The 68627-nt window shown below is 35.1% G+C and overlaps 11 protein-coding genes and 1 long non-coding RNA gene across 12 annotated transcripts; 7 read left to right on the top strand and 5 right to left on the bottom strand.

Moving 5' to 3' along the window:
* Positions 1-9602: 9602 nt before the first annotated feature.
* Positions 9603-13311, bottom strand: LOC139099148 (uncharacterized). Its single transcript, XM_070651540.1, has 3 exons — positions 13011-13311; positions 12098-12415; positions 9603-10929 (listed from the first exon to the last, which is right to left on the bottom strand). The coding sequence occupies exons 1-3, from the start codon at positions 13097-13099 to the stop codon at positions 9753-9755; spliced, it is 1584 nt and encodes a 527-aa protein (XP_070507641.1). The 5' UTR covers positions 13100-13311; the 3' UTR covers positions 9603-9752.
* Positions 13312-14785: 1474 nt separating this feature from the next.
* On the top strand, positions 14786-18843 carry LOC139099150 (uncharacterized). Its single transcript, XM_070651542.1, has 5 exons — positions 14786-14891; positions 15968-16079; positions 17631-17858; positions 18229-18464; positions 18526-18843. Exons 2-5 carry the CDS (start codon positions 15968-15970, stop codon positions 18622-18624), a joined length of 675 nt encoding a protein of 224 aa, XP_070507643.1. The 5' UTR covers positions 14786-14891; the 3' UTR covers positions 18625-18843.
* A 780-nt stretch (positions 18844-19623) lies between these two features.
* On the top strand, positions 19624-21019 carry LOC139099154 (transmembrane protein 203). Its single transcript, XM_070651546.1, has 2 exons — positions 19624-19807; positions 20129-21019. The coding sequence occupies exon 2, from the start codon at positions 20406-20408 to the stop codon at positions 20928-20930; it is 525 nt and encodes a 174-aa protein (XP_070507647.1). The 5' UTR covers positions 19624-19807; positions 20129-20405; the 3' UTR covers positions 20931-21019.
* A 902-nt stretch (positions 21020-21921) lies between these two features.
* Positions 21922-22806, bottom strand: LOC139099162 (pickpocket protein 28-like). Its single transcript, XM_070651554.1, has one exon. It carries the CDS (start codon positions 22804-22806, stop codon positions 21922-21924), a length of 885 nt encoding a protein of 294 aa, XP_070507655.1.
* An 8334-nt stretch (positions 22807-31140) lies between these two features.
* LOC139099149 (uncharacterized) lies at positions 31141-33584 on the bottom strand. The gene is made up of 2 exons (XM_070651541.1): positions 33390-33584; positions 31141-33329 (listed from the first exon to the last, which is right to left on the bottom strand). The coding sequence occupies exon 2, from the start codon at positions 33302-33304 to the stop codon at positions 31157-31159; it is 2148 nt and encodes a 715-aa protein (XP_070507642.1). The 5' UTR covers positions 33305-33329; positions 33390-33584; the 3' UTR covers positions 31141-31156.
* Positions 33585-33894: 310 nt separating this feature from the next.
* LOC139099143 (polycomb protein esc-like) lies at positions 33895-37195 on the top strand. The gene is made up of 2 exons (XM_070651538.1): positions 33895-34652; positions 35346-37195. The coding sequence occupies exons 1-2, from the start codon at positions 34002-34004 to the stop codon at positions 35982-35984; spliced, it is 1290 nt and encodes a 429-aa protein (XP_070507639.1). The 5' UTR covers positions 33895-34001; the 3' UTR covers positions 35985-37195.
* Positions 37177-39379, bottom strand: LOC139099144 (protein crossbronx homolog). Its single transcript, XM_070651539.1, has 4 exons — positions 39361-39379; positions 38887-38992; positions 38655-38826; positions 37177-37676 (listed from the first exon to the last, which is right to left on the bottom strand). The coding sequence occupies exons 2-4, from the start codon at positions 38970-38972 to the stop codon at positions 37245-37247; spliced, it is 690 nt and encodes a 229-aa protein (XP_070507640.1). The 5' UTR covers positions 38973-38992; positions 39361-39379; the 3' UTR covers positions 37177-37244.
* Positions 39380-39488: 109 nt separating this feature from the next.
* Positions 39489-44851, top strand: LOC139099142 (venom serine carboxypeptidase-like). The gene is made up of 2 exons (XM_070651537.1): positions 39489-39881; positions 43469-44851. The coding sequence occupies exons 1-2, from the start codon at positions 39545-39547 to the stop codon at positions 44557-44559; spliced, it is 1428 nt and encodes a 475-aa protein (XP_070507638.1). The 5' UTR covers positions 39489-39544; the 3' UTR covers positions 44560-44851.
* Positions 40604-42160, bottom strand: LOC139099145 (uncharacterized). Its single transcript, XR_011545273.1, has 3 exons — positions 41933-42160; positions 41414-41551; positions 40604-41035 (listed from the first exon to the last, which is right to left on the bottom strand). It is a non-coding gene; the product is annotated as an uncharacterized lncRNA (long non-coding RNA).
* Positions 44852-46143: 1292 nt separating the features above from the next.
* On the top strand, positions 46144-48149 carry LOC139099151 (uncharacterized). The gene is made up of 2 exons (XM_070651543.1): positions 46144-46465; positions 46656-48149. The coding sequence occupies exons 1-2, from the start codon at positions 46377-46379 to the stop codon at positions 48115-48117; spliced, it is 1551 nt and encodes a 516-aa protein (XP_070507644.1). The 5' UTR covers positions 46144-46376; the 3' UTR covers positions 48118-48149.
* A 1467-nt stretch (positions 48150-49616) lies between these two features.
* Positions 49617-53211, top strand: LOC139099152 (uncharacterized). The gene is made up of 2 exons (XM_070651544.1): positions 49617-50276; positions 52276-53211. Exons 1-2 carry the CDS (start codon positions 49670-49672, stop codon positions 53049-53051), a joined length of 1383 nt encoding a protein of 460 aa, XP_070507645.1. The 5' UTR covers positions 49617-49669; the 3' UTR covers positions 53052-53211.
* Positions 53212-56052: 2841 nt separating this feature from the next.
* LOC139099161 (pre-mRNA-splicing factor 38B-like) lies at positions 56053-56601 on the top strand. The gene has a single exon (XM_070651553.1). The coding sequence runs from the start codon at positions 56053-56055 to the stop codon at positions 56599-56601; it is 549 nt and encodes a 182-aa protein (XP_070507654.1).
* Positions 56602-68627: the final 12026 nt, after the last annotated feature.

Genomic DNA, 68627 nt, shown 5'->3' with positions numbered 1-68627 from the left:
AAACATCTTATTATTGATATATGAAAGATCCTATGCTTCGGCTAAATAATTGAAATTACGAATTTGATCTATATAATAGATTAATTTATGAAGTTGATCTGAATTAAGTGCTGGATATGTTAACAATTCCTTAGCGTCATTACTGACTGTATTTATTAAACTTCAACCTTTCATTAACCTTTTCCAAACACTTCTTATAAGTCTTAACATTGAACAACCCTTTACTTTTTCTGCGTCTAACTTCAATATTTTTAATAGCACCTTGAAGCCGTGTAATGTTTTCATGATCACTAAATTTATGTTGTGTACTTACAAGAGCTTCATAAAATGTTAGGATAAATCTGTATCAACAACGTCTGGAAGCGTCAAAGCCGACTGCTTATCAAAATATTCAAATGCCTTTTCAGCAAATGTTGACTCGTTTTGAGCAGCTCCACAATTTATTGCTCGATTAGAAGCTTCTTCCTCTCCTGTCACTAACTTCTTTTTTCTCAACAGATTGTTCTTGATTTTCATGCAATCCTCACACACAAAATCGAAATTATCTTCCACACTTAACAATTCCTCATCACTTAAACAGTCTTCATGGTAGTGATCTTCACATCCAATGCAAACATGAATGTTCTTTTTGATAACTTCCTTACAAACAACACATTCAATATCTGACATGTTTAAGTCTTTATAATTAACTGAATCACTAAATTGACTTGATATTCCATACACTAAATGCTCATGCTCTTCACAAAACCACTCACTTAAATGACTCTCGGATCTTTTATTATTATTCAAACAACTACTATGGATCCATGACAAACAATCCAAATATCCACACACTAATAAAGTGTCATCAAACGAAACTTTCTTGGAGCATTTGATACATGCTTTCATTAAGTTTAATAAGTGGATGTTTGTCCTAAATTTACCGAATGGATGAATTTAAAATTATTGATTATGTAGAACACTGATTGAATATCAATTAAATAATCTCACAATATATTGACCTATTACTCATAAATAAATTAATTAAATATTTCACACAAGTTATCACAAGAAAACCCTAGACTTTTATAATTTTCTAAATTGATTAAATTAAAAATCAGATTAGACTTAAACGTCTTTCGCATATTAATATTAATTAATTAGACTGGATGTTGAAACTATTTTCTTTATCACTATCACGTTAAACTAGCTCTAACTTAAAAATTTCTTTATCAAGAACATCCACCAATTGATCCAGCATTAGACTGTTCTATTTATCTATCAGATTAAAGCTAAATAAAATTTAATTGCTTCAATTGTTATCACACATGCAAGTCTATTTAACTCATTGAATCCTTAAATATATTAAGTCACAACTTGACAATCTATCACAAATATCTGGTGATCAATACAAACTAAACATTCACATTATTTTTCTGATCTTTCATTCACGAATAAATATTCACTTTAATCAATATCGAGCAATCCAAATATCCAAAACCGATTCTATTTTTGTCATCAAACGATGTTAGCTTCATACATTTACATCCTTCAATTAAATTCACACGTGAAATTTTTTCACACTAAATTATCGAATCTAAAAATAAATTATGGAATATTAATATCAATGATTGTAACTTACTGATTATATACAACTAAATCTCATGGTAATTCCATAAACTTGACTTCTTAGTCATTAAATAAATTAATTAAACTGTTCACGATAAACACATGAATTTATATATTTTTTAAAATATGCAAATAAATTAAATAGACTACTTTTATGTCTTTCTGTGCTTTTAAACAACCTTCTTTCATCTCAATATTATAGCTAAGCTATTAAAATTTGAGGATAACTAATTATTTGTATCAAAAATAAAATAATTCAAGTACAAAATATATTTTTGCTCTCACACGAGACAAAATGTCAACAAACTTTTAACGACTTTTTGTAATTTAAAGTTCCTATAAAAATTCAAAAATTAAAAAATTCGGTAATTTCCTATAATAATTTTTTTGTATGTAAAATGTCTCTAAATCGACAAATTTTAAAATGCATTCATACAATACATTCACATTTGCTATAATTTTCACTTCCAATGTACGATCAAATTTTATATCAAGATCTCAAAATTTTACTGGATCTTACTCTATATCTAAATTTTCATCTTAAATGAATTTAATATATACAACACTTTATTTATGATAATCTTCTATCACTTAAATAACATCCAGAGATATAATTCAACCAACATCCAGTGATAAAATGACTGGATTAATTTTTAATCTTAGGATTTAATCTTTTTCTTCCATGTGTTTTCTCAATATTTTTAATTCTCACTTTTTACACTATTCACAATCTACTATTATTAATCAACTTTTCTCACTTCACTGAAATATCTAAATTAACCTTTGCTATAGTGTAAAAAGTTAATGAGTGTTAAATTTTTTATGTGCTGATTTATTTCAGCCTTGATATAATTTTATAAAAATAATTTATGACACTTTTTATGTCAATTTCTTCACTAAATATCACAGCTGAAATAATAAATATGACTAACTTACGGATAATTCAGTTGAAGAGCCTGTAATGATCCAAAACTGAATAAAACTAGCAAAGATTTCTTCCTTAAACCTCAAAACTTGTACTGGATGTGCCAAACTATGCCATATCAAATCCAGCAACTAAAGTTCACCTCCTTTATCTCTCTGTCTTAATATAAACCGGCTACCAATTAATTCCTCAATTATTGTTGAGGCCAAAAAGACTTAGTTCTGCCTAAGTCATTAATTCCTGCCTGAAATCTGGTCTAGTTAAGTCTGCTAGGACTGTTAGCACTATTAGGCTCATTAACCTAACAATAAAAAATTTAATTAATCAATTTGTTCTTCTACCTATAATTTCTCACCAAATCTATCTTACTTTTTTGCGTATCCGTAATGTCGTTTTAAATAAATAAATTAAATTAAAATAAATTAAATAAATAAGACTCACACACGATCTTATCCTAAACGAAAAATTCTCTCTGATAATCCATAGTCAATGTCCTAATTTTCCCTCGTATTAATCAATTCAAATTCTACAATAACGGATTCCTTTGATATGTATTGATATGTAAAATATTCAAATTTTTGATAACGTAAAAATTTTCGACAATATTTTTTATTTTGTAATTTTATAGTCTAGCTTAATTAGTGTCACTTAATGATAATAAAATAGAAATTAAATCGTGATTGACTATTTTTATGATTTCATTCAGTAATTGGAATTGGAGTTAAGGAGGTCGTTAACTTATTGCGTTTTTTTTTTCATACAAATTCCAAGTTGACTTTGAGGATTGTTGAGGAATTATTTGGCATTTTCAATGAATTTTCACCCTAATGTGTAGTTAGATGCTTTATTATGTTCACTTCTAGCTACTCAGAACGCATGCATCGATTAAATTTTCAAACATCCTGTCCCAGGTAGACTTGACTGGTCAATTTTTCAATTTTTGAACTCCAAATGGATTGTAAAGTTGGACTTTGGATTAATTTAGTCTTGGTCTAAAGTTAAGTTTAGTTATCTTGGGTCGGGCATGACGAGGGCTAGGCTCAAGTTAAACCCAGTCATCTCTGATGAAAAAAAGTAGGATGTCATTGCTTAGAGGCGTAGCCAAGGGATTTATATCATAAAAAAAATTAACAAATTGAAGATGTCTTTCCAATACAAAGGAGGAAGTAGGGAGGCAGTTTGATCCTCAAATTGATATTGGCAATTGACCAAGATCAGCCTTTTAATGAGTCATTTTTAGACCACGTTTGAACAAGGTCATGGATCACAATTGATCTGTATGACCAATGATATTTGCAAGGATGTCTATTTATCAACCTGTCCGCGCTGCAATGGACCCATGTGCTCATCAGCCAAGGAAATCAAAGAAATTAAAGTCTAGTCATTAACTTGCCTTGAAATGTCATACGAATACGTGGAATTGCTAATATTAGGTCAAGACTTTTATGAAGATCGTTTATTTATTAACTAGAGTATCGGGAGCGCCCGTGGCGCCCCATCTTCAGAATGTTCAGCTTCACGTGGCATCACATTAAACCCACATTACCCCTGATACCCCTTAATTTTTGGCTTCACATGGCTTCACAAAATGGCTTCACATGGCTTTCGTTCTTGTATCAGCAAAGGAATTGGATGTTTATAATATAGATTTGTGGAAATTATACTGCAGAGGAAGAGGGGAGGGGTGTGATTGGAGGGGTCAAAAGATGAATTTTTCACGTTACGTAATAAGTAAACGATTCGAGTTGATTAATTGTACTTTAACTTACCCAAAGCTTGATGTCGACATGAATTTTACATCCGAAATTGGAATAAATTTGTGTCTAATTTCACATAAAAAAATCTGAGTCGACTTCAAGCACTGAGTTTACTAAATAAAGGGCAATATCCTGTTGGTAAGCATCGAATAGCAACCATGAACATGACCGGTAGGTGCGTAGCCAGGGTGGACATTCGGACACGCCTCTACCCTCCACAGAGGGTTAAAAACCCGTTTATTTTGTAACGATCTTTTAATTTTTGAAATTTTTGTTTGCTATTTTAAAGCATTTAGGCTTCTGATGACGAATCTGCAGCACATCCCCAGCATTTAATAATCCAAAGCAATTCATTAATTTTCTAAATATTTCACTTTATTAACGTTTTTTTTTTCTTGACAAATTTAACAAAAAATTTCACCACAACATCAGCTAACATGCATCATTACTATTATCAAAAATACCATTCACAGCCTTTTCCAGATACAACTTTGCCTCCTGATTATTCCTAACATGATCTCTTATTTCCTCAGCTTTTTCAATAACTTGATCAATATCACCAACAGCAAGTGCTTCTAAAACTGATTTAACTTTATCCTCTTCAGGCTTTGGTGCTTGTCGGGCTCGCATTTGTTGTGATGGTGGCAGTTCCAATGGCTCTACATAATCACCTGAACCACATTCCACATATTTTACATATAAAATTAAATTTAAAATGCAAATTAATACAAAAATTTTCATTTTTTTTTTTTCTTTCTATTTTCCTTGGACAGCTTTGCGGGGTCGTGTTGGTCGAGTTTGGATGACGTTTAAAAACTAGAAAGACGTCCGTTATTGTCTGTGTTATTTATATTTTAGTGTCGACTTGACAATTTTTTTTAACTTCAATGAATTCTAATTAAAAAATTCGTGATTTAGAATGGATTGAAAGCTGGTTTTTTTTTTTGGAATGAGACCTTAACCGCCACCTTGGGTGGCTATGTGCTGTATTTTTGTCAGGATAATGTCTACCTTGCTACTGTGTCCCGACTCACTTCTTATTTTGCTGGTCATACAGATCAGTTGTGATCCATGATCTCTCACAGGAGTCGTCTGAAGCTGGATCTGTTGCTTACTTACACTTGTCAATTTCCAATACCAGGATGTGTCCCGACAAAGCTTCAAAATGTCCTGATTCTTCAACAAGTCAAAAATTCTACACAAATTTTGGAATTTTTGACAAATTTTGAACATTTTCCTATTGGGAAATCCTAAGGTTCAAGGGGTTCAAGGGGAACGGGTTCAAGAATTTTTATAACTTAACTAGTGGATTCGGAAGCGCCTGTCTTCAGAAATTTCAGCTTCAGACGGCTTCACAAAATGGCTTCATATGGCTTCATATGACCCCCCATAACTTCAGCTTTATGTGGCATCAAATGATTTCATTTGGCATCACAAAGCTTCACATGACTTCATATGGCATCACATCACACACCACCCATACCCACTGATACCCCACAATTGTCAGCTTCACAAAATAGCTTCTGTTCTTGTATCAGCAAAGGAATTGGGTATTTTATATTATAGATTTAAATAGTTCTTCGAATATTAAGCCTCAAAATAGTCCAAAAGAGCTCCAATATTGCCAAACTTAGAAATCAGGCTGAGAATCTCCGCGGTAATACCACGGTATCCATGCAAATACCGCTAAATACCGCTGTGATTCATATAAATACCGCCGATACCGCCTAGATTCTCAGTCTGACTTAGAAATGTCCCGATTTTTCCCAGTCAAGTTCCCAATATATTGCGAATATCCCCTAGCCAGCCTACCTTAACGAGAATAATAAAAACATTTTTTTTTGTATTTTATTATTTTGGAATTTTAATTAAATTATTATTATTATTATGGGATTAGTGTAATGTGGAATACATTGACTTGTCTTGCATGATAAGGAACAGGTGACGATGTCTATGGAATATTCACGTTGGTTAATATTTATGAGGTATGGATGGACTTACCTTGAGGAGAATTTTTTAGAAAATTATTCACAAGTGATCTGCACGAGTTGCGATTATCTGATAGTCTGAGGAACAGTCTGGAGTGTCTGATGATCTACTACCATCAGCACGTCTAGTCTGAGTGGCGGGCTGCATTTTTAAGGTTTCATAATGCACTTAATATTGATATCAGAGTGTCATTTGGGAATATTTCGGATTTTTTGATATTTTGATATCAGAAAGGTGACTTAGCGGTGTCTGAGGGAGGCTCAGAGGTGTGGAACTGATCGATGTGATAAATATTGTAATGAATTCATCAGAATTGTCATCAGAATCAGAAAAGTCTGTCAAAATTTAAGAAATTTGATTCAAAATTCACCAAAATTCGTCAAATTTGATCAAAAATTCTTTAAAATTCATAGAAACTCGTCAAAATTCATCAAAAATCGTCAAACTTGATTCAAAATTCATCAAAATTCTTCAAATTTGGTTCAAAATTTATCAAAATTTTTCAAATTTGATCAAAAATTCTTTAAAATTCGTCAAATTTGATTTAAAATTCACTAAAATTCGTCAAATTTAATTCAAAATTTTTCAAAATTCTTCAAATTTTATTCAAAATTCGTCAAAAATTCATTCAAAATTCTTCAAAATTCGTCAAATATGATTCAAAATTCATTCATAAAATGACAAAATTTATCAACAATTCTTGTCTCGGACATCAACAAAGATTTTCTCAAATTCATTTCTAATTCTCATTCAAAAATCAAGAAATAATCTCAAAATCCATAAGCAACTACAAAACTCAATTAAAAATTGCGAAATATTTTAAATAAAACTCTTAAAAAATCTCAAAATTCCGTTAGTCTTCTCAATTAAATCATTCAGTAATGAAGGAAATACCGCCTTTAATTGTTTTAATTCTTATCGCGACCACACTCAACATAATTGAGTGCTCAATAGTAAACATTACTCTAAAATGTCAAATTTCATCATCCGAACCATGTTTGACTGATAAGAGTGGATGTGGTGTCGTTTGTAACATGACAAGTGGACTGAATTACTCAACACAAACTGAAGTTCAAGGCTTTGACATCAATAAAGATGTAAAATTGGAGCAGATTAAGAGTTTGGTGATTAAGCCGTTTGGTATGACTGAAAATTTACCGTCAAAAATTGGTGAAAAATTGATAAATTTGGAGAAACTTGAAGTTGTTGGTACGAAGCTTAAATACATCAGAAATCAGGACTTTAAAGGCATGAAGAAGCTGAAAATTCTCAATTTAGGCAGCAATAAAATTGAAAATTTCCCAAAAGAGACATTTGAGAATCTTACAAATTTGGAAGTTCTATTTTTATACGGAAATCAGATCAACACATTAGTCAACTCAACCCTCAAATTCCTCCCAAATCTCCGAGAATTCCATGTGGATATGAATCAACTCAAGAGAATTGAAGACAATTTCTTCAAAAATAATCCAAAAATTGAGAAAATCTCATTAAATGAGAATCAATTGAATTATTTTAAAGAGAATCTCACACATCTTAAGAATCTCAAATTTGTCGACTTGAGACGTAACTTCGAATGGTGTACATCATGTGAGATTATGGAGAAAAAGGCAAGCGATAAGAGATTCGATGACTGTGAGCGTGACAATCATAAATACAAAACAAAACTAATGCTCAATTTTGAGGAATGTGTAAAAATTAAAATCTCCGAAAAGGATGAATACCTCAAAAAATTCAACAAGTGTGCTGCATCGCGTGACGTAAAACTTCAAAATATTACCAGAAATTTTGAAACCTGCGGTAAAATTGATAAACATCCGATAACAATTGACAACATTAAGACCATCGATGGCTGCATATTTAATCGACTCAAGAGTGAGGATGCTGCACGTCTGGCCTTTGATGGATGTGTCAGGCAGGAAATTCAGAGCGATGAGAATTGGGGAACATTGGTCGGTAATTGCGCCCAAAATAGAACCATTGAAGCTACAGCCATCAAAAATGCTTACGATAGCTGCATATTCTGCAAACATATGCTCAAACCTGATAATATCAAGATGTGTGAACTCCGCTATGTCAAGGACTACAATGATGACTTGAATGCCTTCAATGCGGATGTCCTTAAATTCTTTGATGGAACCAAAAGTAAGAATATCATTGGTTAAATGTGCTGTAATGTCTATTTTGTCATACTTTTGTTGTTATTTTTGTACAAATAAATGTAGGCTGAAAAGTCAATGAGCGTACTTACATGACACTTACGTGATGTGACAATAAAAAATAAAATAAAATAAAAAATCATATTTTTTCAATTGGCATGACAACGGTGGGAACAAGGTCGAATCTGTACGATATGCTACTCAAGGTCGGCAGTAGAAGATATTGTTAAGATGTGGGAGGGTGTGGGGTAGTCAGTTTTATGAGTTATGTTCTATTTATAGTCATTTGTCATATATAATTATTAGTATTTCCAGTTACTTAATAAGGCAAGGTTTTGCAATTACGTGATTCTTCCATTTCCTTCTTGATCCTTCTTCCCATCTACTCTCTAGTGCTTCTATTACTCCTTTTGGCCCCCTTTCTCCACTACACCCTTCTCTCCCTCTTTCCTTCCTCTTCTCCCCCTGCTCACCAATTTTCCTTTTCCTCTTTTTCCTCTTTTTCCTCTTTTTCCTCCTCTTCCCCCTCTTCCCCCTCTTCCCCTCTTCCCCTCTTCCCCCTCTTCCCCTCTTCCCCCTCTTCCCCCTCTTCCCCCTCTTCCCCCTCTTCCCCCTCTTCCCCCTCTTCCCCCTCTTCCCCCTCTTCCCCCTCTTCCCCCTCTTCCCCCTCTTCCCCCTCTTCCCCCTCTTCCCCCTCTTCCCCCTAACCTAGGGCTGGGGGATGAGTAGTTTAGGTACCCTAGCATAGTTTTACTCTAGGACAGTTCTGATCTAGGATAGTCTTTCTTTTGAGTAATTCAAACCACCTGGGTAGGTTATGGTTGATTACCCGAGTAGGGTAAGGTAGATTTACTGGGAAGGGTAAGGTAGGATTCATGAGGAGGGTAAAGTAGGCTAACCAGGTAGAATAAGGTGAGGCACCAAGGTAGAGTAAGGTAAAGTATCCGAGGAAGGTAAGGCAGGTTTCCTGAGTAGAGTGAGATAGTTTACCTCGGTAGGGTAAGTTTGATATATTGGGTAGAATAAGAAACCGGCTCCTGGCTATGTTCATCAATTGTATATGCCTAGACAATGAATTAAGGTGTCCATTGCAATAGCTTCTGATAGAGAACCCTAACCTATTCCAAAAATTCATATTAAATAATTCCAAATCAACTACAACAATTCAATTCTCAACCCAAATAGCATAAGTCGGTTAATTGATACAAAATCCAGCACCAGGTTGACATGACTCTGTCACAGAGTTCTACAAACAAGTGAGAGTCACGACAAGTGAGAGATTTTTGATCAATTAACAGATTTTGAGCAACTTTATTAAAAATCATCATCATCATAAATACACAAGTCATAAGAATTGACAAACTTGTCCCATTCGACTCTCTTTTGATCAGAAATTGAGAATATTTGGACATTAAATGACGCATTTTTGAATATTTCTTCAATTTTTCTAGCTTCCGATATTTTTGAGACTTGAATTTTTAACATCTTTAAATGACAATCGTCAGACTTTAGTGACTCGTACAGATCCTCAGCCGTGCCTGACAACCTTTTAATCTCAATTTCCTCTAAATTCCTGCACGTCTTGAACATTTGATGGAAATAATCAGCATAATTTTGGATTGTAAGTCGCTCAAATGTTAACTTTTTGAGGTTAGGAAATGCAGCTGTAAAATTGACAAGACTTCTTATTTCCGTCTCAAATGCGATTCGCTTGACAGTCAGGACATCCAATTTGTCATACTTAATGTCTGTCGATTCCACAGAATTTCCAAATCCAATTTCAAAAGTCTTAAAGTCACTTCCTTGAATTTGTTTGAGGAAATTCTCAAATTTTCCATTTAAATAATCAATTTTTAAATTTTCAATTTTTGTGCATTTTTTGATAATTTTTAGTTCCATGTCCATATGATCTAAATGTACAATTGAGTTCCTGTTGTAGGCATTAAATGCAATGTAAAGGTTCTTAATTGATGCATTTTCAGACATTATATCCAATATCTCTGTATTTTGATGTACATCAAGTCGTCCACAACAGTCGAGAGTTTCTAACCTCAAATTTTCAATCACAAATGCCAAAATTTCCTTACAATCGGAATTACGTTGGGTGATTTTGAGGACTTTGAGGGTATTTTGGTGCGGAATGATGAAGCTTTTGAATAAGGCCATAAAATTCGGACTTTTGATGTCTGTGATCTCAAGATATTCCAGGCTGAACGCTGTGCTGACCAAATCTAATGAAAATTCAGCCTCAAATTCCAATTTTTTCAATTTTTTGGACTTTTTAAGGAAATTTTCGAGATTTTCGTCGTAATTTTTGCAGTTTTTCAGCATTAGTGTCTTCAAATTCGGCGCTCGAATGTATTTGAGGATTTTTATTGATTTTTTAACTTCACAGACTTTCAATTTCGGCAAGATAATTGGTTCAAAGTCATCAAAGTTATCGTCATTTAGTGGATCGAATTTTAGTTCCCATAATGTTGATGATATGAAGCTGTGGAAGAGTTAAGGTTAAAAATTCAATGTTCTAATTCAAAGTTTTTATCGGAGCGTGGCTTTCTCAAAAGCGACCGTTAAATTTTTTCAAATTTTTTTTGTCGTTAATATTCAAATTTTTTTTGACCGTTACTTTTACTTTTCTTCGTAACGTAAATTTTTAATCTATATTATAAACACCCAATTCCTTTGCTGATACAAGAACGGAAGCCATGTGAAGCCATTTTGTGAAGCCATGTGAAGCCGAAAATTGAAGGGTATCAGGGGGTATGGGGGGTGTAATGTGATGCCACATGAAGCTATGTGAAGCTGAAAATTCTGAAGATGGGGCGCCACGGGCGCTCCCGATACTCTAGTTTAAAATAAGTTTAGTTCGAATTTTTCGAATTTTTTGACAATCAAATGTCGAAAAACTCGAATTTGAGACGGCCACACTCTGGTTTTTATAAGGTAGAAGGCAGAGTTGGCAGGACTTTGGAAGTCTGGACTCTAAAGGCCCTGAATTAGAGTCCTGCCAACTCTGGTTGAAGGTATAGAAAAGGCAAGAAATACGGTACTTAAGTCGAGTAGCCTGTTTCTCCAGGTACGGCATGGTTATAGGTATATCACTAGTACAAAACCACTACAATATCCAAACCTGTTTCATTGCTTGTTAGGATACCTCAGTCTAGTCGTTCCGTACCGTATCACATCACGAGAAGTCGGCCACAGTCAACAAAGTCGACATACTATTGAAGTTAATCATTAGGAGTCAATTAGAGCAGGTAACAATCTGCATAAGAGGTCATCGGCGGAAGATTAACTTGAAGATGTTAAGCAGCTAAACTCGAAATTCTGATCGAATTTCACTAAATCCTGAATCAAGTCAGAGACACTCTTAGGGAGAGATGATGCGGGGTTTAATAGGGTTACATAAGTGAATAGTTGACTCCAATCAAGGGTCGACTTATCCAGAAGTGGTAGGGTATGGTACCATTTGTACGGTATAGGTTCCTGCTTGTCATACCTTGGTGTACTATTGTACCGAACCGTACCACTTCCACCCAGAGTTGTCTGGACTCCCTTACTCCCTTTGAGTCAGAATACCAATTCCGACTCCATAGCCTCATCCCACCCTTTACCCTCTCTCTTGACATGCCCCATACATCAATTCCAGACAATCTTACCTCAATGTCTTCATCATCAAATAATTATCAGGTTCCATTATTTTAATTTTCTCAATTCTTGTAAAGCAATTTTCGACAATATCCAAATATTTCTCTTTAGGTATTAATGATGCATCCGAAAACATAATGACAATATTTCTGTATGAATGTTGCTTCATTTCATCTTCTAATTTGTCAAATTGTTCAATTATTTGTTGTCGTCTGTCTTCTGGTTTACTTATTGCATCATCAAATGATAAGCCATCATCTCGTTTCTCGTATGATAAAATTGTAAATTTTCTCATGATTCTGGATGATGAGATGATTAGCTGCTTCCATCTGTGGGTGATAGAATTAAATTAGTAGAGTTTCAACAGTTTTTAGTGATTCAAAATTGTGGCTGTCTAGGTTGGGGTGCTTCTAGAGGGAAAAGGTGATTCTAGAGGGGTTGGGACATATTTGATATTATGCCGGATCCCATTTGATTTAAGTCTGGCATCATACTAGAGTCATGCGAACCAAGTCGGATTTTGTATCAATTAAGCCGGATCTTAGCAAGTATTGGGGCTTGCTTGGCTAAAATACCGTGTATTAACCAGAGCATAGCTTGACTTTGCCCCACTATGTGACTTCACCTCGAGAAAATTAGGTTGGTACATGGTGGAGCCAAGGGGGATGAGGGTTTAAGGAGCTTCGAGCCACCAACCTTTACTCAAACTCAGTACAAAAATCAGAAAATACATTTTTTTTAGTAAATTTCATCTTTTTTCATTTAATCAACCAAATCACATCAAAGATGCAATCCACCAACTCAACCTTAACATCTTGTTTATTGCTATTCTACGTATCAAAAGCTCAAAACCTGTTTTTTTTTTATTTCCATACCAAATTGATATTTTTTGATCAAATTTGACAAATTATTAAAATTCTTTACCTTTCGCTGACTTTTTCAACCTTTTTAATGTTTTTTGCATCTAAATACTCAAAAATCTCAATCAACAGATGATCAGGCAGGAATTCCATTGTTCTTCAACACAACAAAACAAATTCAACCTTGAAAATTAAACTTGAATGACTTTATTTATGTGAAATTTTACTAGACGAGGTTGGGAATGTGGTTGCTTTATGCTTTAATTTGTGTAAATTTCACTTATTTACTCATTAAATTTGTATAAATTTCAATAATTTTGAATAATTTGAATTTAAACTGATTTAAAGATTGTTTATGTTTACAATATTTGATACCGACTGACTCAGTTTCTGCTGTTACATCCAAAAAAAATGTATATTTTGAAGATATTCATCAATGGAACATTTTTGAAAATGAAACAGAAAAGTTCACGGTGATATTGAGCTTTTATAGCTTTTTATGACAAATTTTGATAATATCAAGTGATTAATAGGATTTAGTAGGCAGGTACAAGTAGCACAAGTCGGGTAATCGATCCAAAATCCGGATTAAGAGACTAAGAGAGACTCAGAGAGACTCAAATAGACTCAGAGAGACTCAGAGAGACTGAAAGAGAATCTGAGAGACTGAAAAAATCTTACTTAATAATTATGACTGTAAATTATTCAAAATTTATTAATAAATTGCTGTCAATTCTCGAAAGATGCCATTGAAAATTGATTTGTTTACTTCTCTTGCACGCCCATCTGTCTTTCCACGAAATCTCCAACTGCATTATAAACCTCGTGATCATGACAATCGATCATGATCATTTTTGTTGGTCTTTTTTTGTGGATTGGAGATCGTTGGAAGTTTTAGCATTGATATGTTGATTGTTGGGGGGCTGTCAACGTTCAATGAGGGTTGCTTGGGTAGGATTTTGAGTACATGTTGTAAATTGGTTATCTCGGCAGAGCAGGTAGCTTGGGTAGGCTCTTAAGTACATCTTGCTAATTCCTTATCTTTAAACAAAGATCGGTCTCCAGCGATGTATTCAGTGGTTATAGCAAAAGCTTATAGAAAGTGGGGTAGGGGCGGTAAGGAAGAAGAAGGGGTTGAGGAAAAGAAGTTAAGGTTTTGGACGTCAAACTCTCTTTTTGAAACAAAAATTCTTCAATTTGCTAAGAATTTTCGAGAAAAAGAAATCGACCATCCCAGGTGATATCAGGGAATAGGGTGTTATGGATAATACCAGGAAACTCAATGGATACAAGTGATACCAGGCAACCCCAGGATTACGGATGATACCCGGTAACTTCAGCATTGAATGTGATACCAGATAACCTTATGGATACAGTCGGTATTGCCAGGTAATTCCAGAATTAAGGGTGACACCAGGTAGCCCAAAGGTTAAATGTGATACCAGGTATCCCCAGGGCTACAGCTCATACCACAACAAGGTATGAACTTGACATTTAGTCAGCTTCAAAGTCACACTTCCACAAACCCCCCAATATTTACTAAAATACATCAAAAAATCGTCACCAAAACATGCATCCAAAAATAATTCATCCATAAAAAAATAAACAAAATTCGTAGAAAAAATCACAGCTTAATGGTTTTAGTCGTCTAGCTTGATGTCACGTCTAGGAGAGGTTATCAAGCACATTGTAAGTAATCAATTATCACAATTTACGTTGAAAAAAGACCTTGACTCGATTACTTCAGCTGGTTGAATCTTTTCGCATGTGTTAATAATTCCAGTGAAAAATATCACATATTATAGCAAAAAAATCAATAAAACTGTTAATGTTACTTATGGTCTTCGTTAGTCTCTTGAATGTTGTGGATGTCTTCACATCTAAAATCAAGTTAATTGTTGTCGTCTGTGAAGTTTAGTTGAATATTTTATTCTAGAAAGTCAAAGTGAGTTTTGTGATTGATTTTTGTGACAATTTTTGAGGTCAGAGTTACAAAACAGGCACCTGAGGCTGGCAAAAACCCGTACAAATTCTTGATAATTTGTATGATTTCTGTCGCAGGTGCCTGTTTTGCAACTCTGGTTGAGGTTGATGCTTTGAACATGATCATGTGAAATTAGTGAATTTTGAAGCTGAAAATTGATTTTTGGAAGTGAATTGTTAATTGTGGGCATTATTTCCTTGAGCTATGGCATGTTTTAGTTCATGAAAATATTCTGGACACACCTGAGAATTTCTAAGGCACTACACTGTGCTGCGTCACACATGTTGCTGACCATTGGATTAAATCAATCAATTTTCATGAGTTTTGGTACATTCACCAAGAAGAATGGTGCTTTTTCTAGTGATTTACACAATAATTATCATTATTTCAAGTGCAAAGACCATCAAGTTGAATCTTGGAAAGCACATGATGAAGAATAAGTGAAAAATCAGATCTTAGGCCTATGTAGGGTTTCCAGAATTCAAGTTCCCGGGAATTTCGGGGAAAATTTCCGTTTTTAGATACCTTAGGCCTGTGTGACTCTGCCCTGGTGTTATATTCATTCAATTCTGACTCTAGACTAGAAAACGTTGAGCTGGGAATGGATTTTTAGCCTTTTCCACTGGATCTGCCTTCCGTTAATCCAATTCTGTTCCAAATTCCGACACCGTTCTGTCGTGACTCTGTCTTTATATGGGATTAGGTCTTTATATCGACACCAAGACTTCCGAGTTTAAAGATTTGTCTGAAATGTCGCTCTCAAGCGTGACTGTTGTGTAATCCACCCAGGATTCACAGAATTCTGCTAAATTCTTCCTCATTCTAGAGTAAAGTCTCGTATTTAGAGTTCATCGGAAGCTGAATCTGTCTTTAAATAACTTCTGCCAGTTTCTAATTCCCAGCATCTATGCATCATTATCACATTCTTTCCAAAAAAATTGATCAAAACATCCTTAAAAACCTTGATTAGATCCGCAACAATATTTATCATAACTTTACTAATTTTCAATCTAAATTCATCACTTTTTTCATTCTAGATGAAGACTTTAACACTTTTAGCAATCGCACTATGTATTTGTGCAATTGATTGCGAAGATAACACAAAGCCAAGATTCTTGTCTGCACCAATTCCGTCAAAATGTACATCACGTAAGTATCAATTTTTTTGGTGATTGATGCTGAGGTTGGCATGACTTTGGGAGTCTGGAGTCCTTACTTACTTACTTCGCTGGTCGTACAGATCAATTGTGATCCATGGGCATCCTCATGTGCTGCCTAAAACTAGGTCTATCGTCAGCTACCGATGAGTCTTATCTTTCCATGAGTCCGGACATCAAAAGCCCAAAAATGAGCTTTCACTATGGATTCATCCGTACATTGGAGTCCGGATTTTAATGGACACGACTCCACATTTTATAGGAAGCACCTCCACATTGATGTCCTGCCAATTCTGGTTTGGACTTTAATCAAGGAGCTCTTTTGGACCTTCTGGAGTCTAGAATCCCAAAGACCTTCCAAATCTAGTTGACAGCTCATATTAGGGAAAGTCGAGAAGTGACTCTGAGGCTGATCATATGTCAAGTCGACCTCCTGCAACTGCTACATACACCGCTGTCGACTGAGAAATGGACATAGTTCAAACATAATGCAGATAAAGGCACTTTTTAGTCGACAATTCAGGAATAATTGCCAGCTTTCATGCTAGACGACTGGTAAAGACGTGGTCACATGTGCCCGGTTACCGACATGTGCGCACTATCCCCGTAAAGATTCCAAAGAAATCTCAAAAATCACCAAACCCAAAATCACTAAGAATTCATCAACAAAATTTATTATTTTTGAAGTTCACATCCATTTACCCAATCAATTATCACCTAATTCCTACATCTTACGTAATCACTTTCAATTTCATAATGTTCACGACATCCATCAACAATATGAACATGTTTACCGACCTCAATGGTGTTAATTTTAATAATTAGAAAAACAAATGATAAATGATTGTCATTTTGGACATGATTTCTTGGAAATATTTGGATGTGCTATGGTCGGTCACGTGTGACTGCGTCTATACTAGTCGTCTAGCATGAATGCTGGCAATCTTTTCTGAATTGTCGACTAAAAAGTGCCTTTATCTGCATTATGTATGAACTATGTCAGTCTCTCAGTCGACAACAGTGTATGTAGCAGTTGCAGGAGGTCAACTTGACATATGACCAGCTTCAGAGTCACTTTTCGACTTCCTTAATACAAGCTGTCAACTAGATTTGGGAAGGTCTTTGGGATTCTGGACTCCAGAAGGTCAAAACAGCTTCTCGATTAGAGTCCAAACCAGAGTTGGTGGGACTACAATGTGGAGGGGTTTCCTATAAAATGTGGAGTCGTGTCCATTAAAATCCGGACTGTAATATAGAGGTGCTTTCATAGTGGAGGGGGCTTTTGGTGTCCGGACTCCCAAAGTCATGCCAACTCTGGTCAGAACTTCATGGATCCGAACAAATAAGAGCATGGTCATTTCTTCTATTGAGGCGCATTGTAAACCCAACATCACCTTCAGCCCCTATGCTATCCATGCCCCCCATGCACCCCATGTACCCCCTCTGCCCCCCCTGCCTCGCCTACCTAAAATACCTTTCCATCTAACTCTATTGCTGATCACATCCAAAATCATTAAATTCTCAATTTCTCATCCCATTATAGGACCCAAAAAGTTTACATTTAATGGTCACAACTACTTCTACAGCGGTCAAGTTCCAGAATATCAAAATAAGCGTGTTGACTGGTTAGCTGCCCGTAATATTTGTCGTGAATATTGTATGGATGCCGTATCATTGGAGACACAAGAAGAAAATGATTTAATTATTAAGTTGGTCGAGTCAAATGATGTTCCATACATTTGGACGTCGGGACGATTATGTGATTTTGATTGTGAGTAGTGATGCCCGAGCAGCATAGCAATGTAACGACGACACATCCGTTCGGTTTGCCGAACTGTATTCGGTTTGCCGAACTGTATTCGGTTTGCCGAACTGTATTCGGTTTTCCGAACTGTGTTCGGTTTTCCGAACTCTGTTCGGTTTTCCGAACTGTAATCGGTTTTCCGAAATGTATTCGGTTTGCCAAACTGTGTTCGGTTTGCCGAACTGTATTCGATTTGCCGAACTGTATTCGGTTTGCCGAACTGTATTCGATTTGCCGAACTGTGTTCGGCTTGCCGAACTGTATTCGGTTTGCCTCAATGAATTCGGTTATCCGCAAAATTGAGATTCTAACCTCAAAATTGTGTCATATATTTCAGCATGCGAAGGCCGTACAGACTTACTTCCACTCAACATCAATGGCTGGTTTTGGTCAGCTGATCGTATTAAAATTCCAGCAACAAATCAAAAACCAGCTGGATGGGCATATAATCCATTTTCACAAACTGGACATAAGAAGGAGCCACAACCAGACAATGCAGAATATGACATCAATAAAACACCAGAATCATGCTTGGGAATGCTTAATAATGTCTATAATGATGGAATTGGATGGGTAAGAAGGAATTTATGCTGAATATTTTATGACTTTTTAATCCAAATTTGACTATTTACAGCATGATGTGGCTTGTTATCATGAAAAACCATTCGTTTGTGAGGACAGCGATGAGCTTCTTAATTACGTAGCAAGTACAAATCCAGGCATTCAATTGTGAACATCTCGTTGGACAATATGTTGGAAATAAAGGCTGTTAGACACAATTTGCTACTCCCAAAGGACAAATGATAGAATTTATCAATTTATTAATATTAATCTACTAAACTATTAAGTGTAGTTCAGCTCATGTTGCTTGCTTTAAGGTCATACATAAAAATATTGATAAACTTTCAACTGTTTTAATAAAATAAATTATGGAAAAAAAATTTGAATTTTATTTGATGATTTGTTATTTCTTTTCTTGACTAGCAGAACTTGAAGTCGTCGGTCTAGGACTAGGTCCGAAGACTCTTTGGTTTCTTCGGTATCTTCAGTATCTTCGGGTATCTTCGGTTATCTTCGAGCATCTTCGGGTATCTTCGGTATCTTCGGGTACCTTCGGAATCTTTGGGTATCTCCGTGTATCGTCGGATATCTTCGAGTATCCTCGAGTATATTCAGTCTCTTCGGATATCACCGAGTATCTTCAGGTATCTTTGGTCATTTCGGGTGTCTCCGAGTATCTTCGGTTCTTCGGTCTTCGGTATCTTCGAAATCTTTGTTATCTTCGGTATGTTTGGTTCTTCTTCGGTCTACGGTCTACGGCCATCGGTCATCAGTCAAAGGTCTAGGACTCGAATTTGGACTTGGTCTCCGGTTCTTCGATCTCTTCGGTCTTTGATCTCTTCGGTGTCTTCGGTATCTCCGCGGTATTCTTCTAATACATACCTCTTTCAAGTTACAATTAATTGTAAAATAAATGAATAATGGTCTCCGAACCCTAAGTATCTCTAAAATCAGCAATCTCATTTTCCCCTTAAAAACATTTAATTTTATTATTTCCAACAAAGATTGTTGTTTTTCACAACGAAGCATGTATAGATGCGCATTATGTTTAAAAAATTACACATGCGCACAATGTGAAAATAAAAATTATACGTAAGCAGTTTCAATTTTACGTAAGATATTTTTGTAAACAATAACAAACAATTCAGAATAAAAAATAAAATTTTATAATTTTTTAACTATATAACAAGAAGTATTGCAATAATTAAATATTGTGTTGGATTAATAAGGAATTAAAGTTGATTAATTTGTAAGAAATCACAAAAAATAGCAAATAATTTAAAAAAAAGAGCAAATTTCTTTAAAACTTCAAAATTTATTATGAATTTATATTTAAATATTCAATTTTAAATAAGGTAATTGGTTGAATTAATTGACAAATTATAGCTTAATTTTGTGATATTTATCAGAATTGGCAGGAATCCATTGTTGTGTCACTTTTATTCGAGTCCAGACTCAATTTTCTCTTTTTTAAGTATTGGATTCTAAAGTATAGCAAAGTATAGACTAAATTAGAATCCAGACTCCAGTGGAGGTGACTTTACGAACTCCCAAAGTCATGCAGACTATGATTAATATCAATAAATCTATTTTTATCGTGTCGTCTCTATCGACAGCTTCCATGATCAATTCGACGGTCAAATTATTACAATTTAATCTTTTTTCTGTAATTTTAGACTTAACATTCAACTGGATCTGTCGCTGTAAGTTTGAGAGATAACATCTTACAGATTCTGAATCAAAGCATTTCTGTGTATGACAAAATGAGCTAAAAATCTCAGATATCATCAAAAAAGAAGTAAAAAATTCACAAAATTCTGTTAAAAATCAGTTTTTGATGAGAAGAGTAAGAATAAATCATCAAATTCAGACATAAAACTCACCATAAAAGAGATCCAGACCTGCATTAGAGCAATTTCCAGCCACCCTAACCATCACCCTCACCCACCCACAATGTCATCCCACGACGACAGAAACGAAGTCAAAACGTATTTTAAAATGATTGAAATAAGTCGATGGCTGTCAATAACCCCATTCGAGATTCTCATTCATCTCATCTCAATTCTAATCTTTTCAATCCTGCTGACCCTAACAATTGATGGACAAATTGACTTTATGATGATACAGCCACAACAGATGTCAAATGGTACAGCACATGAGATAATTGACTCATTTCGTGTCAATCAAAGTGATCAAAAGCCAGCAATTGATTGGTTTAAGCTATTTTCAGTATTATTTTGTGCTGACATCCTTAATGCTTACTTTTGTTTCATTATGATATTGAGGATGTACATCAACAATCAAACGGCTATTCACAAAATATTTTGGAGTTTAAATTTCATTTTATTGACTGGACTTTTTAAATATTTAATTGCATTAAAGTTAAATGAGACGAAAAATTTAGAATGGATGGAAGTAAGTTCACCGATATTTGTGCTGTTGCAGTTGTTTGCATTAAAGGCATGCCAGAAACCATGAAAATTTATGAATTGTGATTGAATTTAGAATATTAAAAATTAAAATAAAAAATTATTCAATAAATTAGACATTTTAATACTAAAAATAAATTGTAGATTAATCAGTTTCATAGCTGTATGCTGAGCAGTAAGGATGATGTGATGTCGACATGAACCAGTGCGATATGATCAGTGCGACATTAACAGTGTAACATGAACCAGTGTTACATGAACAGTGCGACATGAGCAGTGTGACATGAACATGAACAGAGCGACATGCACAGTGTGACATGAACAGAGCGACATGAACAGAGCGACATGAACAGAGCGACATGAACAGTGTGACATGAACAGAGCGACATGAACAGAGCGACATGAACAGAGCGACATGAACAGTGTGACATGAACAGTGCGATATGAACAGTGCGACATAAACATTGTGACATTAACAGTGCGACATGAACAGTGTGACATGAACAGCGCGACATAAACAGTGCGACATGTACAGTGCGACATGCACAGTGTGACCTAAACAGTGCGACATGTACAGTGCGATATGAACAGTGTGACATGAACAGTGCGACATGAACAATGCGACATTAACTTAGTGCGACATGAACAGTGCGACATGAACAGTGCGACATGAACAATGCGACATTAACTTAGTGCGACATGAACAGTGCGACATGAACAGAGCGACATAAACAGTGTGACATGATCAGTGCGACAAGAACAGTGTGACATGAACAGTGTGACATGAACAATGCGACAAGAACAGTGTGACATGAGCAGTGCGACATGAACCAGTGTGACATGAACAGTGTGACATGGACAGTCATTGGTGACCCACAGGTATGGTACAGTGTCCACAAGTGATGTGTCTGATTTAAGATTGGTACGGACTTGGTTATGCCAGGTGTATCACTGTGTCGCATCGTAAGCTTCTAAGGAACGTCATTGTCCTGCTCAGATTGGCGACATCATATCCATATTGATGAGTGTGTTCAGGATCCTTAAAATCTACAACTTTGAGTGCTTCTTGTCCTCTTTACAGTCATGTTGCCCTTATTAATCTCATCCTTAACATCCCTCGACTCAACATCCATAATCTCATGTCTCTTAGTGAAGCAATGCCTTATAAAAATATTATAAAATACCTCAAAAATTGACAGCACAGATCCACCCATCAACAGACCCAAAAAGCCACCAATTGATGACCAAAATGTCGCCCATCCAAAAACTTGAAATCTTTTAATTTTTAAAAAATAATCTTTTTTAAAATAGACCGAAACATGCTCGATATTCTCAGGTGTCGGTTCCCTCTTTGATGACGTAATTTCTGTATCGTATGTGACTGAATTGCAGGACGGCAGGCAGTCACAATCCTTTAATTGTCCATAATTCTCACGAAAATCACAATGACATGACTTTTCAGTACTCGATTGACAGATTCTAGTTCCACTAATGTGCGGCATGTAGAACACAACACATCCACATGTAGACATAAGTCGCTGGATGTAGCATTCATACTCACAATTTGACTGCGAATAATGACGAAAAAATTCAAGTTTTTTCTCATTTTCAAAATAACAATGACGAATTTTTGGATGATATTGCCGTAAATCCTCAGATGTTGTGATGACGAATGGCTTAATAGCAATCATAGTGACGTCATCAGCTGGAACGTCAATAAAGTGTGTTGACATCCGAGGATGTGTTAGCGGTGAATGTAAAGTGATCTTAAAGCCATCCTTAATTGCGCACATTCCATTAAAGTTGTCGACAAGATCCTTTGTGACGATGGTCAGGCCATAATCACGTCCTGACTTGGATGCATGTACTGGATACTTTTGGGGTCGTGTGAAATTTATGTCGAAATTTATCAAATAATCAGCCATTTTGGATGTAAACATTTTAGTATTTTCATCGAGATTTACAGTGTAGCAGATGCCTTCGTCCGTAATTAATCGACGGTAAATTTGCTTTTCATAGAAAAAGTCATCGTCATTTTCAAATCTTAGCTCAGTTATGAAGTCGAGGACTGAAATTTCCTCTAAACTATTGACATAATCAGCACCAGTCATGTTGAGGTTGAAGTCGTGTAGTTGGAGTGAACAGGGTGAGGATGGGTAGCATGTGCGGGGTGTTCGGGCTGTAATATGAATTGAGGATGGTGAAATTTGTGGTTAAATTGTAGTCAAGTAAACTTGAATCGACTTTTCCATAAAGTCAAGTCAACTTGAGTCAAAAATTTTTGCATGAAATCAAGCCAACTTGACTCGAATAATACATAAATTTAAGCCAACTGAATAGACTTTTCTACAAAGTCAAGTCGACTTGACTCGAATGTTACAAGAAATCAAGTCAACTTGAATACACTTTTTCATACAAAATCCAAGTCAACTTTGAGCTCTAATCAAGAAGCAGAACTCAAAGCAAAATTTAAATTTACGTGGAGTCAAGTCAAGTTGACTTGAATTTTACATGAAGTCAAGTTTACTTGAGTCGAATTTTACATAAAGTCAAGTCAACTTGAGTCGAATTTTTGATACAAAATCTAAGTCGACTTCAAGCTCTAACCAGAATTTTGCATGAAGTCAAGTCAGCTTAAGTCTAGTTTACCATTAAATCAAGTCAACTTGACTCGAATTTCACAGAAGTCAAGTCAACTTGAGTCGACTTTTTCTTACAAAATCCTGGTTTAAGCTTTAAACAGACCCAGAGCCCAAATTTGACTCAAATTTCACATGAAGTCAAGTCAACTTGACTTCAATCATCCTATAAATGAAATAAATACCATAACCTACTCACATGACTTGACATTACATCTCCGATACCCAAATGAACATAAATGCGATAAAGTTTCCAAATAAAATTCACTTCCTGGTTCCAGCATGACTTTATCGTCCAAATTAATAAATTTTGTGACATTTTTTACGTCAAATTTGTCTAAATCAACTTTAGGATTATAGCACATTGTGACAGCTGGGAAGGGAATCTGCAATAAAACAATATATCATGTAAATTACAAGTTAAGTACTTAATTGAGTACATACCTCAGATGTATCAGTAAATTCGTTATCATAAGCAACCATAACTGGATTATTTTGCCATGTAACATAATAACTGATTGTAAAGCATAAGCATGTAATGAATGCAAATAGGAAGCTTGTTATGCGATAAAGTCTGATACTTAACAGCTCATTACGTCCACCAAAGTGATTGATGATGTTCTCGTGGCAAATTTTGAGATAATTTTGGCAGATTTTGAAGATTTCTGGAAGATTTTTTGATTAAAATTGTGAATTTGGATGATTTTAGGTCTGAGCAGCATTGCAGTTGACTTGAGGGAAATTGAGGCAAGTCAAGTGAACTTAAAGTTGGTCTGGACCCAGTTCCATATAAGAGTCATGACAGTCTGGTGCTGGATTTAGAAAATATTAACCAATTTGTGCTATTTTGGAAGTTTGTCGGCCTATGTCGATATTCGGGATTGGGATCAGGATTGACGTAATTTACGAATATTCCCCAAAAAATAATTTTTAATTTTTCACTCACTTTTCTTATGAAATTTTTCATTTTCCAATTTTCTCCAAATTTCCTTCCATTTTTTTAATGAAATTTCAACAAAATTTCCCAACATTTTCACAGTTTACAGACCTAAAACTACTTTTATTATGGAAGTTCCATATGCTGCTCACCAAATCCAAACAATTACTGAACGAAAAGAAACTTCCTGTTGGCTTATTGCACTGTACTTAATTGACCTATAATATGGTAATTTATAGATAAGATATATCTTTATTGCATGGGAAACTAAATGGTGTAAGTTGATATTCACATGGGTGTGTTAAAGGTAACGATGGTAAATTGCTGTTCATTGTCACTTTCTGTCCCTGTCGAAGACAACAACTGTCGGTTGATACCGACCATCAGTACCGGAATGCCAACTCTACTTAAATGATTATATTGTAGTTTTTGTCAAAACTGTAAGCTCATATGCATGCATATATGCACATATTTGTCAAACCCTATTTTATTGTAAAATTCCACACTATTTTCCATAACTCGAAATCGACTCAGATTTTGTAAAAAAAAAAAAAACTGACTTGACTTCACGCAACTTCGAGCTATGCTGTTTCCCGAGCAACGATGAATCGCATTTTTTGTCGTAAAAACAAGTCGAAATCAGCTATCAAGGTGCCGTCGGAGCACTTACCGTTAGTATAATGACATAGCAGTAGTGCCTTAGTGAACAAATTATGAAGTTCGGATTGTTCTTTGGTTTGACGACCCAAACAGACAATGAGGATGCTCTTGAGAGCTTTAATAGATAAGCATGTTTATGAGTAAAGCTCTGGGCTTACTTTGCTCTTCAGAACATGCTCTTTGCCTGCTTGGGAGCTAAAAAAGCTCTAATTGACTTTAATTACAGTGTCTGCTTGCATTTCGTTAGGATAACATATCACTGTGTGTTAATCGGATTCAAAAAAAAAAAAATATTAAGAACTAGTGTGAATGCAATTTGCTATCTTATCTCTGTAGACTATTTGCTAATAAAACTCATAATTTATTCATTGCTAAATTACACAATTCATTAATTTTATTCAAGTCTGTTCAACATTTTTACTAAAATATACAGTATTTTTGGTATTTGGCAGTGACATCGGAAGGCAAACTACTTAAAAAAAGCCTGACATCTGGTTCTAGGTTGTCATGACTCTGACACAGAGTTGGAAGGAATAAAGATTAATAATGTTTGCGTATCGTTGCTTTCTTATATCCTGAAAGTTGACCTTTTCATTATTGAAATGCTTCCTTCTGTTGGTACACAATGACCTGCAGTCGCACAGTATGTGGAGCATTGCTTAGGAATAAGGAATAAGAAATAAGGAAGAACCCCTGGAATCCACAAAGGAAACGACAGCCTTAAGCTACATGATGTAGTACAATGATGAAAGATGGTCAGCTGAATGTAGGAACAGACAATTTGTACAAATTAGGTGGACGAGCCAGCAACAGATTCAACTGGAATGTCTATTAAGTCATCTGTATCACATTCAAGACAAAGTCGATTTGAGCATTTAACTTCTTGTTGACTTGTCGAGTCAGGATCATCAGCAGCTTTAAACAAAGACTCATACTTAATCAGCATTGACATACAGAACTCATGAACATTTGGATGTGCTTCATTTTCCAAAGATACTTGCATCAAGTCACGTCCTTCAAACCTTTCAATGCTTAAATGTCTATAGTCTGTGTCCTTTTTGGACAGGAAGTGCTCAATTTGATTCCATATTAATTCCACAACCTGAACATTATTGCACTCAACAGCATCAGACAAGACATGATCGCCAAAATCATCAATGTGCTTAATCATGTCCCAAAGACTGTCAGTTCCAACAAATTTCTTAATTATATCCCATAAAGCAGCATGAAAATCAACCGAAAAATTCTGCCTTGCTGCCGATTGTAGCAAATTCTTCCCAGCAAGTCCAGTTCCAGTCAATATTTTCTTGATATTTTCAGGTGTCGTAAGTCCTTCCAGTTCCGATATCATGAACTCAAATACATCAGGTGATGTAAAACATGCAGCAAGATGAAAGACATTGTTGCCATGTCCATCGACAGCTTGAAGATATTTTATGAATCTGATGGTAGGGCTTGATGCTTCCCTGACTGCTGTCCATAAAATTTGATGGGTTTTGAGGTTTTTGGCACTGACTGCAGCTGCTTGAAGGATGTTACGGCCGTGGATGCCTGTTGATTTTAGAATTTTTTGATATTGAGCAGTGCTGAATGATTCCTTGAATTTATGGAATGTAAAGTCAATGATGTCTGGATGGTCGTGAGTCACAAGGTAGTGGACATAATTGTCACCATATCTGTTGTTGTGCAGCACAAGTGGAATCAAGTCATCAAAATTGTCAAAGAAAATATTCCAAAAAATTTCATGGAACCACAAGTCACTGGATTTTGCTGCCATTTGAAGGACATTCTCATGTTTTGTGGTTGTCTGTTGACCAAAAAGTTCCAAAATTTGCTGTGGCTTGAGGAAATTTTTGACAAAATCACAGAAAATTTGTAAAGTTTCGGAATTTTTTTGCTGTACAATGAGATGAAGGATGGACTCTGACTGGCTGTTGACAAGCTTTAAATAGCTGAAAAATCCATTTTTTGAGGTTTTTGTGGTTGTTTTGTGGATTTCTGACAATGTGAAGTTGACGACTTCTTTTGAGTATTTTATAGTCATGAGAATACTTGACAGGAAGAGATTGTCGTTGTCATATCCAGTATACCACAATAAGTCAAGTAGACCAGCTGAGTTGAGGCACTTTTGAGCAGTTTTCCATAATTTTTGATGATATTTAAGGGATTTAAGTTGTAAAAGTTTAGCCTGCATGACGTCACTGCATGCTTCAATTGCGTCGGTTCCATGAGTCACATCCAATTCCTTCAGATTGTAGACAGCCTCAATTCCTAAAGTGTCCATCAAATGCTCTGCAAATTCAGGATTAACAGCAATCCACAGCTGATTTCCATCATTTTTATCAAATAAATTGAGCAATTTTGTGGCAAATTTAGGCTCAAATCCATCAATAAATATGGGAATTTTGCTATTTTTGTAATGTTTTTTGATAATTTCAGACCTAAATTTGGATTTTGTCTTTGAAATTAAATCAGTCATGATGTCAATAAAGTCAGATTCTGTCATTATCTCTTGATTGAACAGCTTTAGGTCAACATAAGTTGTAAATTTAATTAAATACTTTTTATGCAGCTTAACTGCAGCGTTTTTGAGGAACCAGCTTTTTCCGGAGTTGGGTGTGCCGGTGATGAGGATGAATTTGTGGTTTTTGACGTCATCAAGCATGTCTTGTTCTGAGAATTCTTGGAATTTGTGCTTAATGGATGACATTCGTGTGTTATGTAAAGATTGACCGTTTCTGCAGATTTTAGTCAAGTTTCTAGGCTGATACAAAATTTTAAAAAATAAATCCTCAACCGCTGCCTCAAAATTCATCGCAATCCCGTCACTTCCCGACTCCATTGCTAGATTCTGCTCATCAAATTTGTTGTCAAACTCAATATCATCAATTTCCAAAAATTCATCAGAATTGGCAATTTTGTAAAAATATTTCGAGTAATTCTCAAGAATCGACGTCAATCTCAGCAGCAAGGCACGATTCCGACAGAAAGTAGCTACGCAGAATTGTAGAATTCCAACATCCATTGATGTGCCGGCATTTTGATTATAAAATCCCAAATTCTCAACCTCAACGATGAATACGAACAGGTTTGGGTGACTTTGTGGATTTAAAGCTAATAGCTGTCTTAATACACCATCGTATGGACATTCAGATGTGAATTTTAAGACTTTACAGCTATTGATTAAGCTGTCGTTGCTGTGACTTTTTCGACCAAATAGTTCCGAAATTTGATGCGGCGTTAGAAAGTCCTTGACAGCTTCACAGAAGATTCTTAAAGCCTTTACATCATTTTGCTGTATAATGTGACGGAATATAGACTCTGGATGGCTAGTGACATGCTTAAAATAGCTCAACAATCCATTTTCTGAGGTTGTTGTCATTATTTTGTGAATTTCTGACAATGTGAGATTGACAATGTCTTTTGAGTTCCTGTTAATCATGCTGGGGATGAAATTGTCTTTGTCATGTCCTATATGCTTCACTAGTTCCACAAGATCAGGTGAATTAAGGCAGTTTTGGGCAGTTTTCCATAATTTTTGATGAGATTTGAGGGATTTAAATTGTGAAAGTTTAGTCTGCATGATGTCACTGCATGCTGCAATTGCGTCCGTACCATGAGTCACATCTAATTCCTTCAGATTGTAGACAGCCTCAATTCCTAAATTGTGCAATAAATTCTCTGCAAATTCAAAATTAACAGCAATCCACAGCTGATTTCCATCATTTTTGTTGAAAAAATTGAGCAATTTTGTTGCAAATTTAGGTTCAAATCCATCAATAAGTATGCAGGCTTTGCCATTTTTGTAGTGATTTTTGATGATTTTAGACCTAAATTTGGATTTTGTCTTTGAAATGAAATCAGTCATGAAGTCAATAAAGTCAGTTTCTGTCGTTAGCTCTTGATTGAACAGCTTTAGGTCGACGTAAGATGTAAATTCAAATGAATCCATTTTATACAGCTTAACTGCTGCGTTTTTGAGGAACCAACTTTTTCCAGACTTGGGTTTGCCAGTGATGAGGACGAATTTGTGGTTTTTGACGTCCTCAAGCATGGCTTGTTCTGTGAATTCCAGAAAGTTGCCATTAATTGATGAACCTAATGACTGTCCATTTCTGCAGATTTTAGTCAATCTTCTCGGCTGATACAAAACCTTAAAGAACAAATCCTCAACAGCCACCTCAAAATTCATCAAAATCCCGTCACTTCCTGACTGCAATGCCAAGTTCTGCTCATCAAATTTATTGTCAAATTCAACTTCATCAATTTCCAAAAATCCATCAGAATTGGCAATTTTGTAATAATATTTCGAGTAATTCTCAACAACCGACGTCAATTTCAGCAGCAAGACACGATTCCGACAGTAATTAGCTATGCACATTTTAAGGATTGCAACATTCATTGACAGCCATTTTGCGCCTGCATATTGATTGTAAAATTCAAAATTTTCATTCTCAACGATAAATGTGAACAGGTTGGGATGAATTTGGGGTGTTAATGCGAATAATTTTGTTAAAACTTCATTGTGTGGACATAGTGATGTGAATCTGTAAGTTTGACAGCTATTTACTATGGATTCGTCGATTTGATCTTCTAGGCTGAAATAGACGATTATTGGATTTTGTAGAGTTGATTGCTGCATTTTTGGAAGGTGGACAGCTGATTCTGGATATGCCTATTGATATATGTGAATGTTTTAGAATTTTTAAAAACCAAATTTTAGGGGTAAATCTAAGGGATTGGGGGTCAGGGTTGTGTAAATTGCAAACAAATAGGATTTTTTCAGGAAAAATTCTATAAAATTGAAGAATAATTCTCTAAAATTGAGGACAGATGAGTTTTAACCTATTCTTGATACCGTGCAGCAAATGCACTCCTTCCATATCCCTTCCATCTTCTCCTCAGCCCAATTGTCTCTAGTTTGACCTACAACCCCTCCCCTTAACTTGTGTGTCGTGTCTGGAATGTCACGGAAATGCTATGACCATCAACCTCATGCCGCGTACATTTACGAAATCTTGTACATACGAGCTGTAACTTAGTCCATTGCCAGATACATCAGGCCTTATGACTTACTAGTGTTTGGGCTATGTGCACTTAAAACTGTAGGTCTTAAGAGTGTGATACAACAGATTATTAATCACAAGGCCTCATGTTCTTCAAGCTAAGTCCTTCAAGTATTACATGCCGTAAGCTGTTTCGGTTGAGACCAAGGTGTGTCATGGCTCGAAAAATTCATTATTTTTAAGAAATCTCAAATAATTTCTATTCCTTTTTACCCTTCCTGACCTGGCGCAAAAAGCAAAACTTCCCAATTAAAAATGTATAAATTTGATTTTAAAATCATTTCCGCATAGTAACTGAATTTAATGTTGCTGATAACAGCATTTATTCATTCACAAAAACACTATTTTTGAATTTGTTTAATTGTGAAATATTTAAAAACTATTAATTGATGTTCTTAGGTAAAGCGAATCTCGATTGAATTGAATCTTAACCCAGAAATAACTCAAAAGTAACCATTTTCAAAATAAGGTTCTGTCAATTTTGCCTACTAATTCTATTTTCTAATTCATATGTTACCTGCATTAAATTCTCATTCATAAAAATAGGCAGACTCATTAAACGACAAAATCCTGAGTCACCTGAGTTGTCCGCATCAAGTGTTATACAGAATTTTGATTAATAATTAAATTAATTACAGCACAAATGTGATTTCATCAAATTTTAACAAAACACTGAGCAATAAAACGCACATGTTATCATTATCTCTTTCAGAGATTAATTTGATGTTATTGCTCTCAAATTCAAAAAATGCTCAAATGTCTAGAATTAAAGATTTTGAGAAAGTCTAGAGAATCTGAAAGAGCCTGAGAGAGTCTAAAAGAGCCTAAGAAAGTCTAAGATAGCCTAAAAGAGTAAGATAGGCTGAGAGAGCTTGAGCCAATGAATCATTTAAGCCTGATTACCAACTTGCCAGCTATCATTCCTTACAGCGTTCCTTAATAAATGAACCTTCTAAATTAATTTCAAAATATTTCAACTTTTATTGTCATTTTCATGAATATTTTTCCAATGTCTTTTTAAATTTCTTTCAGTTTTAACAACAATTCCACATAAATTGCACTGAAATGACATCTCGGAATGGACATAATACATGTGATTATTCAACGACTGCTTATTCTTAAGTCTTGCTGAACATTTTTCACATTTCAGCCATTCCGATGACATTTTGAATTTTTCTTCCTGTTTCACGTGACTTTTTTGATGCTTAACAAGTGTCCGGTTGTCGTCCGTCGTAAAGCTGCACTTGTCACACTTCAGGTGCTTGGTACGGTCAATGTCATGGATTCTCATGTGAAACTTTAAGCTACTCCGACTTGAACATTTCCTGTCACATACTTTACATGTTAATATTTCAGGATTTTTATGCTTAATTTGATGCTCATTAAGTCGACTTGTACTGCCAAACTTCATGCCACAGCTGTCACATTCGAGGACTTTATCATGTGACTTAATATGCGTTTCCAGATACTTTTTGGCTTTAAATGTCTTATTGCAGTCTTTACACTCAAATATTTCATCAGTTGCTGTATGAATGTGCAGGATGTGCCTCTTAAGTCCACTTCGATTTGAGAATTGCTTACTGCATTGCTGACAGATGATGCACTTGTGTTTATTAAAGTTTTTGAGGATTTTAAAGCATATGTTGCAGGTAAGGCATGTAAATTTACCGTCTTGGAGTTTATAGTTGGAATTGATGGTGGCTGAGTTGTCTGAATCGGTGTCATTTGGGTCTGTTTTGGGATTGGGAGGTTGGGTCTGATTTGATGTCCGGGTCATTGGATTGGTCGTCCGGGTCATCGGATTGGACGTCTTCTTTGATGATTGTTGATGGAAATTCAGATTTTTGTTGTAAATTGGATTGACTTGAGTTTGAGAAGTTGATGGGAAGTCTTGAAGATATTGAAGGTCGGAAGAGTAGGTAGCTGGAGGTATTGAGGCTATTTGATGGTTTCCTTGATGATTGAGGGAAAATGGGTCAAGTTTTTGGGCAATTTGTAGGGGTTTAGGTTGATTTTCGTAATCTACTTGACTTTCATAATCAACTTGACTTGCTAGTTTAGTTTTACTGTCAACTTGACTGATGAGCTTGTTCTTTGAAAAGTCAACTTGACTATTAAGCTTGACTGATGACAACTCAACTTGATTAGACAATTCAACTTGACTGTGCAAGTCAACTTGATCATCATGAGCTTGATCTTCACAATTTTGACCAATTATTGTAGATTTTTGAGATTTTCGTTTAGTTTTATGACGTTTTGTGTTGGAATTTTGTGAAATTGACACATTTAAAGCACTAGATGGACTTAGATCTGATTCAGGTAAAGAATCTTCAATTATAAGTTCCTTTTCAGTCTTAATGTGAGCAATATTGGGGTATGTGTCTGTTTGTGATTCATATGGAAGCTCTGAATCATTAAAAGTCCTCTTAGTGTCCGTATGTGATCCATAGTTAAGCTCTGAACTGTCATACTTGCTTCTGGTCCCATTTTTCGATCTATTGCCAAGTTTTGAATCATCAAATCCACTCCTGATGCTGACCAGTGATCCATTGTCTACCTCTGAATCATCATCAACACTCCAAGTATCCATTTGTGATTCACTTTTTAGCTTTGAACCATCGAATCCACTTCCAACGTACGTTTGTGATCCACATCTAAACTCTGAATAATCAAGCTTATTCTCGGTGTCTATTTGTGATCCGATCCTAATCTCTGAATCATCATTAAACTTCGCAGTGTCTGTTCTTGATCCAATCTTAATCTCCGAATCCACAATAACCCTCCCAATGCCCTGAATATCAAAATTATCAGCCTTAAATCTTTTTGCTGTCTTCCTAGCTTTTTGTTCTTTTGGTTGACTACTAAGAGCATTGATATCTGTAATGTTGATGATTTTTACATCCGTTGACTCATCCTCATGTTGATCCTCAAGGATTCTCTTCTTTGAGCTTCTTTTCTGGACTCTTTTCTGTTTAACTTCAGGTAGTTCTTGATGAATTTTGCCTATTTTAAGGTCGACTGTTTTTATGATCACTTCTGAATCTGTTTCTGGTTCTGGTTTTATTTCTATGGTTTGGATTATTGTGTTGTCTTCATGCTCTTGTTTGATGATGGTGTCCATTGTGGATTGACTGGATTTATGGGTTCTAAAATGGGAAAAATTGAATTAAATTTTGGTAATAATTTTAGATTTTATTGGAATTTACCTGACTGAATCCTGTTTTAACAGCTGTATATTTGATGACAGTTCCAAGAGATGTTCCTCAAATGATCAGCTTTGGTTCCAGATCATCAATGTCACCTGCGATGACTGAGAATTTGCAAAATTTATTCAAAAACTATTTTTGTAATTTTTTAGTATTTGTTTTTGTTTTGATTTCTCTGTTGTTGATTCATATCAAGTTGAGGTCAACTTATGACTTGACTTTAAAAAGCGCTTTCTATGATCTATTAACTAAGTAGTCCCAAAATTCATCGAATTCCTCAATTTTGATGAATATTATTTTGACAAAAAGGCCCAAAATCCAAAATTGCAGCCAAATTCAAATGAAAAATTGAAGAAATTCCAAATGATCCTCAAAAATTCCTCCAAAAATCCCAAAACCCATCCAATTTTCCCGCTATAAATTCAAATTGTCCGCATCAAATCAACATTTTTTGCACAACAATTCACCATAAAATCAACAACAAAAAAATTAGTTTTCCCGCGCCGGGCAAATTTTTTAATTTTTTCTTATCAAAAATTTCACAATTTTTACAAATTTAATCCTCATCAGCCACAACACATCACCATCCGTACCCCATCCATACATCACACAATGTCAAAATCAGACCTCAAAACCGGCAACAACAGTGAAATTGAGTCCGATAATGATTCATCAATCATATCCGTATCAACAGGACGTTCCGAAAATTCAACAAATCGTCGCAGTCAAAAGGTTAAAGGACGTAAGTCAAAGTTAAAGAACAACAACAACAAGCCACTAAAGTCACTGTACAGGTTTAATTGCTTTGTGACGGAGGAAAATGCAAAGCAAATTTTTGCAATTCAATTTAATCATTTTGTTAAGGATCGAAATATATTTGCGACAGCCAGCGGGTACCGAATCTCAATTTATGAATGTGTTGATGATAAGCACATGGATGAGAATGACAAGGACGTGGAAATGGACATTGATGATTTTTGTGGAATTAAGCTACTTCGTGCTTATGATGATCCAGATCGTGATGAGGTCTTTTATACGCTCGCATGGAGTTATGAAGGAAGTTGTCCAATATTGGCATGTGGTGGAGTTCGATCGGTGGTTAGGGCTATTTATATTAATGATAGACATTTGAAGGAGAAACGATTTATTGGACATACAAATGCTATTAATGAGATGAAATTTCATCCAAAGCAACCGCATTTGCTGTTGACTGCTAGTAAGGATCATAGTATGAGATTGTGGAATATCAAGACGGAGATTTGTGTGAGTATTGCTGGATTGGGATGTGACAAGGGGGATGACTGAGGTATTCTCAATTTTTAATCAAATTTAGATGATTTTTTGGCAGCTTTTGATCAATTTTCAACCTTTACTGCCTCTATCGTTATAGTCAGTCATCAGGTATTGACATTTCCTCCCCTAAGGGGTATAGCCAGTACCTAGACGTTGACTTCCTTCCCCCTAGGTGCATAGTCAGTAGCCAGGCATTGACCCTATTCCCTATTCCCTCCATTTTTGGATCAAATTCTCAATTTACTTAGGTTTTTCGTCTCAAATCCTCCCACTTTCCTGAGATCAATTTTGATCCATGGCCTGCCTCAAATGTTGCCTTGAGCTGGTTTTATCGCCGGCTTCTGACTGCCAATTGCTAATACCAAACATCACAGCCACATCACAGCTACGGAAAGAATAAAGAGGGGGTAAAGGGTAGGATTAACCAGAAAAACCCACTCAATTGAGTATTTGGTACCAAAATGTAGGACCTATGTGTATTTAGATTGGGAAAAGAGGGTGTTTTGTAGCCAATGTCCAATATTCCTAGCAACAACTTGGGGGATTGGGGTTGAAAATTGATCAAACCCTGACTTTACCCCTGATCATCTAACTCATGATTTTATCCTTTTTACTACAAAAATATTGAAATTTTCCCTAATTTTCCACCTCAAATGTTCACAGGTCGCAATTCTCGGCGGCGTCTCTGGCCATCGTGATGAAGTTCTAGCCCTAGACTTTGACGTACACGGACGTTACTGCGTATCAGGTGGCATGGATCACAATCTTAAAGTATGGAAATTTGATACCGAAGAGATGGAATCAGTAATCGAAAGTAGTGAGACTTATTGGGATGTCAAGCGTGTCCGGTCATTTCCAACACTTCACATACATTTTGCTGACTTTACGACCCGATCAGTTCATCGAAATTATGTTGACAGTGTCAAGTGCTTTGGAAATACATTTTTATCAAAATCATGTGAAAATTGTATAATTTGGTGGAAAGTTGGGAACCTAAATGAGCCATTCAACCTGACGGCCACAAATGCGACTCCAATTCATTCCTTTGATGTCGATGACTGTGAGCTGTGGTTCGTACGAATGGATTTGGATATGAGACAAAAATATTTAGCTGTTGGTAATTCAACGGGAAAGATTTTCATGTTTGATTTGGACTCGGAAGGTCCAACAGACAAGCCGAGCATCTTATCGCATTATAAGTGTACGAAACCAATAAGACAAGTGTCATTTTCAAGGGATGGTGACATACTGGTTTGTGTATGTGATGATGGTAAGATTCATCGGTGGGATAGGAAGGAATGAGATGAGGTTGACGCGGACGATGTCGTGGATAAAGGATAATATTTGAGAAAATTTAAAATAATTAATTTTTAGGGATTTAGAGTTTAAGTACCTATTGGGTTAATGTACCTTCAACTTGCTGTGTAGAATCAAATTCGGAGATAAATTTTATAAAAATTTTGAAACATAACCTTGAAAATCCTTTGAATAACCTCAAACTTCCTGCATATAACTTCAAAAATCCTCAATATAACCTCAAAAATCCTCAATGTAACCTCAAAATTCCTTCAGTTAACCTCAAAATTCCATCAATAACCTCAAAATTCCTTTACATAACCTCAAAATTCCTTCACATAACCTCAAAATTCCTTCACATAACCTCAAAGCTCCTTCACATAACCTAAAAATTCTTTCACATAACCTCAAAATTCCTTCACATAACCTCAAAAATCCTTCAAATAACCTCAAAATTCCTTAACATAACCTCAAAAATCCTTGACTTAACCTCAAAATTCCAGCAAACAACTCAAAAATCTTCAAACAACCCCAAAAATCCATCAAATAACCTCAAAATTCCTCAACATAACCCAAAATTCTTTACATAACCTCAAAAGTCCTTCACATAACCTCAAAAAATCCTCCAAATAACCTCAAAAATCCTTCACATAACTTCGAAATTCCTCTACATAACCTCAAAATCTGATCCATAACCTCAAAATTCCTTTAAATAACCTTAAAAATATTCCCATAGCCTTAAAATTCCTACAATAATCCTTCATATAACCTTAAAATTCTATCATATAACCTCAAAAATTGGACATTTTACCTCAAAAATTGGAAAAATAACCTCAAAATCCTTAACATAACCTCAAAATTGCTTAAAAAAACCTCAAAAATCTTCACATAACCTCAAAATTTCTTCAAATAACCTCAAAAATCATCAACATAACTTCATATTCCGCAATATAACTTCAAAATCCTCAACATAACCTCAAAGTTCCTTTATTTAACCTCAAAATTTCTCAATATAACCTCCAAATTTCTTCAACATAACCTCAAAAATCCCTCATATCCAAATCACTTCCTTATCCCCAACATAACCTCTAAACTAGCACCTTCAGCCCCCCTTACGTTCCTTAACAAACCCAAAATTTACTTATAAGTCACAAAAATCAATCAAATTGTAAAATGATATTAAAAATATCTTTAAAAATAAACTTTAAATTACGTAACTTTATTGCTCACAATTCCTTAATATCCAACAATAATCCATAAAATCTGTCAATTGACCGTCCTACGATCAAATAAAAATGAAAAACTTTCAGGTAAATTATCAGTGATGTTCTTCATATTATCCAGTATGGATTGATGAATTTCCTCGTCTTCCTCAATTGAGTTCCTGTCAAATGTGAAGCAATTGTCATCACCAGCTGGTGTAAAAATTTCATTCATGCTTCTCACGACAGTTTGTTCAATTTTCTGTCCAAAAAGCTTCTTATCTTTTGTGTATAGGCTTACAGCCTCAATATTGACGACCTTTTCGGGTGGTAAATTGCAACAAAATTCAAAATTTTCCAGGCAATACTTGAAGAACTTAAGAAGTGTATAAAGATGCTCAGACTCGTTCCAGGTGGGAAATGCATGTGATGAATCAAAGATGAAGGTGTCGGGTGAGATCAGTGGATGGTCGATTGGAAATTCTAATTTTATTTCCTGAAATTAAGGAACAAAATGTTAGATGATGTGGATTGTAAATGTACCCGAGGGGTACAAAGGAGGTTAAGTCCAGAGTTGCAAAACAGGCACCTGCGACAGGCAAAAACCGTACAAATTCTTAATAATTTGTATGGATTTCTAAGAAAATCAAACAAATTACCAAGAATTTGTGCGGTTTTTGTCTGTCACAGGTGCCTGATTTGCAACTCTGGTTAAGACAACTATAGGGGTGTATTCACGAAGTGGAGGGGAAAAGGGTCCCCTAGTGCAGTGATAGGCAACCTGTGATCTTCGGCAACTTGGTGAGCCCCCGAAAATGTTTACAAATGCCATGAATTGTATGTCATGTGCGATTTCGGTCGGTTAACCACCACTGGTCTTGTATATTCTTGACATGGCTGGTTTACATAAGTATCAAGTGTTATATCAAGACATGCTGGCATGGAATTGCCATGGTACCGAGTTTAAATAGAATCCAGCACCATGTCAGAGTTACGCTTGTTGCGGGCCAGATTTTTTGGACAATTGACTGATTTGTGCTATTTGGGAAGACTATTTGGATAGTTGGACAATGTTAGCCGTCCCTAATTGACACAATGAGCAGGGTTAGATGGTAACAGGAAGGGGTATAGGGATGGGTCAGGTTGGATGGTAGGTTTGATTTAGTTATTGTATAAATCGCACAAATTTAGGAGATTTTTATGATTTCTTCTTGAAAATTCTAGCAAATTGAAGATTGGACCACGGTTTGACCAAAGACAGCCCCAAATCCACCCCAACCCTTCTCAATACACCCCTGCATGGTACTGTAGTGTCATCATCTACAGACTAGTAGATTGTGGTACAGATCAGATGTGCAAGCTCATTATTAATTGGGGTTCATAAGACATATGAGCAGTTTGGTCCAGAATCCTCAACAACCCCACCATAAACCCCTCTATATTCCCCACAATCCCCCCAACAATCAAAACTTACAGGAGTATTTTTCGTATTTGGATAATTTCCCTCCAATTGCACAGTAAATCTCAATATTGCATTCTTAAAGACACCCGATCTTATGAATATAATTCCATTCCACAGCAGTGAATTGCTCTTTGATGGTACAACATACAGTGATCCGGTGCTGAACTCTGTTGAGATCAATTTCCTAAAAAAAATTTAGTTCAAAAAGTGAAATCACATAAATTTTTATGATATCCAGCCTTACAGTTCCAACAAGATTCTATATTCTGTCTTTGTCGTACACAAAACCTCGTCAATTATCTCATCGGATGTATTAGCATCGATAGGCATTGTTGTGGATGTAATTATGACTTAATAAAAAAATAATCAAAATAAAATCTCAATATTTATGTTTTAGGGGAATGTCAACTTGTAAGGGGGATGTATGATGATGGGGAATTAAGGATGTTGAGGGGATATCAACTGGGTGGGTTGTGGGGAGTATGATGGGAATTGGTTGGGATTTAGGGAAATTTGAGGGGAATTAGTGCAATATTTTGGGTTTGGTGGTTGTTTAGGGGATTGTCGACTAGTGGAGCATACTCTTAGGGGATTGTCAACCTTAAAAATTGCATTATTAAAGCTTTTGAGCCAATTTTGCTAGTTGATTCTCAAATCCTTACCTCAACAGTGAATTATCAACCTCCCAACCCTCCATACCCTCCATCCCCCCATTTACCCCATCAACAAACCAAATAACCCATCCAAAATCCATCAAAACACCAATCCCCACCATCCAGGGGACTATCAACTCAACTGACAAATTCAAATAATTTTCGCATCACTTTTTCACGATCACTGCAGTCATTCATCATCGTCTCTTTGTCCAGTCAAGTCGTTAAGCATTCAAACTAGACCCGAAAATGATAATAAAATTTCTATTAATTTACTCAATTTTCTTAATTAATTTATCATGTGCAAAACTGTTTATTAATCCATATCCGCGTTTTGAGACACACAATGGTGATAATAGTGAAGTGGATGGTGATGATGTGCTGTATATCACACCGTTGCTTGAAAGTGGAAAAAATGTTGAGGATATTCAGAAGATGGCAACTGTGACTTTGGATGATTTGAAGGCATATCCGAGCTATTCTGGATTCTTTACTGTCAATAAGACATACAATTCGAACATGTTTTTCTGGTACTTTCCGGCACAAAATGATCCAGCTAATGCACCGGTTCTGTTGTGGTTGCAAGGTGAGTTTATGTTAATTTTTTGGGATTTTGGAGATAATTTTGGGATGGTTGGGTAGATTTGGGGTTTATTATTGGACAGCAGGTAGATTGGGATTGGGGTACTATTAAGAGCTATCAAGACTGTCTTACTGTGTCTCTCTGTGTCTCTCTGCCTCCGTGTCTCTGTGTTTCTTGTGTCTCTTGTGTCTCTCTTGTGTCTCTCTTGTGTGTCTCTTGTGTGTCTCTTGTGTGTCTCTTGTGTCTCTTGTGTCTCTTGTGTCTCTTGTGTCTCTCTTGTGTGTCTCTTGTGTGTATCTCGTGTCTCTTGTGTCTCCTTGTGTCTCTTGTGTCTCTTGTGTCTCTTGTGTCTCTTGTGTCTCTTGTATCTCTTGTGTCTCTTGTGTCTCTTGTGTCTCTGAATGTCTCTTGTGTCACCTGTATCTCTTGTGTCTCTTGTGTCTCTTGTGTATCTTGTGTCTCTTGTGTCTCTTGTGTCTCTTGTATCTCTTGTGTCTCTTGTGTCTCTTGTGTCTCTTGTGTCTCTTGTGTCTCTTGTGTCTCTTGTGTCTCTTGTGTCTCTTGTGTCTCTTGTGTCTCTTGTGTCTCTTGTGTCTCTTGTGTCTCTTGTGTCTCTTGTGTCTCTTGTGTCTCTTGTGTTTCTCTGATTCTTCTATGTCTCTGTGTCTCAGTCTAGGTTCCCCAAAACCCCCCTCAATTCATAAAAACATGCACAGTAAAAGTCATTCATTCGACATTTATTTATTAAAATAAGAAATGAATTTAATTGGCTGATAACAGACATGATTTCTTTCTTTTTTATTTTATGTGTCACATCTCACATTTAAGGGTCACTTTTGTGTAATTTTATTTAAATTATCGCATTAAAAATTGTTCAAAATAAAAATAAGTTTTTTTGTAATCAGCTGTTTGTAAATTGGGTTGTGAGTCATTGACATGAGGCTGTTAAGATTAAGTGAAGCTTTCCTTAACAACGCTGTCTGTCTGTTTGGGTTTATGTTTTACTTCATCCATCATTTAGACATTGCATCCATCAGTGTCACAAGTGTAAATGCACTGCTCAAAATCTGAACCCAATTCCTTATTTTCAACAAATTTGCAATGATTTCCAAAATAATGTCGTGAACAGTATCGCATCGCTCCGGCTTTGCCAATGACTGAAAATGTATAAATATTGATTAAAATTCTAATTTTTTGGTGGCTTTTGACTTTTGGAATCAAATTTTATGATGAGAATCTATTAAGGAAACCCCCAAATAGCACAAATTGGTTAGTCAATCAACAATCCGGTACCAGACCTGCGTTACTCCATGTTAGTGTTGAATTTGGTTGAATACCGGCATCATGCTAGAGTCACGCCAACCTGGTGCCGTATTATCAATCAATTAACCGACTTGTGCTATTTGGTACCAGTCTCAGCCTTGTCCCCGGCCTAGGTCTTAAGCCTGGAGGCCTATATTACAACCTTTATGTCACTCAGGTCAGCTTGATTCCAAAATCTTAATTATTATAATCTAAAATTATGTTCAACAAACCTTCAAAGACACCAGTATGTTTAACGCAATATTTTGCACTTTTGTCACACTCTGCTGGTTCAATATCAATCGGTTGATCTCCATCAAATAATTTGTCGCATGTCAAAGCATTGCATTGATAGCATTTTATTGCTGATGCTGTAGTTAGAATGTATAGAAATAAATGAATTAATAGTCGTTATTGCAGTTTTCGTGTCATTTTATTATCAAACCATAGTAGGTTGTGGTCATGCTCTCAAGAGCAGAATATGCTTAGTGCAAAGCTCACTAGCATGCTCATCTGTTATATTTAATGTGAATAAGCTCTCGAGAACATGATTTTTGCTTGTTAGGAAAATATAATACGCGAATCATAAACATATTCAGAGGATAGGAGGGATTGGATGGATTTTTGGTGTCAAACCCTTTTATTGGGAAAGAAATTCCATTTTTTGTTTATCGAGTATACTCAGAGTACGCTCTTTATCTGTTTATTAGTTTTCGGATATGAGTTAAATATTGTTGTAAATTAATACTCACAAAATTTGGCAACACATAAAACAATGCACATGATGATAAACACTATTGTCTTCATTATTGTCTGTTTCTTGTTGTTTTTTAAACTCTCAAAATTTTAAATAATTAATTTTAAATAATTTTTAAACCTCTTAAGCCTTTCGACTATTTAGTCCTTTTGAATTAATTTAATTTTCTATTTAAATGTCAAACTTGATACTATTAATTTGTCTAATGTTATCAGTTTGAAGATTCACAATTGACTGAAACAGAAAACAATAAGCAACAACAGGTGTTTTACGGATGCTTTCAATAAATTTAATTGAATGTGACTCATTATTTAATGAGAAAAATATTATACCCGAATAGCACAAATCAGTTAATAGATCTAAAATGCTGGCACCAGGTGGAGACTTGTCTTTGGCATTATAAAATCGAATCTAGTATCAAGTCAGTGGCACGGATGTCTTGATGACGATTTGATGATGATTAGTTTCTATTGATCCACTGTGAATTTTAGTATCTTAATAAAGCTGATGGACAGGTTTCTGTTCCTGGCCAAAACGGCTATTTCTACTAAATTCTTATGTTGTTGCATTGCCTCTTTCTCTATGGTTGTATCCGATTACAACCGATTTGTGCTTTTCGGATATATTATCAAGAATGTTGTCACTTTATATCTAGTCAGTATGATGAATGTAATATGGATATTATCGGAAAAATTGCAAATTTTTACTAAAATGACTGATCTTTTGTAGCAAATTCTCGAGAAATTCTTGAGATCGAGACAGAGATCGAGACCACTCTGGGTACCCTGACTCTCGTTCTCGGTCTCGGTCTCGGCATCAGGAACCGTTATTCTTATATCTTCAAATTTTTCAAAATTCATTTAATTAATTCCTTGTTAGTCATAATTTCAATGTGCAACAAATATTTTAGTTTGCAATATTAATAAACAGGAAGACATGTCGTTGCTTAACTGAAAAGTCAGCAATTTTATTGAAATTCAAGACCTAGTAACTCACATTTATTATTATTAGACTTCTTTATAAACAAACCTGTAATTTTATTGCTTAATTATTAATAAAAATAATGTGCAATGACAATAACTCAAACAGAACATCGTATTCGTTCACTAGGAACTGGTTCCTCGCTGTATAGATGGCAAAGCGTGAAGTTGTCATAACGTTGTCTTCGACCCATTTTTATGGCGAATAATTCAGTTTGTCGCATTGTACCGCTCGCTAAAATATCTGATGAATTGCTCTAAGGCAGGGTTGGGCAACCTGTGTGTCGCGACTCACTAATGTGCCTCCAAAATTGTTTGGAAATGCCATGAGCCGTATGTCATGTGCGGTTTCTCTTTAGGCTAGCTCCACCCTACTAATAGTGACCCTAGTGAACATGCCCATTGGTACCGTAAGATGCTCGCTGAGCATATAATTGTATATTAGGGTTTATTACATTCCATGGGATAATAATGATGATTCAATAGCTATCTAAATCAAAACAGCATATAAAAGTCCTAATAAACATAATTTTCCATAATTTCATCCACAGGCGGTCCAGGCGCAAGTTCCCTCTTCGGTCTCTTCACCGAAAACGGTCCATTCGAGGTCACCAAAAAAGGCAAAGTAAAATCCCGTAAATATTCATGGAATGTCAATCACAATGTCATCTACATCGATAATCCAGTTGGAACCGGTTTCAGTTTCACCGACAAGGATGAAGGCTATGCCAAGGATGAATATGATGTCGGCAATAATCTCTATGAAGCACTCGTCCAATTCTTCACATTATTCCCAAATCTCCAAAAGAATGACTTCTACGTGACTGGTGAGAGCTATGCCGGTAAATATGTACCAGCTGTTGGACATGCCATCCATAAGAGGAACGGAAACGCCAAAGTTAAAATCAACTTCCTTGGCATGGCCATTGGCAATGGACTTTGTGATCCACTTCATCAGCTCCAGTATGGCGACTACTTATATCAACTTGGACTTATTGACACAAAAGGACGTGATACATTCCATAAATATGAAGAACTTGGACGATCAGCAATTAAGGCACGTGATTTTGATAAGGCATTTGACATCTTTGATGAATTAATCAACATGGACCAACTTCCGTCCGGTTCCTTATTCAAAAATATGACTGGATATGAGACATACTTTAACTACATGAAGGTGGTCGATGATGGTGCTGATGATGGCATGAATGGCTTCCTTAAACGTTCTGATGTCCGTAAAGCAATTCATGTTGGTAATTTGACATTCCATGGACTTGATGGTGAGGAGAATAAGGTTGAGATGCATTTAAAGCGTGACGTCATGGACAGTGTTGTGCCATTTTTAACGGAACTGCTTGAACATTATAGAATATTATTTTATAATGGACAATTGGACATTATTGTGGCATATCCGTTGACAATTGCATTCCTGCAAAAGTTGAATTTTGCTAATAAAAATGACTATTTGGATGCACCGAGGTACATTTGGAAGTTGGATAAGGATATTGCTGGATATGTTCATGAGACGGCTAACATTATTGATGTTTTGGTACGTAAGGCTGGACATATGGTGCCATATGATCAGCCAAAGTTTGCATTTGATTTGATGACTAGATTTACTAGTGAGAAGGCATTCAAGTAAGGGGGAATTGTGGATGTGGACATAATAATGATCAAATTTTAATATTTTTTAGATAATCTTAATTTGGGGATGTTTGGAAATTACGTAACCCTTTGATGAGTGAGGGAATTGGGGTTGTGAGGCTCATGATCTTGCGAAAAAGCGTTAAGGCAGAGAGTAAGGATGGTAGAGCCTAAAAATGCTATTCTTAGTGTTACGTAATTTCCGAACGATCCCTTGAAATGATCAAATATATAAAAATAACAGAATGAATCAATAAAGAGGCTGAAATGGCTGTAACATTGCATATTAATTCTTAATATATTCTTTAATAAATTCTGCAAAAAAATTAAAAATCATTTAAATTTCAGGCATATTTTTAGAATTTTCAGGTTCTTTTGTAATTGATCTAAAATCTGTCCTGAAGCCGGCCCTTTGTTGGAGTCACTATGACCTGGTGCAGATTTTGGAATCTTGTGATATTCGTCACAGGTTGATTTTTACTATCGTATGCATTAGTGACTGGCGGCTAGACTAAAGTCAACTCCATGGATGTCTCAACTGAACGTTAAAGGCGCTTTTTTGGAGTATTGGAGTCCGAGTTCCCCGAATTCCTGCCAATACTAACTCACGTACTCACTAAAAATTGACACATCCGGTCTGTTGCCTAACCACTCAATCGCGAATGCCTTACTCTCGCAAAACAGTGGAAGACAACTTCTTATATATCTAGACCCTTATTGGTAAGCACACGGTATATGATTCACGGCATTTTCAAACATTTTTGGCATTACACTAGTTTGCCACCTCTGTCATCGACATATCCATACATCGTAAATAATTTAGATTAAAATTAAGTTTAATTTTTTAACGTATTTTTGAGATTCAAATTTTAACGATTTTACAAAATTTAAATTGAGTTTCTGATTTTGTGTGTGTGAAAAAGTAGAAAATTATTTATTTAATTTATTTAATGGATTTAAGATCGGTTAATCAAATGACATTATAGTATAAATGTAATGTGATGTAATGAGAATCTATAGTGAACCGAACATTAATGTGAACATTTATGATTTTAGTGAATTTGAGATTTCAAGAGTTTGTTTACAAAAAAGATTGGCGCAAAAGTGAAGATAATTTTATACTTGGTCATGACTAAACTGTTGAAAACCATGATTTTAGTTTGATTAATTTATATTATGTATATTTTAACTATTTTTTCGTGATCTGTGTTAATATTAGAGATTAATTTATGTCACATTAGTTCTCGACGGCTAAACTGTTTGTAAGTGTCAATTTGTTTATAATTAAGACAAAATTTATAATTTATATCCTCCATAGGAAATTTTATTCCGTTCAACAAATTGTCAATAAATTTGTTGTCAACATTAATCCTGAAATTGCAGTTTTTAAGGTCTCTAAAAGGTTGCCAGTCACTGCCTCAAATTCCACTCTGCTCACATTACTACCTATTCTAAATCATAAATCTCAATATCATTTCAAAAATTCCGTTACAGATATATTCAAATACAAAAATATCCCTAAATACATCTTGTGTTCAAGCCACAAAATCAAAACAATAACAAACAATTCCGCATCATTTTGTGTATACAAACTATACAAAGGGAGGAAACCACAGGAATTAAATAAAGAGATTCAAAACTAATTTTACGATTGTTTTTAGTTATTTACCTGAAATAATGCTGTATTTAAGGGAGAATACCTGTTTTTAGTGATCAATCAAGCTAAATTTAGCACAAAATATATACAAAACATTAAGGAATCATCACAATCAAGCATAAGTTGAGCATTTAAGGATTGAATTGTTGGGAATAAGAATGGATATATTGCCAAGTGATGTTTTGCTGGAAATTTTCGAGTATTTTGGGAAGGATGACTTGATGTGTGTATTAAAAGTCTGTAAAAGGTGAGTTGGACATAAATTGAAATTTGGACAGTCTCAATCTCAGTCTCAGTCTCAGTCTTAGTCTCAGTCTCAGTCTCAGTCTCAGTCTCAATCTCGATATCTCGATCCACAGCCTCCCTCAGATCCTCAGCAACCCAAACATCCCCAAAACTACATAAATTCTAATCCAAAATCTCAATTTTAATTCCAGATGGAGGAACCTAGTCACCAGGACATCAAAACTCATAAGTCAAGTTGAGATCTTCATCCGTCCATCAAACATAGACACACTATTGACTGAACATGCCGACATTCCATACAGAAATTTGATGGTCCACACACACCTGACAAGTAATCAGCATCAAGTCCTCGATTTTGATATAAAATTGGCACAACTTGTGACAAATTACAGCAACAGTGCTGAATTTTCCGAAATTGTCTTTTTTGATACAAAAGTTTTATTTTCATTTGTGGAACCGCTGCATAATTTGACACATTTGAATCTCATAACTGGTCTGCCTGAGCAGCAGGACACAATTGATGCCATAAATCCTCAAATTTGCTTACCAAAGCTCAAAATATTAGGAATAAAAGGTGCAACATGGCTATTGAGACATTTTAAGCAGCACAGCATTGAAGTCCTCAAAATTATCGACACTGACAGCGATGATGTCAACCTTAATGTCAGCAACTTCCTCACAGCATGTGATAAATTACGTGAAATTAAATTTATGGGTTTTGTTCCTCACATTCACAATGTTGAGTCATTAAAGCTCAAATTGACGTCACTTTGTGTCTTACTCAAAGGTCAGTCAGAGACAAGTTCCGACTCACTGCTGCAGCTGGTCAAGGCAAATCACGAGACACTACAGGAACTGAGAATTATTGGATTTAATACAGTCGATTTCATTCCATTTGCAATTAATTCCATGAATTTGATCAAATTTGAGGTTGACTTGTGTAGGATTCGATCCCATTTGGTACCGATGTATATGAACAGGTCAATTAAGAGGATGATGCTGCAGACGATCGCATTAAGCATGAAACAGATGCAAAAAATTATTGAAAATTGTGAAAGTGTCGAGGAACTCAAAATTATATCAAATTCGAACCTAATGTTCAGCAATTGGATATTTGAGGTAGCTGTAAGGATGAAGAACCTTCGGATCCTGTACCTAGACTCACTATTAGGTATTGTACTTCCGCATGACTTAAACTTTAAGAATCTTGAAACATTGACAGTCACAAAGTTGGGCGGTGAGGTTCAGGTCCTTGGATGGGTTCAGCTAGCCAGTCACTGTCCAAATGTCAAGAAGCTTGTTGTCACGTCCTGGGGACATCAATTCATGCCAATGTGCAGCTTAACGAGACAAAAGGCACCGGAATTGACATATTTAAGGAAAAATAATCTCAATTTTATTCTTGTGTCGTTGCCATATCTTGAGGAAATTGAAATTCGTGGTAAATTTCCAATGACTGATGAAATTTTGGATGCACTTGTGGACAGTCAGAGTTACAGCAAGTTGAAGATATTTGCATTTGAATCGACAGTAACTGATGATTTGATGGAGAAGTTGAAAAGGTTTGATAAGACTCGATTGAAATGTAAAGTTTTGAGTTCATCGGACGTTAAAAAGACAGTCAAGAGGAAATGCTCTGACAGTTGCCGATGAATGAAAATAAAATCTTGATTTTTAAATATGAATGAATTTGGATTTTTTTTGTGTTTTTTTCAGTCACTACTTAAGGGGTCGGAACTCTTTTTGTGTCTAAGCACACTTTAATGGTAAGTCACAATAATGGTATGCGAACCATAACATTATTAGCTGTATTTTATTATGCCGCAGCACACAGGTTTTCCATCGACTGTATTACATGAAATGAATGTTTAAAAATATTGATGAATAAGTATAGGAATGTCTTGATTTTGATTACTTTTTTCAGGAATAATTGAGATTTTTCAGCCAAAATTATCATCAATTCTGTTAAATTTAAGACAGTTGAAGAAAGATCATTCCTTAGATAAAAGATTCGAAAGTGCGTTGAAACAAGATCTGCTTGTATAATGTGATACTTTCGGGTTCGTTCTGACATGATTCCAATAGACAAGCAATCCTGTAGCTCTAGTTCCTATTTCTCAAGCTACACTTAAAATTTCTGACCCGTTCCTTAATCAAACGTTGATTAGAGGACCAATCATGGCTTGATCTCGTACATTAATCAGTTTAAGAAGTTTAACTTCCGTAAAAGGACAAATTTAAAATTGATTGGATTGAGACCTATGAATTTTGGATTAACGTACCAAATTTGAGACTAGCACTTTATTTTTAAGGCAATCAATAGTTATATCATAACAGAGTTTGCAGGACTCCAAAAGTCCGGAATATAAAAAAATTAGAGTCCGTTCAAAAGTCCTGTAACATAAGACGTGTCAAAGTGGAACAGTTTTCAATGTGCTGGAATGTGCTCTGGTAAATAAAATTCTTAAAACTTTCTTTTTAGACGGTATAAGAGCTCAAGAAATCTTGGAAAGAAGCTGTTGACAGAGATAGTATTTTAGTTGGTATTGGAAATTGACAGATAGAAGTCAGCTTTAGGCGGCAACTAAAGAAGACCATGAAGCACAATGCTTGTACGACCAGCTGAAGTAAGTAAGTAAGTATTGATATTTACTTACTTAATTCGCTGGCCGTACAGAGCAAGTGTGATCCATGACATTCCTTGGTTTGAGTATGAAATTGACTCTGTCATTGGCAAGTGGTTTCGAATTCTCAATGCCAAGTGTATTATCGACAGCATCTATTCATGAGTTCTTTGAGCGCCCTCGTGATCGCTTAAGATTGATCGTTACGGTCAACAAAGTAAGTCACTAATCAAAATTTAGAAGACTCAAGCCCTGACTAAATATGATCATCTGCCGAAATATTCTCAATTTTTATGATTCTAGTTAAATCCCACAGTTAAAAAAAGTCAATAAATTTGAAAAGCAATAAAAAAGTATCAAAAAAATAAACAAAATTTCCATCACAACAGACAGTTCGTCTCTCAATAATCCTCAAGTGGTTCAACAAGATCACGAAGATAAATTTTGAGAATTTTCATCATTTTCTCTCACAGCGTATCCAACAATTTTCACAATTCTCACATTCACAATTCAGTTGTGAGTTGTCTGCCTACTTAAAAGCATTTAGTCCACAAAATATTCATGAAAATTAAGTTTTCGCGATGATAAAACTGCCAAAATTACCCGAGGAAGTGTGGAAATTAATATTTGAGTACCTAAACGGAACCGAGCTGTTAAATGTCACAAAAGTTTGTCGAAATTTTCACGAAATTGTCAATAAATCCACAAAATTAGCTGGAAAATTGACATTAAATTTTGAAAAACGTAAAAATTATGGACGAATTGGACGGAGACGATACAGTCATGTTAAAATTGAGTATATAGATCCAGCTATACATAACAGTATACTTAAATTTATTGGACGTGATATAACAAAATTGGAATTTTGTGTTCATAATTTTAAGCTTGATTCAATACGACAAATTTTAATGTTGTGTGAAAATGTTAAAATTCTTAAATTTCGTGATATTCAGCGACTTCATGGTACACAGGAAGTCACAAATTGGTTAAAAATTCCAAATTATAAAAATATTCAACTTTATGTTGAGCAGTGCGATCCGAGAATATTTAAAATATTAAAAAATGTCCAAGTTAGGACGTTTTGTACGACATGTGTTGAGTTTGCACATCGACAATATTTTGTGGATCTTGTTGAGATCCTTGCATCGCAGGTGGAGTTGGAGGAGCTTGTGCTGGCTGAATTTATGGGTGAGTTTTTCGAATTTTTGGGAGTATTTTGAGTGTTTTTTGAGAGTTTGAAGCTATTCATCTCTGTCCATCCCAATCCGTCCCTATCCATCATTATCCTTCTTTATACCTCTTAATATCTTCCCTAACCATCACTTTGCTTCCTTATCCTTTCCTATATGCCTCTAACTGTCTCTATTCGTCCATATCCTCCAATGTTTGTTCCTATCTGTCCCAATCCGTCCCAATCCGTCCTAATCCATCCCTATTCGTCGCTATCCGTCTCTATTTGTCCCTATCCATCCCTATCCGTCCCTATCCATCTTTATTCGTCCCTATCCGTCCCTATCGATCCCTATCCGTCACTATCCGTTCCTATCCGTCCCTATCCGTCCCAATCTGTCTCTATCCGTCCATATCCGTCCCTATCCGTCTCTATCCGTCCCTATCCGTCTCTATCCGTCCCTATCCATCTTTATTCGTCCCTATCCGTCTTTATTCGTCCCTATCCGTCCCTATCGATCCCTATCCGTCCCTATCCGTCCATATCCGTCTCTATTCGTCTCTATCCGTCCTTATCCGTCTCTATCCGTCCCTATCCGTCTCTATCCGTCTCTATCCGTCTCTATCCGTCCCTATCCGTCCCTATCCGTCTCTATCCGTCCCTATCCGTCCCTATCCGTCCCTATCCGTCTCTATCCGTCCCTATCCGTCCCTATCCGTCCCTATCCGTCCCTATCCGTCCCTATCCGTCTCTATCCGTCCCTATCCCATCCTAAAATACATCAAAACCTTCATCTAATCCCCCAAATCTCATCCCAAAGTCATCAACCTTCCTATTTCCTCAATTTTTTTTTCCTATTTTCCTAACATCAAAGCAAACGCTCAGAAAAACATCACAAAAGTGAGAAAAAATCTCATCTTTATAAGCATCACTGACCTTGAAAAAACAGCTGTAAAAAGAGATTAATGATCAAGCTTCATGCGAAGACTCGTGTATCGCATATAATAACATGACTTTTTTTCTGCTGCTTCCACTTGGATATAAATAAATAATGCAGAAAATGACTTTAGGATTAATGTGCGTCTTATGTGGGGATGGATTAAAAAATTTGAGGAAGGAAGGAAGAAGACATGTACATGACTTTTGCATTTTTGTTGCTGAAAATTGAAAATTAAGATGATATTTTGCTTTGGGGTAAAAGGGGTGTGAAACTAAGGTGTTGCTGGGAAACATGCGCAACATTCGGTCACAAGTGACCATTTGGTGAAGGTTTGGTGTAGTTTGGGATGGGATAGGGATAGCTTAGAAGGAGCAGAGAGAGAGTTATGGAAGGGATAGGGAGCGATACGGAAGGATAGGGACGGATAGGGACGAATAAAGACGGATAGGAACGGATAGGGACGAATATACTAGTATGTCTTCGGGATCGTTGATTTATTACAGTGATGGGCAGTCTGTGCGCTAAGACACACTAGTGTGCCGTGAACCTTATAACGTGTAGGGTTTTGATCGAGGTTTACCACCATGGTGTGCTTACCATCACTGACTTATTAAGTAAGACTCTTAGAGGTTGGGGTAGTATGTTGATGGTGGGAGGATGGGCAAGGGATGGGCAAGGGATGGGCAAGGGATGGGCAAGGGATGGGCAAGGGATTGGCAGGGGATTAGCAAGGGATGAGCAAGGGATAGGCAATGGATGGGCAAAGGATGAGCAAGGGATGGGCAAGAGATGGGCAAGAGATGAAGCGATGGGCAAGGGATGGGCAAGGGATGGAAGAGATGGGCATGGGCAGGGGTTGATGGGCAAGGGATGGGCAAGAGATGAGCAAGGGATGGGCAGTCTGTTGATGGTGAGTGGATGGACAAGAGATGGTGTGCGTTGATGGTCGGAGGATGGGCAATGAGCAAGGGATGGGTAGTGCAAAGGGATGGACAATTTGTTAAAATTTCAAAATTTGTTCCTAAAAATTGATAAAAATTTCTAACATTTCTCATTTCTCTTCCCCAAAAATACAGGTTCAATTGTCGGCCTCGGTCTCGTTCTCTTCTCCAACGATTCACTCAGCAACGTTAAATTTCGTCTCAAAAAATTGCATTTAAAGAGCAATCAGCTCATTCCATATGGCAATATATCAAGTGTTCAATTCTTTAATGACTTTATGAATCTCCATAAAGACACATTGGAGGATCTACAAGCAGACATGCTACAAGATTTTGACTTTTCATCATACGTGACTGAATGTAAAGTGCTTAAAAAGCTGTCAATTGGAATTGACATGAGATTCTCGTCTAAAATGATTGTGGACACTGTTGAGCAGCTGGAAATTGAGCATGTAAGGATGAACTTGCTGAAAAGTTTTCCAAATTTGAAGGAAGTTCGGCTGCTAAATTCATGGATGGATCAAGATGATGACTTGGTCAAGTGGAGTTTGTTGAGGAACTGCAAATATCTTGAGAAAATTGAGATTGAGGACGTTCCACTTGATGACTTTCCATCACTTCCGTCCGTAAAATCAATGAAATTTCTCTATTACCCGTCAATTAAGTCGGAAGTATTTGCAAGAAATCCACAAATTGAGGAATTGATGTTTGTCGAGTGTAAAGACATGTGGACGAGGAAGTGTAAGGTTCTCAAGATTATCATTGACTATATGACGTCACTAAAGTCACTAAAGATTGTCTCAAGGTCCAAAATTGACCAATCAGCTATGGATTATGTTAGAAATAAATGTACAAATTTAAAGTATTTTAATGTTTATAAGGATCAAGATTGTCATGTTTTATGGATGTAAACTTAATTTTTTGTGTTTTCTGATTTTGTCCCACGTAAAATGTGACGTGATGATGGGACCTTTATTAATTTTAATTATATTAAGTGCAAATGTAAAGCATTTTGACTGTTGTGTAAATTGAAATGAACGAATTTAATTAACTAATAAAAGATTTTTAAAATTAAATAAAATTTGAGATTTTTTATTGTTTTATAAAATTCAGGCGCATTCACACTAGAGTTTTTGAGATTCAGGTGCCTTCACACTGGAATTTTTTGAGGTTCAGATGCCTTCACACTAGAGTTTTTGATATTCAGGTGCTTTCACACTGGAATTTTCATCATTCAGGTGCCTTCGCACTGGAATTTTCAACATTCAGGTGCCTTCACACTAGAGTTTTTGAGATTCAGGTGTCTTCACATTGAAATTTCCAACATTCAGGTGCCTTCACACTAGAGTTTTAAAATTCAGGTGTCTTCACACTAGAGTTTTAAACATTCAGGTGCCTTCACACTTGAGTATTCCAATTCAGGTGCCTTCACACTTGAGTATTCCAATTCAGGTGCCTTCACACTAGAATATTCCAATTCAGGTGCCTTCACATTGGAAATTTCAACATTTCAGGTGCCTTCACACACGTGTCTTTTTACACATTTTCTTAATTTAAATGTTCCTTAATTATACTATAAATTTTCCAATGCCTCATAATCTAGAGTATATGACATCTCAGGTGCCTTCTCATATTTTCAACATCATCTCACAACACGAATTTTCAACATTCAGGTCCCTCACACTGGAATTTTCAACATTCAGGTGCCTTCACACTGGAATTTTCAACATTCAGGTGCCCTCACACTGGAATTTTCAACGTTCAGGTGCCTTCACACTAGAAAAAAACATTCAGGTGCCTTCACACTGGAATTTTCAACGTTCAGGTGCCCTCACACTGGAATTAAACAGCAGGTGTCTTCACACTAGAATTTTGAGATTCAGGTGTCTTCACACTAGAATTTTGAGATTCAGGTGCGTTCACACTAGAATTTATGAGGTTCAGGTGCCTTCACACTAGAGTTTTTGACATTCAGGTGCCTTCACACTGGAATTTTCAACATTCAGGTGCCTTCACACTTGAATTTTCAACATGGGTGCCCTCACACTGGAATTTTCAACATTCATGCCTTCACACTGGAATTTTCAACATTCAGGTGCCCTCACACTGAATTTTCAACATTCAGGTGCCTTCACACTAGAGTTTTTGACATTCTGGTGCCTTCACACTGGAATTTTCAACATTCAGGTGCCCTACACTGGAATTTCCAAAATTCAGGTGTCTTCACACTAGAGTTTTAAAATTCAGGTGCCTTCACACTAGAGTTTTGAAATTCAGGTGCCTTCACATTTATTTTTGAGATTCAAGTGCCTTCACACTAGAATTTTTGAGATTCAGGTGCCTTCACATTTAAGAAATCTTAACTTCTTCATGTGTCTATCTCCACACGTGTCTTTTTTACACATTTTCTTAATTTAAATGTTCCTTAATTATACTATAAATTTTCCAATCCTCATAATCTCGATATATCATCTCAAAAAATTATCCAACATCATCTCACAACACGACTTCCTTCAGTCTTAATATCTTCATAAACAAATTTTCCGAGAAGCAAAGAAAAAAACATCAGTTTTCCACCCCCGCACATGCACGTAACGTTAGTTTGTAAACAGAAGAAAAAAAAATCGCCAAATGCTCGCCATACGATTGAACGTAAAGAAGACTCGAATGCTAATTAAAAGCGAGAATGAAAATTTTCACATTAAATGGCGATGATTTTCATTTGTTCTGTTCGTTCGCTCGTAATTAAATGTCCGTACGTAACCGCATTTTTGGTGTCAAATCAATTACCCCAGTTCTTTGTGAGTCGTGATTTTTTTTATGGATCTCTTTGTGTAATCTTCATGATGGGATATGCCTTTGGTATTTTTTGGGTTAAATTAATTGCCGTTTGAGTCATTTTTCATTTGATTTGGTCTGAATCTGTCAATAAAGCTTTGTTTCTGGTTGATTTTTAAGGAATTAGATGAATATTGGCAATATGTTTGACTATTTATGAAGGTCTTTGAGATTCAGGTGCCTTTACACTAGAGTTTGAGGTTCAGGTGTCTTTACAATTGAGATCTTAAGTTCAGGTGTCTTCACAATGGAGCTTTAAGGTTCAGGTGTCTTCACAATAGAGTCTCTAAGGTTCAGGTGCCTTCACACTAGAGTCTCTAAGGTTCAGGTGCCTTCACACTAGAGTCTCTAAGGTTCAGGTGCCTTCACACTAGAGTCTCTAAGATTCAGGTGCCTTCACAATAGAGCTCTAAGGTTCAGGTGTCTTCACAATAGAGCTCTAAGGTTCAGGTGCCTTCACACTAGAGTCTCTAAGGTTCAGGTGCCTTCACAATAGAGCTTTAAGGTTCAGGTGCCTTCAAAATAGAGGTTCAGGTGCCTTCACAGAAATTCTGACAAAATCATCCTACAGACCTTCTTTTTTTTCTCAGCAAACCTCAATTTTCCTCATTTTCTGCGTTCAATAAATTAAAAACAAGGAACAACAATCGATTTCAAATGAATTGCTTCTGTTTTTTCTTCAATATTTTCCTCTTTATTTTAATTTACTATTTTTTTTTCAGTTCATCTCTCATGTCAAAGTGAATGAACACAAACATCTGCGTTTTTCCTGCCTGATTCGATTGTGTATTTCTCATAATCTTTTCCTTTCTAAAATTAACGTCACTCAATGTTGAAAATAAGCGAGTTGAAATGTGGAAAAACCAAGTAAAATGTTTCTGTGAGCGGATTTTTTGTTGTATTTTACGATTTTGAGATCAGCGGGGTTGAGCAAAATAGAAAAATTTTGTGAGTTGGAGAGCTGAAATGTTGGCAATTTTTGGTTATTTTGAGACGTAACTGAATGTCGACCCCTCCTGCTCACCATCAACATACTGACAGACAAGACGGACAAGAGACGGACAAGACGGACACATGACGGATAAGTCGGACATGACGGACACCATCAGACGGACAAGGACGGACAAGAGACAGACGGACAAGACAAGACCAAGACAAGACGGACAAGACGGAAGACGGACAAGACAGAAGACGGACAAGACAGAAGACGGACAAGACAGAAGACGGACAAGACAGAAGACGGACAACACAGAAGACGGACAAGACAGAAGACGGACAAGACAGAAGACGGACAAGACAGAAGACGGACAAGACAGAAGACGGACAAGACAGAAGACGGACAAGACAGAAGACGGACAAGACAGAAGACGGACAACACAGAAGACGGACAAGACAGAAGACGGACAAGACGGACAAGACAGAAGACGGACAAGACAGAAGACGGACAAGACAGAAGACGGACAAGACAGAAGACGGACAAGACAGAAGACGGACAAGACAGAAGACGGACAAGACAAGACGGACAAGACAAGACGGACAAGACAAGACGGACAAGACAAGACGGACAAGACAAGACGGACAAGACAAGACGGACAAGACAGACGGACAAAATGCTCACTTTAGAAAAATGCACTAAAAATGCTAAAATTTAATTTTAAAAAATTCTTCTTTATTCAGCATGAATTCATCTCCAAATATCCAAATGTAGTCACTCAAAGGTGCCAATTCCACTAATTGTTAGCAATCTCTTCCATTGCATCACTTCCTTTAACATTTAATTTGTCAAAAGTGTGTGAATTTAATTGATTTAAATGTCCATTGAATGTTTTAGCATCAGTTCCAGATATTCCAATGTAGTCAATTGATGTTGAATTTTCGACAGTTTCACGTGCTGATATGATGTTCAATTCAATCAATTTTTGTGGCTTAATACGTTTACATATGTAGGCAAATTGATGTGGATGATTAAGTGCAATGTGATTAAAACTATCATCATGATCATCAGTTCCATAATGACAATGAAGACATTGATAGACACCTTCTGTATTATTTGATGTTCTTGAATGATCAATTGAGTAAAGTTGTTGACAAATTAAAGTCACAAATTCCTGACAATTTGTCTTATTTGATTCCATTTCCAAATGTTTACGGAAGTTGTCTTTATTGTAGAAAATTTCTTTGCATTTTGGTGCTAAAAATAAAATTTTGAGGTTAGAATTGAGAATATTTTGAGGTTATGTGATGTTAGGTACTTACTTTTACATCTGTAAGGCATGACAAATTTTTCGCGATTCTTTTGTAAAATTGACATCGATTTAATTCTGTCAGATTTCAATAATTTCTGTACAGGTGACTTAAAAACATCACAATTGTCATAATTTGAATGATGTAGACGTTGATGGACATCAACATATCCTTTTTGACATGATCTAAACATACATTTATTGCATTGGAATCGATCAAATTTATGTGATAATTCAAGATGATTACAAAGATCCGTTGATTTATCAAAATTCATAAGACAATAACTGCAATAATTGTTGTTGGACTCATGACTTTTTGAATGCATCCGAAAGTCCTCAATATCAATTGTGAAGAAGTAACAAAGCTCATTCATGCATTTATAAGTTGAAAAAAGTGAAAAGTCATTGAGTAGAATGTCAATTGATGATTTTGTCTTGAATATTCCTGATGTGATGTTCTCATCAATCCATGGATATAGTTCCTTAATACATTCAAATTCAAAGTTCAAACTTGCATTTGCCATCAGTTCCTCAAGTGCTGTTGATGACTTTTTCATCTGTTCCAATAAATTATCTCATTTGACTTCCTTGATCTTGTCTTTCTAGTCGACTTGCTTGATTCATCATCAGCATGTACAGACACAACATCAACAAGCTTAAAAATGCTTGTCTTGTCAGCAGCACTTCCATTCGAAATCTTTTTAGTGATGATATCAAGGCACAAGGTATCGGATGACTTTTTATTGACTTTTGGTGATTCCACATATGCTGACAATGCACGCTTCCTTAATGTTCTTGTTGGCTTCTTTGTTGGAACTAATTCTGGTAATTTAAAGACTGGATCAATTGGAACTAGAAGTGAATCTATTTCTGGTTCCACAATTGGAAGTGCTTCTTGCTTAATCTCAATTGGAGGTTCCATTGGAATAATTTGACTTGCTGTGTCCATTGAACTTGATTCCAATTCATCCAATTCATCAATAATGTCACATTCAACTTCCTCCTTAATATAGTCATCCTTAACATCATTAGAATGTCCATTAAGATGCACAAATTCATTATAAATTGAACATCCACAATCAAAATTCTCACAAATCATACAAAATCCTCTCAAGACATCACGCTGATCATTATGATAAAATGTCAAGTGCTGTACAATATGCTGACTTGAGAATGTCTTAAATCGACATCCACCAATGAAACATGAAAAGACTTTCTTTAAACTTGTTACACGAACATATCCAACATTAAGACATCGTCGATAATTTTCATTTCTTGGTGCTGTCTTCCTTGTCATCCTTCTTGCTTCATTTTGTATCATTTGTGGATTTTGTATTAAATTGAAGCTTCTCTTACGTGGTCTTGGATCAAAATTCATCACATCCTCAACATCATAAAATGATTCATGTGATAACATTTCTGATGGATATCCTTGATTATTTCCCATTGACATTTGTGGATTGTATGAAAATGCTGACTGAATTTGAATATTGTTGTTGCTGCTGCTATGGCTGTTGTTCCTTTGTTCCTGATAATTATACATTTTGATGCTTTTTGATCAACTTTAAATTATGGAATGACTTACTGCTCTAAAATTAATCTCAATTTATACTCAAATCAGGTAGAATCTTCAATTCTCATGACAAACTGTTGCCACTCGAGCAGGTAAATTATTTAGTTTCGCAATGTCCATCAGCTATGCAATTGTAAATTACATAAACAAGCAGCCTTAAATGCAGACATGATTCATGTCATGTAAGTTCCAGGCTTTAAGTTCCATCATATCAGTCATGGGATTTTATATCCTAACTACATCTAAATAGCTTCTTATAGAATCTAACTTGAAGCTACAGCCAAGCTAGTCTGGAACCGAATTTGTCCGACTCTAGGTCGACTTGACTCTGGATTGAGGTCCAATTTCATCAAATCTAGCCTAGAGTCAGAATCACATTAATCGAGTATATGCCATGTATCCCTTCCTGATAATTGATCTAAAGATCCATCAAGGTGTGACCCTAAAAATCTACTTTGGAATGCCTTACATCTCCCATAATTCACATCTATAATCATTGGATAAAAATGGAAATTGAGACTTGAAAGTGTCTCCAAATGGAATCAAGTTCCGACTAAGAGCCTGTATGACTGTATTGCTGGTCACATCACAAAGCTCTTGACATTCTGCTTATTTTTGGTCATGATGTGGATTTCAAGGACAGCCAATTTGGCAGATAGAGACAGTTATAGATGAGAATTGAGGTAGGTCATGCCTTAATACTGATGTACATGCTAATCACTAAAGTAAATAAACAAATGAGATTAAAATTGACATGCTTAAATGATTTTGATTGTTTGTGTCTTTAAGACATAATGTGACTAGTTTTTAAATGTGCTGATTATGTCCATATGATGACTATTTATTATGATTGTGGGTAAAACCCAAAAGTAAGACATTTTAATGCTGATTATTTTAATCTTTATTTTTGTTCTACTTCATTTAATATAAACTTTTTATAATCAACTGACAAGGAACAAGCTACTCAGGAATTTATTGGACTTCCTTGAAATCTCTTACAATCCACAAAGTCTGATTCTGTTATCCAAAATACTAAGCATGTCCAAAAAGGCTTCATAATCAGCACATTTATCATGTTACACATTTAAGGCGTAAGTAAATGCTTCTGACTATAGAAAGCTCCGTATGCCGAGTGAATTCGTTTGCCTACCTTCATGTTGACATCCACTGAGCTGTTAATGAACGACCCAAAGTGATTTTCTAACATTTAACATGAAACTGTGCCTTAAAAGAACTGGAAACTGACATGGAAGTCAATGGAATGATTTTTACTGAATCAACTCAATTACCGACGGCTTATGTATTGCTCTTGATGATGCCTGCATCAAGTATGTTGGAATCTACTTGACAATTGATGATGGATTTTGACACCTGTGGAAGAACTGCACTTGGATGGATGTTATGGCCAATATTAAATCTGAAATATCTGCAAAGTAATCATTTCATGCTTAAAACAGCTGATTTATTGGATATGCTGAATTTTTATTTATTTTGACAATTTATTTAACAAAAACTATTTTATTGGGGTCAATTTGGGGTAAAATTATTAATTTTTAAGTGCTTTTAAAAGTTCATCAATTTTGGCCATCATGCGATTTTCGACAGCCTTAAGTTTTGTATCAATTGAGGATAAAAGCTTGTAACGAATCAAGTCAAGTTCCTTTTTAACTTCATCAATTTTTCTACCATTTTTACTTTCTGAATTTAACAATTGATCCTCAAAAAATTCCAATTTTTCATCAATTTTAGTGTCAATGTCCGTCTTAAGGTCAACTAATGTCTTTGATATTTGATTAAGACTAGAACCATGAGCAATTAAAGTGGAATTAAAGTCATTAATTAAAGTATTTTGGGATTTTTGCATTTCAATGACTTTGGGGCTAAGGGAAGTGACTTCATTACCTAATTGACTAATAGACTCAGACATGATTAATTGAGAAGCATTTAACTGATTTTGAGAAGACTTAATTTCACCCAAATTTGATCCTTGGTCAGTAATTAAAGACTTAATCTCACCCAAAATGGTTTTAAGCTCATTTTGTGAGACTTTAAGGTCATCAACTGGTCCACATTGTGGTGATTTTAGAACCTCAAATTTGTCTGTGATGTTATTTAATTCTTTTAAAACAGGAATTTGAGTTGTTTGGACTTGGGCTGAATTGAAGGATGATTTAAGGTTTTGGACTTTGTAGCTCAATGGACGGAATTTTAAGAATTTTGAATTTTGGAAGGATTTATCGAAATTAGCATATTTGGCAATAAAAGCTTCAGAATCTAAAGTTTTGGACTCAATTTCAAGGTTCTTAAGTTGAGTGTCGAGGAACAAGAAATAAGAATTTGCACATTTTGACTTGACAACTTTTATGGCTGATTGAACTTTCTCTTTAGAATTGTAAATAGACTGACCAACACAAGGAGCGTTTTCAAACCAAAAATATCTTAATTTTAAATGATCAAAAACATTTGGATCTATGTGAATTATATTAGGTTCCTGGAGTCCTACAGCTTCTAAATTGGGATTATAATCAAATAATCCATCTTCTATAATTTCAATTTTGTTGCCATTTATATAAAAATTAACTAAATGAGGAAATTCTTTCAAATCGGACTGATGGATTTCCTTTAATTGACAATTATAAATCCAAATAAATTTAATATTTTTAAAGATTTTATCCAAACCTTTTGGAAATACTTCGATTATTTTATTGTCAGCACGAAAGCCAAGAACATCGTCGTTGCTATATGAACTATTTACGTGTGTTCCACTAATTCCGCTGATTTGTGCTGATTCTTCAGATATGATGTTTGGATCGTTGATGACTTTGCAGCGATAGATGAAATCAACAGCATAGTAGTCATCAATTCCATATTTGCATTCAATATTAGTCGACGACGATGATCCACATAATGCTGCGATGAGACACAAAGCAACGCTAGACGAGGAAATGACACAAAAAAAATAATTTTAATTATTTGACAATTTTTTAATTTAATTTTTTCAACTTACAAAATAATTTTCAACATTTTTTAACTTTTTTTTTAACTTTTTCACAAAATTGAAATGCACAAGAAATAATTTTTAGTTCCTTTAAAGTCAAAAGTTGGACAGAAAATGATGAAAAATTGAAATTTTAAAGTGAATTTTATTTGAAAAAAAATCTTAAAAAATTCTCAATGAATTAAATTTGCTCATTTGAGAATTTAAAATTGAAAAGAGATAGACACAAATATTTTAGATAAGAACTGACTATATTGGCACTGCTATGTATAATTATTATGTATTAAATGATTGTAGAATGTAGCACGCTATTGGTTAGGATTATTAATCCGGGAATTGACAACCTTTATATAAGTAAATCACTGGTACGGTACAAAGGTACACCTGGTATGGCAATGTGGTTTATTTGTCCGGTACCAATGATATAGAGCGGTATATTGGTACAATGATATGTTTTTGGTACACCGGTGGTATGGAATAGAGTTGTCAATTATTTGAGTTTTTACTATTTGAAGGTGTCGGTTCGGTATTGAAAACCCTATACAGTCAGTATAGCGAAACTGTAAGACATTCTAATACAGAGAAGTTCAGAAAAGGTTCGTTCAGCACTTGATGACGTTGCTTGAATGAATTTCAATGCAATAAAGTGCTCATCTAACTTCTCAATCCAATCTTTAGTTCCTTTAAATGTCTTATGTCTTAATATATGTTTAGGGTTTTCAATCCCGTATTTAGAACGATTTTTCAATTCCAAAATCCCGGTATTAAAGTTTCTGTATTCCGGCATTAAGAATTTCTTAGATTTTTAATTTTTTTATATCAATATTCAATATTTAAAATAGATTTTTTTTGTCCAAAAAATGTTCATTAAGGAATCGTAAACTTTATTCACACATTTTTCATTATCTTGTTGTACTTATACAAGACTGGTACAATATCGGAATTATATACATTTTGATACCGGTATTGAAAATCCTAGTCGAGATTAACCCCAAATATAAAAGACTGGTATCTGTCTTTACATATGAATCAATATGGAATTGAAACTTATGAAAGACTGTTGTATTGGACCACCTTTACCATAACAGATGTATTACTATACTGACGACACCTTGGTTCTAACCCATTTCATTGGTTTTAGCACAAGTACTTTTAAGATTAGAAATTTTTGGATTTTTTTTAATTTGTTTGATTTCCCCTCAATTAATTTAATACATAATAATTATACATAGCAGTGCCAATATAGTCAGTTCTTATCTAAAATATTTGTGTCTATCTCTTTTCAATTTTAAATTCTCAAATGAGCAAATTTAATTCATTGAGAATTTTTTAAGATTTTTTTTTCAAATAAAATTCACTTTAAAATTTCAATTTTTCATCATTTTCTGTCCAACTTTTGACTTTAAAGGAACTAAAAATTATTTCTTGTGCATTTCAATTTTGTGAAAAAGTTAAAAAAGTTAAAAAATGTTGAAAATAATTTTGTAAGTTGAAAAAATTAAATTAAAAAATTATCAAATAATTAAAATTATTTTTTTTGTGTCATTTCCTCGTCTAGCGTTGCTTTGAGTCTCATCGCAGCATTCGGTGGATCATCGACGTCGACCAATATTGAGTGTGAATATGAAAGTAGTATGATTTACTCTGTTGTGGGTAAAATCTATTGCTGCAAAGTCATCAACGATCCAAACATCATATCTGAAGAGTCAGTACAAATCAGCGGAGTGAGTGGAACACACGTGAATAGTTCATACAGCAACGATGATGTTCTTGGCTTTCGTGCTTTAAGTAAAACAATCGAAGTATTTCCAAGAGGTTTGGATAAAATTTTTAAAAATATCAAAATGATTTGGATTTGGAGTTGTGAGTTAAAGGAAATCCACCAGTCCGATTTTAAAGGATTTCCTCATTTAGTTAGTGTTTTTTTGCAATTCAACAAAATTAAAATTATAGAAGAGGGTTTATTTGATTATAACCCAAATTTAGAATTTGTAGGATTTTGGGAACCTAATATAATTCACATAGATCCAAATGTATTTGATAATTTAAACAAATTAAGCACTTTTTGGATCCGTTATGTTCCTTGTGTTGCTGAGTCTAGATATTTCCAATTCTAAAGAACAAGTTCAGTCAGCCATAAAAGTTGTCAAGTCAAATTGTACAAATTCTGACTTTTTGTCCCTCGACACTCAGCTTAAGAACCTTGAAATTGAGTCCAAAACTTTAGATTCTGAAGCTTTTAGTGCCAAATATGCTAATTTCGATAAATCCTTCCAAAATTCAAAATTTTTTAAATTTCGTCCATTAAATAACAAAGTCCAAAACCTTAAAAAAGCCTTCAATTCAGCCCAAGTTCAAAAAATCTTAATTCTTTATTCAAAAGAATTAAATAACATGACTGATAAATTTGTGGACCTAAAGTCATCACAATGTGGAGCCAGTTGATGACCTTAAAGTCCTGAAAATCAATTGAATGCTTCCCAATTAATCATGTCTGAGTCTATTAGTCAATTAGGTAAATCATTGAAATGCAAAAATCCCAAAATACTTTAATTAATGACTTTAATTCCACTTTAATTGCTCATGGTTCTAGTCTTAATCAAATATCAAAGACATTAGTTGACCTTAAGACGGACATTGACACTAAAATTGATGAAAAATTGGAATTTTTTGAGGATCAATTGTTAAATTCAGAAAGTAAAAATGGTAGAAAAATTGATGAAGTTAAAAAGGAACTTGACTTGATTCGTTACAAGCTTTTATCCTCAATTGATATAAAACTTAAGGCTGTCGAAAATCGCTATGGCTAAAATTGATGAACTTTTAAAAGCACTTAAAAATTAATAATTTTACCCCAAATTGACCCCAAATTGACCCCAATATATTTTTTGTTAAATAAATTGTCAAAATAAATAAAAATTCAGCATATCCAATAAATCAGCTGTTTTAAGCATGAAATGATTACTTTGCAGATATTTCAGATTTAATATTGGCCATAACATCCATTAAATATAATCCAAGTGCAGTTCTTCCACAGGTGTCAAAATCCATCATCAATTGTCAAGTAGATTCCAACATACTTGATGCAGGCATCATCAAGAGCAATACATAAGCCGTCGGTAATTGAGTTGATTCAGTAAAAATCATTCCATTGACTTCCATGTCAGTTTCCAGTTCTTTTAAGGCACAGTTTCATGTTAAATGTTAGAAAATCACTTTGGGTCGTTCATTAACAGCTCAGTGGATGTCAACATGAAGGTACGCAATCGAATTCAAGCGGCATGCGGAGCTTTCTATAGTTTGGAGCATTTACTTACGCCTTAAATGTGTAACATGATAAATGTGCTGATTATGAAGCCTTTTTGGACATGCTTAGTATTTTGGATAACAGAATCAGACTTTGTGGATGGTAAGAGATTTCAAGGAAGTCCAATAAATTCCTGAGTAGCTTGTTCCTTGTCAGTTGATTATAAAAAATTTATATTAAATGAAGTAGAACAAAAATAAAGATTAAAATAATCAGCCTTAAAATGTCTTACTTTTGGGTTTTACCCACAAACTTAATAATTAGTCATCATATGGACATAATCAGCACATTTAAAAACTATTCACATTATGTCTTAAAGACACAAACAATCAAAATCATTTAAGCATGTCAATTTTAATCTCATTTGTTTATTTACTTTAGTGATTAGCATGTACATCAGTATTAAGGCATGACCTACCTCAATTCTCATCTATAACTGTCTCTATCTGCCAAATTGGCTGTCCTTGAAATCCACATCATGACCAAAAATAAGCAGAATGTCAAGAGCTTTGTGATGTGACCAGCAATACAGTCATACAGGCTCTTAGTCGGAACTTGATTCCAGTAGATTTCAAGAAATTTTATCCAATGATTATTTGAGAGAAATTATGGGAGATGTAAGGCATTCCAAAGTAGATTTTTAGGGTCACACCTTGATGGATCTTTAGATCAATTATCAGGAAGGGATACACGGCATATACTCGATTAATGTGATTCTGACTTTAGGCTAGATTTGATGAAATTGGACCTCAATTCAGAGTCAAGTCGACCTAGAGTCGGATAATTCGGTTCCAGACTAGCTTGGCTGTAGCTTCAAGTTAGATTCCATAAGAAGCTATTTAGATGTAGTTAGGATATAAAATCCCATGACTGATATGATGGAACTTAAAGCCTGGAATTTACATGACATGAATCATGTCTGCATTTAAGGCTGCTTGTTTATGTAATTTACAATTGCATAGCTGATGGACATTGCGAAACTAAATAATTTACCTGCTCGAGTGGCAACAGTTTGTCATGAGAATTGAAGATTCTACCTGATTTGAGTATAAATTGAGATTAATTTTAGAGCAGTAAGTCATTCCATAATTTAAAGTTGATCAAAAAGCATCAAAATGTATAATTATCAGGAACAAAGGAACAACAGCCATAGCAGCAGCAACAACAATATTCAAATTCAGTCAGCATTTTCATACAATCCACAAATGTCAATGGGAAATAATCAAGGATATCCATCAGAAATGTTATCACATGAATCATTTTATGATGTTGAGGATGTGATGAATTTTGATCCAAGACCACGTAAGAGAAGCTTCAATTTAATACAAAATCCACAAATGATACAAAATGAAGCAAGAAGGAAGACAAGGAAGACAGCACCAAGAAATGAAAATTATCGACGATGTCTTAATGTTGGATATGTTCGTGTAACAAGTTTAAAGAAAGTCTTTTCATGTTTCATTGGTGGATGTCGATTTAAGACATTCTCAAGTCAACATATTGTACAGCACTTGACATTTTATCATAATGATCAGCGTGATGTCTTGAGAGGATTTTGTATGATTTGTGAGAATTTTGATTGTGGATGTTCAATTTATAATGAATTTGTGCATCTTAATGGACATTCTAATGATGTTAAGGATGACTATATTAAGGAGGAAGTTGAATGTGACATTATTGATGAATTGGATGAATTGGAATCAAGTTCAATGGACACAGCAAGTCAAATAATTCCAATGGAACCTCCAATTGAGATTAAGCAAGAAGCACCAGAAGCAGATTCACTTCTAGTTCCAATTGATCCAGTCTTTAAATTACCAGAATTAGTTCCAACAAAGAAGCCAACAAGAACATTAAGGAAGCGTGCATTGTCAGCATATGTGGAATCACCAAAAGTCAATAAAAAGTCATCCGATACCTTGTGCCTTGATATCATCACTAAAAAGATTTCGAATGGAAGTGCTGCTGACAAGACAAGCATTTTTAAGCTTGTTGATGTTGTGTCTGTACATGCTGATGATGAATCAAGCAAGTCGACTAGAAAGACAAGATCAAGGAAGTCAAATGAGGATAATTTATTGGAAGGGATGAAAAAGTCATCAACAGCACTTGAGGAACTGATGGCAAATGCAAGTTTGAACTTTGAATTTGAATGTATTAAGGAACTATATCCATGGATTGATGAGAACATCACATCAGGAATATTCAAGACAAAATCATCAATTGACATTCTACTCAATGACTTTTCACTTTTTTCAACTTATAAATGCATGAATGAGCTTTGTTACTTCTTCACAATTGATATTGAGGACTTTCGGATGCATTCAAAAAGTCATGAGTCCAACAACAATTATTGCAGTTATTGTCTTATGAATTTTGATAAATCAACGGATCTTTGTAATCATCTTGAATTATCACATAAATTTGATCGATTCCAATGCAATAAATGTATGTTTAGATCATGTCAAAAAGGATATGTTGATGTCCATCAACGTCTACATCATTCAAATTATGACAATTGTGATGTTTTTAAGTCACCTGTACAGAAATTATTGAAATCTGACAGAATTAAATCGATGTCAATTTTACAAAAGAATCGCGAAAAATTTGTCATGCCTTACAGATGTAAAAGTAAGTACCTAACATCACATAACCTCAAAAAATTCTCAATTCTAACCTCAAAATTCTTTTTTTTAGCACCAAAATGCAAAGAAATTTTCTACAATAAAGACAACTTCCGTAAACATTTGGAAATGGAATCAAATAAGACAAATTGTCAGGAATTTGTGACTTTAATTTGTCAACAACTTTACTCAATTGATCATTCAAGAACATCAAATAATACAGAAGGTGTCTATCAATGTCTTCATTGTCATTATGGAACTGATGATCATGATGATAGTTTTAATCACATTGCACTTAATCATCCACATCAATTTGCCTACATATGTAAACGTATTAAGCCACAAAAATTGATTGAATTGAACATCATATCAGCACGTGAAACTGTCGAGAATTCAACATCAATTGACTACATTGGAATATCTGGAACTGATGCTAAAACATTCAATGGACATTTAAATCAATTAAATTCACACACTTTTGACAAATTAAATCTTAAAAGAAGTGATGCAATTGAAGAGATTGCTAACAATTAGAAGAATTGGCACCTTTGAGGGACTACATTTGGGATGGGTAAGGATGTATCAATGTTAAAAAAAATAATAATTTTTGAAAATTATATAAAAATGTTCTAAAATTTAAAAAATAAATTTTAAAAAAAAAAAAATTTAAATTTAAAAAGTTTACAAAATTTATAAAAATTGAAATTTAAAACTTTAAATTTTTTAAAATTTGAAAAATAATTTTAAATATTGTCAACAAAAATTTTGAATATAAAAATTTAATTAAAAATTCAAAATTAAATTTAAAATACAAAATTGAATTTAAAATTAAAATTTAAATTAAATTTAAATCGTAGAAATTTGAAACTTCAAAGTGAAAATTTTCTAAAATTAATTATTGAAG

The sequence above is a fragment of the Chironomus tepperi genome, unplaced genomic scaffold, assembly GCF_022539635.2.
Source record: "Chironomus tepperi strain 1889 unplaced genomic scaffold, CSIRO-AGI_Ctep_v1 contig_464, whole genome shotgun sequence".
Classification (NCBI taxonomy): domain Eukaryota; kingdom Metazoa; phylum Arthropoda; class Insecta; order Diptera; family Chironomidae; genus Chironomus; species Chironomus tepperi.
The sequence above is the reverse complement of the archived record's forward strand: the minus strand, read 5'-3'. Positions and strand labels throughout refer to the sequence as shown.

Coding starts and splice junctions, on each gene's coding strand:
- LOC139099148 (XM_070651540.1), bottom strand. CDS start 13,099: ATGGAATTCCTGCCTGATCATCTGTTGATTGAGATTTTTGAGTATTTA. Junction 12,416..13,010: donor GTTGAAAAAGTCAGCGAAAG/GTAAAGAATTTT, acceptor TATCACCCACAG/ATGGAAGCAGCTAATCATCT. Junction 10,930..12,097: donor TTGATGATGAAGACATTGAG/GTAAGATTGTCT, acceptor ACTCTTCCACAG/CTTCATATCATCAACATTAT.
- LOC139099150 (XM_070651542.1), top strand. CDS start 15,968: ATGAAGACTTTAACACTTTTAGCAATCGCACTATGTATTTGTGCAATT. Junction 16,080..17,630: donor TCCGTCAAAATGTACATCAC/GTAAGTATCAAT, acceptor ATCCCATTATAG/GACCCAAAAAGTTTACATTT. Junction 18,465..18,525: donor ATAATGATGGAATTGGATGG/GTAAGAAGGAAT, acceptor GACTATTTACAG/CATGATGTGGCTTGTTATCA.
- LOC139099154 (XM_070651546.1), top strand. CDS start 20,406: ATGTCATCCCACGACGACAGAAACGAAGTCAAAACGTATTTTAAAATG.
- LOC139099162 (XM_070651554.1), bottom strand. CDS start 22,806: ATGGCTGATTATTTGATAAATTTCGACATAAATTTCACACGACCCCAA.
- LOC139099149 (XM_070651541.1), bottom strand. CDS start 33,304: ATGGACACCATCATCAAACAAGAGCATGAAGACAACACAATAATCCAA.
- LOC139099143 (XM_070651538.1), top strand. CDS start 34,002: ATGTCAAAATCAGACCTCAAAACCGGCAACAACAGTGAAATTGAGTCC. Junction 34,653..35,345: donor ATATCAAGACGGAGATTTGT/GTGAGTATTGCT, acceptor AAATGTTCACAG/GTCGCAATTCTCGGCGGCGT.
- LOC139099144 (XM_070651539.1), bottom strand. CDS start 38,972: ATGCCTATCGATGCTAATACATCCGATGAGATAATTGACGAGGTTTTG. Junction 38,827..38,886: donor TATAGAATCTTGTTGGAACT/GTAAGGCTGGAT, acceptor AATTTTTTTTAG/GAAATTGATCTCAACAGAGT. Junction 37,677..38,654: donor CAAATACGAAAAATACTCCT/GTAAGTTTTGAT, acceptor CCTTAATTTCAG/GAAATAAAATTAGAATTTCC.
- LOC139099142 (XM_070651537.1), top strand. CDS start 39,545: ATGATAATAAAATTTCTATTAATTTACTCAATTTTCTTAATTAATTTA. Junction 39,882..43,468: donor GGTTCTGTTGTGGTTGCAAG/GTGAGTTTATGT, acceptor TTTCATCCACAG/GCGGTCCAGGCGCAAGTTCC.
- LOC139099151 (XM_070651543.1), top strand. CDS start 46,377: ATGGATATATTGCCAAGTGATGTTTTGCTGGAAATTTTCGAGTATTTT. Junction 46,466..46,655: donor GTATTAAAAGTCTGTAAAAG/GTGAGTTGGACA, acceptor TTTTAATTCCAG/ATGGAGGAACCTAGTCACCA.
- LOC139099152 (XM_070651544.1), top strand. CDS start 49,670: ATGATAAAACTGCCAAAATTACCCGAGGAAGTGTGGAAATTAATATTT. Junction 50,277..52,275: donor TGTGCTGGCTGAATTTATGG/GTGAGTTTTTCG, acceptor CCAAAAATACAG/GTTCAATTGTCGGCCTCGGT.
- LOC139099161 (XM_070651553.1), top strand. CDS start 56,053: ATGACGGATAAGTCGGACATGACGGACACCATCAGACGGACAAGGACG.